The sequence below is a fragment of the Cornus florida genome, unplaced genomic scaffold (assembly GCF_030987335.1).
Source record: "Cornus florida cultivar Cherokee Brave unplaced genomic scaffold, ASM3098733v1 CherokeeBrave_3.0.0_Hap2_Chr08, whole genome shotgun sequence".
NCBI classification, from domain to species: Eukaryota; Viridiplantae; Streptophyta; class Magnoliopsida; order Cornales; family Cornaceae; genus Cornus; species Cornus florida.
The window spans coordinates 45,816,242-45,887,944 of NW_026775578.1; the positions used below are offsets into that span (position 1 = coordinate 45,816,242).

At 36.6% G+C, this 71,703-nt stretch overlaps 6 protein-coding genes and 1 long non-coding RNA gene across 11 annotated transcripts in view; 4 read left to right on the plus strand and 3 right to left on the minus strand.

Annotated features, from left to right (window-relative positions):
* LOC132271566 (rab GTPase-activating protein 22-like) overlaps positions 1-6,329 on the plus strand; it is a 7,924-nt gene extending 1,595 nt beyond the window's left edge. Inside the window, exons 2-5 of the mRNA XM_059772994.1 lie at positions 334-469; positions 619-668; positions 4,005-4,058; positions 4,352-6,329. Of these exons, the coding sequence (XP_059628977.1) occupies positions 334-469; positions 619-668; positions 4,005-4,058; positions 4,352-5,618 (1,507 nt within the window). The 3' untranslated portion in view covers positions 5,619-6,329. The remainder of the gene's footprint in view (positions 1-333; positions 470-618; positions 669-4,004; positions 4,059-4,351) is intronic.
* Positions 6,330-19,489: 13,160 nt separating this feature from the next.
* On the minus strand, positions 19,490-21,076 carry LOC132270168 (uncharacterized). Its single transcript, XM_059771368.1, has 4 exons — positions 20,945-21,076; positions 20,597-20,674; positions 19,912-20,199; positions 19,490-19,846 (listed from the first exon to the last, which is right to left on the minus strand). The coding sequence occupies exons 1-4, from the start codon at positions 21,074-21,076 to the stop codon at positions 19,490-19,492; spliced, it is 855 nt and encodes a 284-aa protein (XP_059627351.1).
* Positions 21,077-23,203: 2,127 nt separating this feature from the next.
* On the plus strand, positions 23,204-24,326 carry LOC132271569 (protein S40-7-like). The gene has a single exon (XM_059773001.1). It carries the CDS (start codon positions 23,219-23,221, stop codon positions 24,107-24,109), a length of 891 nt encoding a protein of 296 aa, XP_059628984.1. The 5' UTR covers positions 23,204-23,218; the 3' UTR covers positions 24,110-24,326.
* A 2,167-nt stretch (positions 24,327-26,493) lies between these two features.
* On the minus strand, positions 26,494-31,025 carry LOC132271567 (metal-nicotianamine transporter YSL3-like). 5 transcript variants are annotated; one of them, XM_059772998.1, is made up of 9 exons: positions 30,731-31,025; positions 30,458-30,575; positions 29,413-29,784; positions 29,159-29,331; positions 28,795-28,892; positions 28,561-28,695; positions 28,282-28,471; positions 28,041-28,152; positions 26,494-27,708 (listed from the first exon to the last, which is right to left on the minus strand). In XM_059772998.1, the coding sequence occupies exons 3-9, from the start codon at positions 29,768-29,770 to the stop codon at positions 26,777-26,779; spliced, it is 1,998 nt and encodes a 665-aa protein (XP_059628981.1). In that variant the 5' UTR covers positions 29,771-29,784; positions 30,458-30,575; positions 30,731-31,025; the 3' UTR covers positions 26,494-26,776. The 5 variants fall into 5 exon arrangements, with proteins under 5 accessions (XP_059628981.1, XP_059628979.1, XP_059628978.1 ...); XM_059772996.1 differs by having other exon boundaries at positions 30,348-30,575; positions 30,731-31,024; XM_059772995.1 differs by lacking the exon at positions 30,458-30,575.
* A 24,547-nt stretch (positions 31,026-55,572) lies between these two features.
* Positions 55,573-61,612, plus strand: LOC132271570 (uncharacterized). The gene is made up of 5 exons (XM_059773002.1): positions 55,573-55,942; positions 58,154-58,454; positions 60,316-60,474; positions 60,696-60,991; positions 61,159-61,612. Exons 1-5 carry the CDS (start codon positions 55,745-55,747, stop codon positions 61,360-61,362), a joined length of 1,158 nt encoding a protein of 385 aa, XP_059628985.1. The 5' UTR covers positions 55,573-55,744; the 3' UTR covers positions 61,363-61,612.
* A 385-nt stretch (positions 61,613-61,997) lies between these two features.
* On the minus strand, positions 61,998-64,596 carry LOC132271571 (rhodanese-like domain-containing protein 14, chloroplastic). Its single transcript, XM_059773003.1, has 6 exons — positions 64,212-64,596; positions 64,002-64,048; positions 63,132-63,224; positions 62,616-62,754; positions 62,401-62,503; positions 61,998-62,282 (listed from the first exon to the last, which is right to left on the minus strand). Exons 1-6 carry the CDS (start codon positions 64,435-64,437, stop codon positions 62,165-62,167), a joined length of 726 nt encoding a protein of 241 aa, XP_059628986.1. The 5' UTR covers positions 64,438-64,596; the 3' UTR covers positions 61,998-62,164.
* A 4,163-nt stretch (positions 64,597-68,759) lies between these two features.
* Positions 68,760-71,623, plus strand: LOC132271572 (uncharacterized). Its single transcript, XR_009469739.1, has 4 exons — positions 68,760-68,887; positions 69,207-69,289; positions 69,407-69,464; positions 70,810-71,623. It is a non-coding gene; the product is annotated as an uncharacterized LOC132271572 (long non-coding RNA).
* Positions 71,624-71,703: the final 80 nt, after the last annotated feature.

Here is a 71,703-nt window from a genome sequence, read left to right on the forward strand (position 1 = left end):
TGCTGGAGTAACTCTGATACTCTCCACACTAGTATTTCAATTGGGGAAATGGGTTCCAGCAGGATAGTTTGCAGCTATTCTTATTTATTTGCATCCTCACAGAATGAAGTTGATTAAAACAAATAGATTTCATTAGTCATGCAAGTGTGAGCAATATGTGTTGTTGGACCATTTCTTTTAGAGTTGGAAACAAACTGACAAAGTTGTTCATCTTATTTGTTCCATAACTAATTGAACATTTCACTCTAGGGGTCATCTCAAATCTGCATGGTATTATTTCAGCATTGTCTTCTTAATTGTAATGATAATTAATTGTGTGTCATTTCATTGTAGGGGTAACCTCAAATCACCATGGTCTCGTAGGAAAAGAAAAAATGTTCTTTCACCTCAACAGTGGAGAAGTTTGTTTACATCAGATGGAAAGCTCCGCGATGGCGGATCCAAATTTTTGAAAAAAGTTCGCAGTGGAGTGAGTTACATTTCATGCAGTTCATATGCTACCCCACCTTGAAATCCTAAAGCTGCATTTTAGATATTTCCATGTTTACTTTTCTATGCTTATACTTGACAGAATTATTGGATTGTTTAATTCCTGAATTACTGTTGTTATTGTTGTAGGGTGTTGATCCAAGTAGCAGGGCGGAGGTTTGGCCATTCCTCCTTGGAGTGTAAGCATGTTCACCTTTCATATCTTTGATTACATCTTGTATCTCTGAGATTTACCTTGTAATTTGAATTTCAAGATTTGCAACTTCTTATTTAAATTAGGGTGGTCATCTTTGAGAGAGCTAGGAAGAATTTTCTCCCCCAGTCATGATACTTGCACTCAACCATGAATTTGTTTTCAATTGCCACAGTTTTACGTCCTGCTTGTTGCAAGGGATTCGATATATATTCATGTACTAGCATCTCATATGAAAATGGCGATTATATTAGTTTTTTCAGTCTTCAGGGTCACCTTTATTTACTTACATGATGGAGGTGTATTAGTAACCAGCACACACACACACACATATATATATATATGCCATTAGCAATTTCACATGGGCCTCATTTGTGGTGGTGCTGCTGTTTTTATTTTTATTTATTTATTTATTTTTTGGTTAAATACTTTTTGAAATGAAGATATGTTATGGGGCATAATTTTTAATGGAAATTTTAGAATTTCTATTTATTATTATATTGTTTTGTTGCAGCCATGAAAATTTCCAGAAATGAACAAATTGTACTGTGTGTTTGGAAATGAATCCAATTGGCAAAACTATTGACACTTTTTAGCACTGCACTTCCAAGTTATTGTCGTATGACTCTTATACTTGTATAAATTGCTAAGCACACAAAGTTGTTTGCATGGATAAATGTATTTTATTCTGAATAAACTTGAAGTAGAACTTACATGATTAGACAAAATATTGCTGGTAGATAAAATTTTGCACAATATGGTCAGAAAGGGTTAAACCATGCAGAAATTAAACTCAAGTCTGTTCGAATAAGGACTTGTAGGAATAACCGTAATCTTTAAATGCCAATTGAGTTACTTGGACTTGCATGTTAATTTAATAAATTATATGCTATCTCTCTCTTTCATAGATATGTGCACACAAAATTCATTCCCTTTAACTTGAATTTCAGAAAATAAAAAATAATAGAAGGCATCATAACTCCTTTAATTTGTCTGTTAACGACATAACCAATTTCTCATGATCCCCCCGAAAAAACAGGAAAATAAAAATCACGTATCCTCTGTTGTTTTATCCTCTCTGGATAGGAACATCGTGGGGAGCATGCAGGGATTGTGTTATTTACAATATTCTTCTTTGGGGGTAATGCACATGAACCTATGTCCCAACCAGGACTTGTCCTGCACCTTCTGCTTTTGGAAATTGCCCCTATATCTTTTTCTTTCAGGTAATTTACACAAATCTCCCCTATGGTTTGCCATAATTACACAGACCTCCCCTGTGATTTGAGAATTTACTCAAACCTCCCCTAACAATGAAACTGTCCTACGCGGACCTCCCTTATGTGTGACGGACCGTTAAATACACCAACAGACCTGGCTAATTTACTGAAATGCCCTTAATTTTTATGGTAAATGGCTGAAGTACCCTATATATATATATATATATATAGAGAGAGAGAGAGAGAGAGAGAGAGAGAGAGAGAGAGGCGATCTGAGAGTTCTTCTTCAGCTGGGATCTCGATCCGCCACCGCACTCGCAACTGTGCTTCTGCTATTGTCACATAATGCAAACAATTCATCTAGCCCAAATTGAACTGCCGCTGGGCCAATAGGATAAGGGGCAAAGCCTAACACGACTGTTTAAGGTTAAGATCAGTTCAGAACTGTAGCTTAAAGCAAAAAGAAAATCAGTTGTATTTGGTGGTCTGTAGAGAGCATCCATGAGAGAGAGAGAGAGAGAGAGGAGAAGTATCATGGTGGATTGTTGTGTGTATATAGTAGTATAGAGAGAGAGGGGTAGAGAGAGGAAGGAGGAGGGCGGCGAGCAGAGTGTTCGGCTGCCATAGTGACTAATCCGGCGATGAACAGATACATCGGTGATGGCAATAGAGCAGGCGAATTGGTAGGAGGCAGAGAGGAGAGAGAAACAATATATGGTATCTGTCTCTCTTTTTTTATGTCTTTTTTATTTTTCATATAACCAGAATGAGCCATTGTTACGTGTCAGATTTTGATGACACAAACTCCCCAACTCCGGCGGCAACAAGAAATTGAAACCCAAAAAGAACAGCAGAGGAAACTATAAAGTTACACCATCAAAATAGGTTTAATGTCCGAATCCAACACCAGTTCCCTCAAATCCACAATTGGCTTCAATTCACTCCACCCAAATTGTAATAGTCTCAACTATGTGACGGTCGTCTCGTTCACCAAATCAGGAAGTAAACAACACAAAATAGAGAGAGAGAATTTCAAATCTATTACTAATTTACCAGTGTTTACTTTCAGATATCAAGCACTAATGTACTAGTGCTTACTTTCAAATATCAAGCACTAATGTACTAGTGCTTACTTTCAAATATCAAGCACATAACAAATGTAACTAGAAACACCAGACTACCAAATCCAATTGATGTATATGATACTGGAACAAAAAACAAATCTGAAAATAGACTATTCAGATTGATGCACCAAGAGAGAGAGAGAGTGCAGTGAAGGAAATAAAATTTTAACCGAAGAGAGAGAAAGTGGTCTCATAGGGTATTATAGGTATTTAACTTAAATAAGTGGATGACATCAGCAGAAATCGTCGTTGACTGAGGTTGACCGTAACGGAAGGGAGGTCCGTGTAGGATAGTTTCATTTTTAGGGGAGGTCCGTGGAAATTCCCAAACCAGAGGGGAGGTTCCTGTAATTATGGCAAACCATAGGGGAGGTCCATGTAAATTACCCTTTTCTTTCTTTTTGGGTGAAACGTACAGAAAACTCTCACAGTTGTTGTGTTTATTCAACTGAATGTAGCAACAGCACTTCCAATCAATTTTGTCATTTGATATGTCTTCCTATTTTAGAGATGAAACTATTTTTAGGAAAGTAAATAGTTTTATTACTTCTTTGACATAAGCCGCCACACTGTTGTCATTGCTCTTATGAGCTTGTCTGCAAATGATTTACTTCTATGACATTAGCCTTCACACTGTTGTCATTGCTATTATGAGTTTGTCTGCAAATGGTTTTTATTTTCAGAGGATGAAATTATGCAATGGATAGTTGAAGCTTACATTAACCTTTTATACACCTCTCCAGACCCAATTTTTTACTCTCTCTCTCTCTCTATATATATATGTCCTGTGTGTGTGTGATAAGTTGGTGCGTAGAAATAAATAAAAAGTGATTGTTCACTTTCCTTTCCTAGTTTGAGTTTGCTTGTGGGGTTTGATATGCTGTGACACTGCATTGTATATTTGTGTTGCCTCTCTATAAAATTAGGCGGGTGTGCTAAAACTCATCTGTGACTGAGTTGCCCATTTTTACTCAACAGCTATGACTTGAACAGTTCCAAAGAAGAAAGAGATATTTTGAGAATTCAAAAGAGGTAAGCTTGCAAAATTGATCTCGAATTATCTGATTCCGTTTCTCAACTCTACTCTCTCTCTCTCTCTCTCTCTCTCTCTCTCTCTCTAATTTATATATATATATATATATATGTATATGTATGTATGTATGTATGTATATGTATGTATGTATGTATGTATGTATATGTATGTATGTATGTATGTAATATTTTTACAATGGATTATTGATTTTCAGTTGCACTCACTCTGTAACCCATTAATTTTAACCATTATGTTTCTGTGCTTTGTTTTCTTGTTCAATCTATTGATGCAGAAAGGAATATGAGAAACTCAGGAGACAGTGCCAGCGACTTCTGAAAAACAAAGATAAGAGCTTTAAGTTAAAGGAAACTGGTGGAACCTTCAGGAATGGGGACAGTGGAATTCTTGGTCAGGGCATGGATACTCCTGAATCTTTAGATGTGGTTAGCGCCAGGGAATCCCTTTCTGGTGATGAAAGTAGCCCATATGTTGAGTACACAGATCATCTCGACAGCTCATTATCAGAAGAAGATGCTGGATCAAGACGAATCACTGATACAAATACCTCTGCTCTTGACACTGAGTCATCAGACACAGACTCATCTGAAGATCCCGAAGTGTCTCCTTTTCCCTCCGCTGAAAACAGGGAGGAAAATGATCCCGACGTGCCTACCAAGGAGGATTTTTCTCCCTCCCGGATAGAAGTTCAGTCAAAACCCTGTAATACTGAAGATTTTGCCACATGGCAGCGGATCATCCGTCTTGACGCAGTTCGTGCCAATGGAGAATGGATAGCATACTCCCCAAATCAGGCTGCAGTATCAGATATGAGGGCACGCCATACTGCTGAGGCTGTTGGGTTAAAGGATTATAATCACCTGGAACCCTGCAGGATCTTTCATGCTGCTCGACTAGTTGCCATTCTTGAAGCCTATGCCCTTTACGACCCCGAAATTGGTTACTGCCAGGGTATGAGTGATTTATTGTCTCCAATAATTACTGTGATAACGGAGGACGATGAGGCTTTCTGGTGTTTTGTTGCTTTTATGAGGAAGGGTCGACATAATTTCAGGCTGGACGAGGTAGGAATCAGGAGGCAACTGAATATTGTTTCTAAAATTATCAAATGCAAGGATTCTCATCTTTATAGACACTTAGAGAAGCTCCAGGCAGAGGATTGCTTTTTTGTTTACAGGATGGTTGTGGTACTCTTCAGAAGGGAATTAACTTTTGAGCAGACAATTTGCCTCTGGGAGGTAATGTGGGCAGATCAGGCAGCAATTAGAGCTGGGATCGGAAAGTCTGCATGGAGCAGGATAAGGCAGCGAGCCCCGCCAACAGATGATCTTCTACTTTATGCTGTTGCAGCTTCAGTATTGCAAAGGAGGAAAAAAATCATTGAAAAATATAGTAGCATGGATGAGATACTAAGAGAGTGCAACAGCATGGCTGGACATATTGATGTGTGGAAGCTTCTAGATGATGCACATGACTTGGTGGTGACCCTCCATGACAAGATTAAGGCACCCACTTCTGTTGGCTGCCACTGGAATATATAGTCACTGATTTATGCTCTCCGAATTTTTTTTTATTTTTTTCCCAGATTATTTATTAGGGGGGGCACGGCCTTTGAAGTCTCTTTATGCGTTGCTTGAAATGAGCATTACGCGAGCTATTCCAGGTATTGTTGATGCTGTATTTAGCTGCTTCTCACTTTCATGTCTTGATTGAGTGGCATTCTCAATGTCAAAAGATGAATTGGTTAGAATCACCTGTACTGTGTTGGACGTCCTTTTTCCTATACAAGATATGATTTCCTTGAACGCGCTGTCATGATGAGTGAGGAAGATCTTCTTTCCTGCTGAAGGTGTGTACCATGCTGGATCAAAAAGGTATAGAGTTTGGTGATAGATTCTGCGATTTACTTTTGTCGCTCTTCTTTCTGGATGTCTAAAAAAATAGAAATATTCATACTTGATCCGGGAAGAAATTAGCACAAGCAAAAGAACATATGTCTGTCGGGTTTTAGCAGGTATTCTTATGGTGCCTCTACTCCATGTTGAAAGGTTTATCTATGCTCTCTCTTAAATGTTCAAGGACCTCCAAGTTGGGAGTGAAATCCTTTTGTTGTTGTAGTAAGTTACAGATTAAAACTTCTTGGAATTTTCAGAATAATCTGTGTAAAGCTAAAGCACCCATTATGCCTTTATGCAGCAATATGTTACATTTAATATACATTCAATATACAATGTCAATTTGAGCCTCTTCTATATATGTAGTGTAAACTATAATTTATTCGTGCAAACTATTCATCACAAATAAATATGAATTTCAAATTTTAGAACTTCATTATTTTCACATGCCTATAATGTATAAATAAATATACTTAGATATAAATTAATACTTTGATCTGTGATTGTAAATATCATAGAGATCAAGTTCAAGAGATTCTTTTTATGGAACGAACAACGTGATAAATTGCAATAGTCAAAGCGTGGAAACCGATTTCTCTCTCTTGGCCTTTTGCACACATAAACATTATACATGTTTTCATTAGCGTACCATAATTGATGGGAGATATGCACTTTATATTAAAGGCAAGAGAGGACCAGTTTTTCTTTTAGTAACCTTAATTCCACTTTCTATCAAAGTTTCACTTTCCATCAAAGTAAGAAATAAATAGGAAAATACTTCTCCAATAATTAATTACTATAAAGGTAATTTATAAGTTGACCAAATAATATAATATTAATCTACTTATTTACTTAACCACTAATTAATCAAATATATCACATGTCCAAAACATGTGGGCCACACAATTAATAAATAATTTTACATTCTCCCACTTGGCTCATATGATAACTTCTGTAGTGGTTTAGTAAAATAGTCATTAGTGTGCACCATAAATTAGATTGAGTCCTTAAGTTGGTTATCATAAATACCATGGTAAATAAATTACCAATGCGAGTCATGGCGGTTATATATCACTAAATGATACAATCCCTTCCATGTACCACAACACTAGTAACCTATTCAACATAGTCTATAAATGAGAAGTATCTAATAATGATCTAATAATAATGTCTTTTCCAAGACCATTCCTATTACCATTTATTAAAACAATACGTACACACAGGGGTGCACAAAAGAACCAGAACCGTGGAACCGGAACCGTTTTTTCCGGTTCTCACGGTTCCAGTTCCGATCCCAAATTTAGGAACCGTGAGCATACGGTTCCGGTTCCGGTTCCGATTCCAGCCCGTGGGAACCGGAACCATATATATATATATATATATATATATATATATATATATGATAAATACTAAAGTAAATTCAGTGACTAAACTCAGTCACTCATAGACCAATCAGAGTCTCAGCCACGTGGTCACTCATACAGCCACAAAAAAAAAGAAGTAAAAAACTCATCTAAAGACTAATTTACCTAAAGTCCCATCTCATCTGTTGCCCAAATATAGACTCTAGAGGGGGGGTGAATAGAGTCTAAGCAAACTAAGGTCAAATTTGGGTTTTAATTAATCAACTAAAACAAAGCTAAACTTCCTTGATAAATATTGAAGAAAATAATCTGAATTTTGAACTTCAAAGGATAATATTTATCAAACAAAATATATAACAATAAATGTAAGAGATAGAGATAAAGATTGCAAACATATACTCAGTGATTTTATCGAGGTTCGGAAACTCCTACTCCTCGGCTCAAGACCCCTCTTGAGACTTCCCAATTCACTATGACTTCTCCTTATGGGTAGAGAGCAAACATTTTACAAAAAGCTCTTCCTTGCTTCTAAGTGCTAAGAGAAACATCTTCTCTTAGTCTTTCTTGGGCCACACCAGCTCTTACAATATTTGAACAAGATTGATGAAGTACAAAGTGATCTCTCTTAGATCTAAAGTACAAGATTCAGCTCACTCTAGAGTATGTATGAATAAATTGAAGCTCAATACTCTTTTGATGATGACAAGTGTGTATATAATGATGAAAGGCTTTTTGATTGCAAGAAGATCTTTCTCAATAAATGCAACAACCTTTTATGAAGGCTACCAGTCATTATATAGACTTTCAGAACTATCTAATATGAATTCTAGCTGTTGGACACACACTTCGAGGAATAATGGCTGTTTGAAATTTGAATTTTCGCAGGTTTGGTCGTCCGAAATAAACTCTCTTGAGGTTCGGTCGACCGATTTGGTTCGAGGTTGATTACTAGCTATGTTTCGGTAGACCGATGAAAACTTCCATCTGTTTCGGTTGACCGAAACTCCTTCCTCAAAAGCTCTAAAACCTTCTGTGAAAATCAGCTCTGTTGACTCATTTACTTCTTTAGTTTCGGTCGTCTGAAACTCAAGTGTGTATTTTAAGTTTGCTAGGTTCAGTAGACCGAACTAGATTGCCCTTGAGTTTCGGTAGACCGATATTTCTTAGAAATTTTGATCCAGCCTCTTAGATAGAATCGGTCGACCGGTTTAAGGTATCCTTCCATTTCAGTCGACCGAAATGGAACATATAACTTAGGAACATATTTTGATGAGTTGAGTTTGGTCCAATGATCCTCACTTTGATGAATGATTTTCTATGCATGATTTTGAGAGATTGAGCTTCAAGATGTTCATATATACTTTAACAAGGTTTCCTAAAGAGCTCACCATCCTAACTAACCCCATTTTGATGAGATGTTGAAGACTTGTCTTTGACTTTTGATTCCTTAGTCCTTTTCTCATGCCTTGGTGTTGCTTCTTCAGTTTTACTTTTCTATTGTAGTGTCTTGACTTGATGAAAACTTTGATCTGTAATTTCACTCAAGTAAACATTAGTGTACATAGAATATCATTAATGAATTATGATCATCAAAAGCCTTAGATTCAAGGTCAACAATCTCCCCCTTTTTTATGATGACAATTCATTGATGTGTTCGTCAAATAAGAATAAGAATATGGGAATTTTTTCCCTTATCAATGTGCATAATTTTGAAAGCAAGATTATACATATAAAAGATTTACAAAACTCCCCATTTCCTTGTGCATTCATTTAAACATTATTAGCAATACATATGAAATCACATATAAGAGAATCAAGAACATGCAATTCATAGATACCAAAAACATGTATTTTCATTTGATTTAGGAATTCAGAGTACAGTCAAGTCAAAGATCACATTTACTTGATTTCAGTACAGTTAATGATCACCTCTACATCATTATCCTATTCTCAGCATTTCAACTACATTTTTAATCACAACAGCCTATATTAACATCATTATCCCCCTTTGTCATGCATCAAAAAAGAAGGGGAGGGGTGTGAGAGCATCAGAAATGAGGAAGTCCCGTGACTCGAAGGTCTGCAAGGTCGCGTTTCACAAAATCGACTTCATTAGCAACTTCTTCAAGGCATTCACGCATCTCAAGAATGTGTTCCCTGTTTTCTTTGCCAAGAGCAATGTGCTCCTTAAAAAGAGCAATGTTTTCTAAGAGCAGCGCATGAAGGGATTGCTCTTCTGGGGGAGGGACAGCAGTGGCTTCTTGTTGCTCTTCAGCTTCCTTTTTTTCCTCTTCTTCTTCAACCTCAACTTCCTCTTCTCTATCTCCATCACCACCCTCTTCAACATCTCTTACTTGTTGCTCATCCATGACCATATTTTGGCCTTCATTTTGAGGAACTCCAAACTTAGGATCATACCAAATGTTGGCTTCGGATTTTTTTAGACCCATCAAGTCTCTGTCAAATCTGTAGAGATTTGTAAGTTCCTTTTTGTCCTCTCCTTCTATTCACACCTTATAGGCTCTGAAGATGAGGGTAAGAGGCATGGCATAGAAGAGGTGTGTTTTCTCCTTTTTAATGCAATCTTGCATATGGTGAAAAATGATGAAGGAGAGATCAAACTGTTTTCCGTTTTGGACACGCCATATGAGAAAGGCTTCCATATACGACACATCCGAACGTCCACCGGATTTTGGAAGAATGGTATGGATGATAACATGATAGATAAGACGGGCTTGGACGGTTAACTGACTTGCAAAAATCTTGTCAGTGTTTTCAGTAGGGAATTGACTCATTTGTTGGACTGCTTGGAGAGGATCAAACCCTTCTCCATGATACCAATTATAAGATGTAAAGTAGGTGATATCACCGTGAAGAAGTTTGAGAATGCGTCACAAACTGGACACGGTAAAGTGAATGTGAGAGCCTACCACAAAGGAATCGTAAGCGTTGTTCCCTAGTTCTTTCTCGAGATGGGTGTAAAATAGTCTAACAAGTTTGGGATAGAAAGAGACTTTGAGCGATACAAAATCACCTAAGCCTATAGCATCAAATAGTGAAAAGGTATGTTGAATCAATTCATCATTTTCATGATCATCGAAAAATTTTCCTTTTTCAACTACCTTATGAAGGAATCTTGTTTCATAGACTTCCTTGAACTCAGGTTCACGGAAGAGACGCATATTGGGAGCGGGATAGGGATCCGATTGCTCAAGGTTTGGGGGGTTAGACCCTCTGGCATCTAAGTCATGGGAAATCTTGGAGCATTTTTCTAGTTGCCTATCAGTTCTAGAAGGATTCTTTCGGGAAGCCATAAGTTCGTTTTTGAGATTAGAGATTTGGTGAGATAAATGGTAAGATGATAATGAGTGCAACAAATCTAACTTAGAATGATGCAACAAAGATTAAAGAACTCAAAAGAAACTGATGTCAAAAAGATTGACTTGAGGAAGAAGATGCAAGACTTACCTTGAATACGAGGAGGAGAGGAGTGAGAGGGAGGAGTGATACCAGGGTTCGCAATCGCCTTTAGAGAGAGATACGGAGATAGAGAGAGATAAGTACTTTATGAGATGAGAAGGTTCGCGGGTCATTTAAATCTAATTTTAACCCTGTTCGTATCTGGGCCGCCAAAGAATTGGTCGACCGAATGTCTACATCGATCGACCGAAATGGCTTTTTTTGAAGAGAAAATGATTTCCTTATTTCGGTCGCCCGAAATAGATAAGGCTTCAGTTTCGGTCTGCCAAAATTTAAATCGGTCGACCAAAACATAGTTTCGGTCTGCCGAACTGGGAATAGAACCACATCTTTTATATTTCTTGAGGGATACATTAGTGATCATAAATCTCTTTCTATAGCCATTTCGATTTCTCGTCGAAGTGTGGAAAACCTATCTTCTTGAAGTGGCTTCGTGAGAATGTCAGCCAATTGATTCTTGGTGTTGATGAACATTAATTCAATATTACCTTTAGATACATGATCCCTTAAGAAATGATATTGAATCTCTATATGCTTTGTTTTAGAATGCTGAATGGGATTCTTTGATATGTAAATAGCACTGGTATTATCACATCTGATAGGGATTTTGTTGAAGAACAACCCAAAGTCTTTAAGCTATTGTTTGATATATAGGATTTATGCACAGCAGCTACCAGCAGCAACATATTCAGCTTCAACGGTGAATAATGCAACTGAATTTTGTTTCTTGCATGACCAAGATACAATGGACTGTCCTATAAGGTGACAAGCACCGCTTGTACTTTTTCGAATCATTCTTTATGTTTCATATAATCTTTCTAAAAGTATTCAATACATAAATGACACTTTTTCATTATTACATTCCTTTCTTTTAATAGATTGACCTAAATCTTTTAATTTTAGGTATTGCTCACTTAATGCCTTTTCAGGCTTATTCTCAAATTTATTTCTAACTTCTTGAGTCATCAGATGAACATAATGATTACCTTACTACTTAAGCCTTATCTCCTCCTCAATTAACATAATGGTCAATTCTTTCACTTTCCACTTGTCTTAATAGTGTTAATTCGAAATGACACATACTGAGTAGACAAAAAATTAAGAATAAATTGAACGAGAAAATTTATATATTTATCTACAATACAAAAACATTCTTATAATCAAATATTCCTTAGCACTATCACTATGGGAAATAATTATTCGCATAATCATAAAGCTTAATATGTTCGATCTCTCCCAAACTTTATGGAGAATATTTTCTTCTCCACTGTTTTCATTAGTAAAAACAACAGGTTTCTCAATTTAAAATGTTAAATCAAGATTTAGCACACCTAAATTTTGAACTTAACTTACTCATTTCATTATGAGAAGTTAATCATATTGAGAATCAGAACAGATATAGCATGCAAATTGTGATGACCCTATGGACGGGTGTGCCATGGGCGGGTGCGAGAGACACTGTCGGGCTACCACACTGGCGAGCTGCGGGTGCACAGTCCCACATCACCTGGGTAGAGGAAAGGTGAAGTGCTTATATGTAAGTGTGTCATCTCCAATTGGTATGAGGCCTTTTGGGGTAAAGCCCAAGAGCAAAACCGTGCTGGCTTAGGCCCAAAGCGGACAATATCATACCATGTGGTGGAGTGGGTCGTTACAAATGGTATCAGAGCCTGACCTAGCCGGAAGTGTGCCGACGGGGACGTCAGGCCTCCAAGGGGGGTGGATTGTGATGACCCTATGGGCGGGTGTACCGTGGGTAGGTGCGAAAGACACTGTCGGGCTACCACACTGGCGAGCTACGGGTGCACAGTCCCACATCGCCTGGGTAGAGTGCTTATATGTAAGTGTGTCATCTCCAATTGGTATGAGGTCTTTTGGGGTAAAGCCCAAGAGCAAAACCGTGCGGGCTCAGGCCCAAAGCGAACAATATCATGCCATGTGGTGAAGTAGGTCGTTACACTAATTAAGAGATGTAATGAAAGAAACATAATAAGATGAAATGCTCATAACAATAATGCTTTGAGTTAACAACACATATATATAACTTAAAAATATAAATACGATGTAGAACTATAGTACCCCTTTGGGTGGCAACTATAAAATATTAATAATGATGCTTATATGTATTTATATGTATACCTTTATTGGTGATGCATTATTTAATTAAACAGATAAGTTCCTTTGGATATCAGATATCTACCTAATTAAAAAATATATGCAATCCTTTAATTTTAATTTAATAACTTGAAAATCATTTCCCTTTGGGGAATTATTTCTCATAATTAAATAAACTCAATATTCATGAATATCACAAAAAATCAAAAGTATGATAATTTATTAAATATTGCAATTATGTTTACCACTAAAATTAATATTCATCAACCATTATGGTTGGGCCACTTTGGTAGCTACCAATCTTTACATAATATGAATATTAAACTAGCTAGTAACTAATTCATCATTAGTTATGTTTACTACTAAAATTAATATTTATCAATCATTATGGTTAAGCCACTTTGGTAGCTACTAACCCTCACATAATATGAATATTAAATTAGATAGTGATTGATTCATCATTAATTTACCCATTTAACATTATACGCACATACTCATATTGATCGATTCAAATTTAGGTAGGTTCGATCTCAGAAACTTAATAGTCCAAAAATTCAATAAAATATCATTTTATTTATATACATAATAAAACATATTATTTTTATTTTCGGACTTGAAGATCATAATTAAATCAATTTAAAATTGATTCTCAAATATGTACGTATGTATGGGTACAAAACAATAATTGTTTGCATGTCTAATAACATTAAATTAAATTTTTAGATTCACATATTATTCTAAAAATACAAATTTTTAATAAAATAAATAAATACACATACTTTATGTATTTCATAATTTATTTTTAATTTTCAAAAAATTAAAAAATACGAATCTTTGCAATCATTTGACAAGTTATATACCAATACGTTTTCTTCAAAAAAAATAAATAAATAAATAATAACAAACATGACTTACAACTTTCCAATTTCATGTATCATTCAAATTATGCACAAAAATTGAGAATCTAAAGCACATATGTTGTTTGTCTTACTCACATTATGCATCTGTTTTACATATATGGAAACTATCATGTAAACTATATATCATTATTCAACTTTCAGTAATTCATTTAAGTTCGGAAATCAAGGCACACAATTTTGATTAATTATTTGATGCCAACAAATTGATCAAAACATATCACGCACAAATAGTTTCATGAGAACGCTACAATATATGTATATATAGACACCGAATCTAATAAATTAAATTATTTAATTTTAATTTAAACTTATGCAACATTAATTAAAAATAATGAGTTAATAAACCGTAAACTCTAATACCACATATAAACTATAATTTATTCGTGCAATCTGTTCATCACAAATAAACATAAATCCCAAATCTTAGAACTTCATTATTCTCACATACTTATAATGCATAAATAAATATAGTTAGATGTTGATGATGGATTCTGCGCAACCTGGATCTGATTTGACTTCCTGAATAAAGAGAAGAAAAAGTGATCCTACGAACACCGGTGTGTTACCGGTGGAGTAGGTTCTGACGAACAAGTCAGTGTGAATGATAATCTCTTTGGAGAAATCGAGAAATTGAGTTAGGGTTTATTGCGTACCTCAAAACGTTGATTCTCCCGCCTTTTTTATAGGGCTTAGGTTAAGATGTCACGTAGAATTACCTTATTGTAATCTGTAGATTTAATCCTCATCGTAATCTTTAATCCTTATCACAATCTTTAATCATTATCGTAATCTGTAAAGCCTATCTCAATCTGTAATCCTTATCGTAATCTGCAGAGCCTATCTCAATAGTGCGTTAATTTAGCAATCTTCCCTTAATTATAGATATTTAAATTATACATCCATCAGTTGCCCCCCGTTTCGGAGGATTGCTTGTCAAACCACCGGAACGTTAATTCCAAAATATCACACAATAATATATAGTTAGAATTGCAGAGCCTTGTCCAATAGCCTGACTTATATTGTCATTTCGCGAATACAGTCGGGGGTCATAGTATCACATTGGCAGCTCGTATATGTGGCAAGCTCGTATATTTGTCGTATATTGGCAAGCTTGTATATTTGTCGTAGTGCCACATTGGCAGCTCGTATATGTGGCAAGCTGCCATACTGGTAGTCTACCGTTATGTGGCAAGCTGCCATGCCATGCTGCCGTGGCAAGCTGTCCTGCTGGCATGCTGCCGTTATTTGGCAGGTTGCCCTGCTGGCATGCTGCCTTTATTTGGCAAGCTGTTATGCTAGCATGCTGCCGTTATTTGGCAAGCTGCCCTGCCAGCATGCTGCCGTTATTTGGCAAGCTGCCCTGCTGACATGCTGCCTTTATTTGGCAAGCTGTCATGCTGGCATGCTGTCGTTATTTGGCAAGCTGCCCTGCTGGCATGCTGCCTTTATTTGGCAGGCATGCTGCTTTTATTTGACAAGCTGCCCTGCTGGCATGCTGCCTTTATTTGGCAAGCTGTTATGCTGGCATGCTGCCGTTATTTGGCAAGCTGCCCTGCTGACATGCTGCCTTTATTTGGTAAGTTGCCTTGCTGGATACTGCCTTTATTTGGCAAGCTGCCCTACTGGCATGCTGCCTTTATTTGGCAAGCTGTTATGCTAGCATGCTGCCGTTATTTGGCAAGCTGCCCTGCCAACATGCTGCCGTTATTTGGCAAGCTGCCCTGCTGACATGCTGTCTTTATTTGGCAAGCTGGCATGCTGCCTTTATTTGGTAAGCTGCCTTGCTGGCATACTGCCTTTATTTGGCAAGCTGCCTTGCTGGCATGCTGCCTTTATTTGGCAAGCTGCCCTGCTGGCATGCTCCCATTATTTGGTAAGCTGCCCTGTTGGCATGCTGCCTTTATTTGGCAAGCTGCCCTGCTGGCATGCTCCCATTATTTAGCAAGCTGCCCTGCTGGCATGCTACCGTTATTTTATACTTGATTTTATTGACATCTTTAGTCGGTTCGTCCCTTTAATAAGGAAAGTAGATTAAGACGAGTTTCACGTAGCTCGTAATAAGGTAAGTAGATGAATACGAGTTTCACTCAGCTCACCCTTTAACAGGGGAAATAGATTATTATGAGCTTCACCCAGCTCACCTTTTAACAAGGGAAGTAGATTAATATGAGCTTCACTCATCGGGGAAGTAGATTACTATGAGTTTCACCCAGCTCACCTTTTAACGAGGGAAGTAGATTACTATGAGCTTCACTCATCTCACCCTTTAACAAGGGAAGTAGATTAATACGAGCTTCACCCAGGTCACCCTTTAACAGGGGAAGTAGATTAATACGAGCTTCACCCAGCTCACCCTTTAACAGGGGAAGTAGATTACTATGAGCTTCACTCAGCTCACCCTTTAACAAGGGAAGTAGTTAACCCCTCATCTTTTTACGAGGGAAGTAGATTACTACGAGCTTCACTCATCTCACCATTTAACAAGGGAAGTAGATTAATACGAGTTTCACCCAGGTTACCCTTTAACAAGGGAAGTAGATTAATATGAGCTTCACTCAGCTCACCCTTTAACAAGGGAAGTAGTTAACCCCTCATCTTTTTACGAGGGAAGAAGATGAAGCTGACCCTTCATTCTTTTAAGGGGGAAAGAGGTGTGGTCTTGACATAGGAGTCATCTCCTCTGATGGTTGTCTCGGGATGTTGGCAAATCGTTGACACTTGTCGCACTTTTTAACGAAGTCAAGTGTATCTTTCTGCATGGTGGGCCAATAGTATCCTAGTCGGATGGCCTTATTAGCAAGTGACCTACCCCCAGCATGGTTTCCACAAACTCCTAGGTGGATCTCCCTTAAAATATAGTCAGCTTCCTCGCTAGAAACGTATCGTAAATACGGCATGGAGAAGCTTCTCTTGTAGAGCACCCCTTTGATAAGCATATACCTAGCTGCCCGCATCTTGACCTTTCGAGCTTCTACTCGGTCTGTTGGTAGCACCCCATCCTTGATATATCTGATGATAGGATCTGCCCATTCCACACTCAATATCGCTTGTTGCACTTCAATTTATCTCTCCTGAGATATAGATGGTTCTTCTAAATATTCCAGTGGTATATTCTTATTGATCTCAGGTTTAATGCAGTAACTAGCCGGGCTAAAGCGTCTGCTTTCCCATTCTCTTCTCGTGGTATTTGATGAATTGAGAATCTTTGGAAGTGATTCTTTAATTCCTTTACCTTTTGTAGATAACTCTTCATCTTCTCGTCTCGTGCCTCATATTCCGCTTGAACTTGTCCAGCGACCAGCTGGGAGTCGGTGTACACCTTTAATTGCTCAACCCCTAGGGCATTTGCCACTTTTAATCCTGCTATCAAGGCTTCGTACTCTGCTTCGTTGTTGGTTGCTTTGAAACCAAACCGAAGTGCGTACTGTATATTTTCTTCCTCTGGGGAGACAAGAACAAGCCCAGCTCCGCTAGCCTGAGCAGTAGATGACCCATCCACGAACAAGTCCCAGACTACTTCTGGGCCCATCTGCTCACTTAAACTTGGTTTTGTCAAAAATTGGGGTTGTTTCTCCTCTTCTGGAGGGGTAAACTCAGCTAAGAAATCAGCCAACACCTGAGCCTTTACTGCTGTTCTTGGCTTATACTGAATGTCGAACTCCCCTAACTCTACTGACCACTTCATCAGTCGACCAGAGCTTTCTGGCTTATGTAGGATCTGTCGAAGGGGTTGATCTGTTAGGACCACTATCGTATGCGCTTGAAAGTATGGTCTCAGTTTCCTGGCGGACACAATTAAAGCAAAGGCCAACTGTTCCATCCTTGGATATCTTTCCTCCGCACCTCTAAGTGCTTTGCTCACGAAGTATACTGGCCTTTGGACCCCTTCTTCTTCTCGTATCAGAGCTGAACTGACAGCTGTCGTGGAGACTGCAAGGTATATGTATAGTTCCTCTCCCGGTATGGTTCGAGACAGTAGTGGGGGAGAACTAAGGTATTACTTTAGTTCTTTGAATGCCTGCTCACATTCTGGGGTCCATTCAAAAGCCTTCATTAGCACACGAAAGAAAGGTAGACACCTATCAGTTGACCGAGAGATTAGCCTACTCAAGGCAGCAATCTTCCCTGTTAGTCGTTGTAGATCCTTGGTTGATCTTGGCGATCTCATGTCAATGACTGCTCGGATCTTCTCTGGATTGGCCTCAATTCCTCTTCTGCTTATCATATATCCCAAGAACTTTCCTGAGGAAACCCCAAAGGCACACTTGCTGGGGTTGAGTTTCATCTTATGACTCCTAAGTACCTCGAAGGTCTCCTGCAGGTCAGTCAAATGGTCTTTAGCTTTTAAGCTTTTCACCAACATGTCATCAACATATACCTCCATGTTTCTACCAATTTGATACTTAAACATTGCATTCACTAGCCTTTGGTATGTTGCACCAGCGTTCTTGAGTCCAAACGGCATTACTTTGTAACAGTACAAACCTCTATCAGTGATGAAGGCCGTTTTTTCTCTATCTGAGGTGTAAATAGATATCTGGTTGTATCCAGAATATGCATCCATGAAACTTAATAGTTCGTGTCCAGTCGTTCCCTCAATGAGCATATCGATTCTTGGGAGAGGAAAGCTGTCCTTCGGGCAAGCTTTGTTAAGGTCGGTGAAATCCACACATAGCCTCCATTTTCCATTTGCCTTCTTCACTAGGACCACATTTTCCAGCCAGTCGGGGTAGTACACCTCTTGAATAAAGTCGGCTTTTAAGAGCTTTTCCACCTCTTCTGATATAGCCTGATTCCTTTCTGGAGCAAAAGTCCTCTTCTTTTGTCTGACAGGTTTGAAGTCAGGATTTACATTTAGGCGGTGCTCCATGATAGTGGGGTCTATACCCGGCATGTCTTTATGTACCCATGCAAATACGTCTTGATTCTTCCTAAGGAATTGAGTAAGTTCATCTTTGATACCTGGGGGGAGTAAAGACCCTATACTCACTTTTTTCTTGGGCTCACCAAGGATGACCTCTTCTAGCTCCTCTGTAGGTTCCGCTCTATGAAAGTCTGGTCTATCTTTCCCTTCCAGACCTTCAATCGTAAATGCCTCTTGTGATTTTATTTTTTTGAGAAAGGCGACATAACATTCGCGAGCCATTGTTTGGTCCCCTCTTATCTCTCCCATACCATATTCAGTTGGGAAACGCATCAGGAGATGGTAAGTGGACGTGATTGCTTTCATAGCATTCAATGTCGTTCTCCCCAAGATAATATTATATGATGATGGGCAGTCCACCACTACAAAGTCCACCATTACAGTGACCTGTTTTGGATTGGCTCCTGCAGTAACTGGAAGGGTAACTGCCCCTAGTGGATATACTTTGTCGCCTGAAAATCCCACCAGTGGTGACTTCATGGGTCGGAGCTTCTCTCGGCCAATTTTTAATTTCTCATACGCCCTAAGAAATAATACGTCAGCCGAGCTACCATTGTCTATTAGTATTCGTCGAACAGTGAAATTAGCAACGACCATGGAAACTACCAGAGGGTCATCATGGGGTTGGTGAATTCCCTTGTCATCTTCTTCAGAAAAGGTTATGACTGGCTCCTCAACTCGAGGTAATTTGGTTGGAGGACTTGTCATTCCAACTTAATTCACCTCTGAAAAACTCCGAATTCTCCTAGCATGAGCCTTCCGAGCCGAACTTGTCTCACCACCACCAGCGAAGCCACCCGATATAACTTTGATCTCACCCATTGGTTGGTGTTGAGGAGGGCGATCATCTCGGCCCTCCCGGGCTGGGTTGGAGCCTCCTTTTCCATTTCTAGTTGTGAATTTGCGTAAATGACCTTTACGAACAATGTTCTCGATCTGGTTTTTGAGGTTGAAACAATCTTCTGTGTTATGTCCACGGTCACGGTGAAACCTACAGTATTTACCTAGAGACCTCTTTGTTGGATCAGCTTTTAGCTTTGGCGGCCATTTCAATGATGCGTCATCTTGAATCTGCAGAAAGACTGGCTCTACAGATGTATTTAGGGGGTATAGTTATTATACCTGCCTGGGCTTACTGGGCGGCGAGACGATCTGTCAGCCTGGTTGTTTGAGAATTTCTTGTACTTCGATTCCTTTTCCTCCCTAGTGTTAGGTGCTGGCCTCTTCTTCTCCGACCTCTTATCTTCACCATCTTTGTTTTTTCGTGCATTCATAGCATCCTCAGCGTTCATGTGCTTCCACGCTCTAACCATCAACTCTGTTATGTTTGTAGGGGCTTCTTTTGATAAGGAAAATAGGAACTTAGAAGTCTGTAGTCCTCCCCTAAAGGCTGTGAGGGCAACCTTGTCGTCCACCTCTTCTACCTGCAGCATATCAGCGTTAAAACGACTTATGTAACCACGGAGAGGCTTTCCCTTCTGCTGTTTCACATTCAATAAGTGTGTTGCTGTCTCCTATGCCTCTGCCCAGCGATGAAGTGTCCAATGAATTGTTTGCTCAACTCATTAAAGATTTCAATGGAGCCTGGCTTTAATTTATTGAACCAAAGACGAGCCCAACCCTTTAGTGTGGTAGGGAAAGCCCTGCACATAATCTCATCCGGTACGACTTGCAAATACATAAGAGCTTTGTAGGTCTCTAAATGATCGAGAGGGTCCCGCGTCCCATCGAAGCTCTCAAGAGTTGGCATCTTAAATTTTCTAGGTAGAGGACAACTCATAACATAACAGCGAGGCTAAATACTAGTTTGGTCTTCTGTACCAGATCGTTCACTGTGGCCTGGCCCTTCCCTTTCATTGCTTGCATGACGTCTTTGACCCTAGTTCTCAGATCTTGCATCTACAGATTGAAATAAGTGACGTCTTCAGTCTTGTCACCAACACAACCAGAGGTACCTGTACGGAGCCTGGTATTATTCCGTTCAAGAGACCGATGGTGATGGCTTCTCTGTTGACCCCCTATTTGACTAAGCTCAGTGTCGTTGTCAATCCTACGGGAGTCATTATTGGGTACTTCATTATTCTCCACCTCATTAAGGTCGGCTAAGCGTTGTAGAATCATTGAATTTTTCTGGACTAATTGGTTCATTCCCTTATTTAAGGTTTAAACATATTGTTCCAACGTTGTGACGCGTTCCTGATCGTTTGGGACGGCGGGGGGTTGCCTCGTCGAGTCCCTTTGATCAGAAGTTTGCAACGCTTCGTATTCGCCAGCAACCAGACCAGATCGCAATCGAACCATACTTTATTTAGAGAACTGAAATCGTTCCCGCAGACGGCGCCAACTGTTGATGATGGATTCTGCGCAACCTGGATCTGATCTGACTTCCTGAATAAAGAGAAGAAAAAGTGATCCTACGAACACCGGTGTGTTACCGGTGGAGTAGGCTCCGACGAACAAGTCAGTGTGAATGATAATCTCCCTGGAGAAATCGAGAAATTGAGTTAGGGTTTATTGCGTACCTCAAAACGTTGATTCCCTCGCTTTTTTTATAGGACTTAGGTTAAGATGTCACATAGAATTACCTTATTGTAATCTGTAGACTTAATCATCATCGTAATCTTTAATCCTTATCACAATCTTTAATCCTTATCGTAATCTGTAAAGCCTATCTCAATCTGTAATCCTTATCGTAATCTGCAGAGCCTATCTCAATAGTGCGTTAATTTAGCAATCTTCCCTTAATTATGGATATTTAAATTATACATCCATCATTAGATATAAATCAATACCTCAATCTGTGACTGCAAATATCGTAGAAATCAAGTCTAACATCGAGATTCTTTCTGTGGAACGAACAACGTGATAAACTGTAACAGCCAAAGCGTGGAAACCAATTTCTCTCTTTTTACTTTTTGCACGCATAAACATTATACGTATTGTTTTCATTTACGTACATAATTGATGGGAGATGTGCACTTTATATTAAAGACAGAGAGAGGACCAGTTTTCCTTTTAGTAACCTAAATTTCACTTTTCATCAGAATAAGGAATAAATAAAAAAATAATTCTTTAATAATTAATTATTATAAAATTGATCAAATAATATAATATTAATTTGATATATATTTAGTTAACCAATTAATAAAATATATCACATGTTTAAAATATGTAAATCACATGGTGCCCGAGTTATTTTGTAACAGTGTTCGTTGTGTTAAAATCTAAAGCACTCAATGCTAGTATGACACATGAAGAAGTGACAAGCGAAGAAATGAGACAAGGTTTGGTTCTTATCTTTGAAAAGTGTGTATATCTCATTATAGTCATTTGGATAAGAATCAAACCCTTATCTTTCTGTCCTAAAATGTTAATGAGATATGGGTTTGGTTCTTATCCTAAAATGCTAGAATATGAAAACTTTACCTACCACTGTTCTTTAGTTCCAGTGGCATGTGTACAAAAATGGAGTACAAATTGAATAACTCTTTTTTTTTTTTTTGAATTGAATAACTCATTACACCTCATTTCTGGCCGACCTTGACGTCTTGTGATATGTGTCGGTTGCCAAGGTGAGGGTAGATTAAATAAACCTTATCTCCTCTAACAACTTGCAACTTTTTAGAACCGATCGTTTTGACCCGTTAACAATCGGTCCCTATTTCCATAACTAAAAGCCAGGAGGTGATAGTCTTGACCGGTCAACAATCGATTCCTATCTCCATAACTAAAATTTTGGAGTGATCAAATTTATTGTAAATGCCAGAACGGCCTTCCACTTGTCCGATCCACTAAGATTCAACCTTTTATCTCCAATTCTTCTCTCTCCCCGGCTCCCACGTGGGTTAGCTCTTAGCATTGGCGTACAACATAAAAGTGTGTTATGTCTGCACTTAGTTCCAAGTCAAGTGTGAGAAACACTTATTCTATCTAATTATTTTTTTAAATAGTTTTCATGAATAAAACAAAGTGAAAAACACAAGTTCCAAGTGGTTGCAAATTTGTCGGTTGCCAAACATTCCACACTTCGAGTGATATCTCAGTTAATGCAATAAAAAATAAAAATAAAAATAAAAAATTTGAAAATTTTGAAAATTCTCATCAATGATGGTGGTGTTGGCTTCTTTGGACACTGAAAAAAATTGTCTAAACCGACTTTAAAAAGATTTAAACTCCCTATCTTCACGACCTGAGGCAAGAGTCCTTTCCCTAGAGAAATACCATACATCACAAACAAAAAAACAGCAACTTTCAAAACTTAAACCATTTGACCACTTGAATAGAATATTTGAGTTTAATAACAAATTTTGTGATAAAACCCGAAAAATATGCTATTTATAATCTTTATGACTTATCATCAACTTATGGACCCCTGGGGTCCATGAGATACTCACATATCTCTGAATCAGCAAAGCACCAATTTGGTGGTCGGTCAGTAGGTAAATGGAAAATGTGTGGCATATAATAAGTGGAATCTTCAGGTTGCAAACAAGCCACCTTAATGTGTCGGTCCTCATTTTTCTCAACAACCAAACAATGCCATCCCCTCTCTCCCATTCTCCAGTAAATCATTTTCCTTCTCTTTCCCTCGAGAAAATAGAAAAGAAAATGAGACAGAAGATTCAAACCAACCCCAACGCTAATAATCTCATCACCATGGAACGAGATTCACAGTCAACCATTTCCTCTCTCCACAACAACACCTCCTCTTCTTCAACCATCCGATTCCTCGGCCTTCTCAAACAACCGGATTCCGATCCCGACCCGTTCGAGCTCGACGAGAGCGACGTCATTTGGTCCTCCTCCGATCTCTCGGATTCCGGCAGCGTACACACGCATTCTCCGCCGACTGTGTCCAATTCTCCGACGAACCTCCGCCGCCTCTACAACCACAACAGCAACCACCACCACCAATTCCATCCGCAGAAGTCCGGCCTCTCCGCAGCGTTATCCGACGACCAGCACCCTCTGGTCCGTCGCAAGCCGACTCTGGACCCGTTCCTGTCGGCCGCCGCAAAGGCGATTCCGCCGGTGCCACGGTCGGAGGTTTTCGCCGGACACCACCACTACAACCACCACCAATCGGCTCCGGTGAACGTGCCGATTTGGCCGAAGAAGATCGGGAATTTCGGAGGAGGTGAATTGAGGCATGTGGATGAAGTGGACGACGACGACGTGAAGGAGGAGGAGGAGATGGTTCCGCCGCACGTGATCGTGGCGAGGTCGCACGTGATGACGTTCTCGGTGTTGGAAGGCGTCGGCCGGACGCTGAAAGGGAGGGACTTGCGTCGTGTTCGAAATGCGGTGTTTCGGCAGACAGGTTTTATTGATTAAAATTAAAACCTAATTTGATTTTGTAATCCGTCTAATTCTCTGACATTAATTATTATTATATTTCGATATGAAATTATGAATATTTTAGCTACTGTCATTGGGTATAATTATGTTAAAATGACAGTAGTGCTATTTTGATCGAAAATTTATACGGTATTAAGATTTTGACATAGTTCCGTTAGAATATTAAATTTGAGAATTATTGTTCTTATATTAATTACTCTGCCTAATGATATGTATTATACAAATTAAGATCAGCCAATGAGGATGAAGATTATCCCATGTGATTCATGTGCACTGAATCGTCCTTTGGACCAATGTAATAATAAGATGACATCACACACACACTCCCACAACAATATACCTAGTAGTCACTTTCTTGTCACGTTGTTTAATGAGCTTGTTCTTTCGACTTCAGTAGGATTTTCTTGTGTTAATTATTATTGCTTAATGATATGTGTTATATTAATTTTCGTCATTCATTCTGAGAGATAAAAGAAATAGAAATATCACTAGGCCTTTATTATATATTATACTGTTTTTTTTTTTTTTGCAAGTTATATTGTATTAATTGCTCTAATTTTTGTTAACATTGCGTTTCAGATTTGTATTATACCTCAAAATGGCTTGGATTTGTGTCTATCCATGCATACTATCTCAATTGTTCCGAGCCGTCGAGCCATTACTGTTTTACGATGGGATAATTACACTTAGTTCTTCCGTAAATTATCTAAATAAGAGAGAACTCTCTTCTAATTTTAAATATAATATTGACCTCCCTTTGGTTAGGTATAGATGAGGCAGACCTCCTTTGTCATAAAATCACTTTTGTCATGTTCAAAATTTACTTAAAACTCGTGTGAATGTCCTTAAAAGTTTGAAAATAAAAACATTCAGAGTCAGACGGAAAGGATGTAAAGGGACCTAATATAAGTATCCAGAGTGCTGGAAGAAGGTGTTTATTCTAACAGAATGTAACACACACAGATGATGGGTTCATGAGTTGATAATGAACATTTGGTAGAAAGTTAGACTGGGATTAAGTCAAGAATGGGTTTTGTGATTAGGAAATAGTTTTATTCATCCAATTAAAACCTCGATCAAAAAATTTAATTCCTCTTTAGCAAGAGCTTGTAGTTTTCTTTTAAATGTTGTCATAGCTTTTAATTAGGAAACATATCAATCCAACAATGTTTTGCCTGACCCTCTTAACCTCTAACTTAAATTATAGGATAAAGTACAGTCATTTTTACAGGGGCATTACTCAGTGGCTATTTGGTGGTTTAATTGGTAGAGCACCCAACTCCTTCAAGGGGTGTGCCTTGTTCGAATCCATATATATATATATATATATATGTATGTATGTATGTATGTATGTATGAGGTATGGAAAAAATTACACGGGCCTTCCCTCTTTAAATATTTCCTTTGATGGCTTTAAAAGGAAGTGTGAATTTTTTTTTTTTTTTTTTTTTTTTTTTTTTTTGTGCTCATATTTTATTTTCGCTGAAAATTGAGATAAAATGAAGAGACAAAGACAAATATAGTTTTCTGCAATATAATCTTTTTTATTTAAGCATTATTTGTCCGGGAGAGGTCTGTATAATTGAACCATGTTTCAACGGAGATGAATGTATATTCTTATTATTAAATGATGTGAATGTGAATTATATGTAAAATTACCTTAGGGGAATAAGAATTTGGTTACTATTCATCGGGTTCGCTTCAGAACAATTTTGTTTGAGTTTGGTACTAAATTCTAATTTTCCCATAAGAATAAATTGAGAAGTGTTGTATGGTATCTCCAACATCTGATTTTACATTAGATTGAATTTTTTATTTAAAAATAATAAAATGTGAATTACTTTTGCCGGATGATCCCTTTAGAATATAATTTCCTTTTAGATGTGATACTTAAATATAACATACATCGTTATATATACTTTCCTCTTTTTTGTTCCAAATAATTTTGTTAGTGGAATGTAGAATTGTGATATTTGCTGCTTAAAGTATTACTACTATTAAGTAACAATGAGAACTTTATAATTGAGTCAACCACTAGTAAGGGGTGTTGTGGCAAATTCCTATCAACAAATGTTGTGAAAAGAATATATTTTCTATATTTTTTTTTTTGCGAGAGAAGAGATTTCAACACGGACACATAGTTCGGAGGGATGGATACTCTATCAACTAGGGTACTAGATTATAATTTATTTGAAAGAAATGGAGCTGAGTGGTTCATTAAGATCACTTCTTGTAGATTCCATTCAGTGCCAATTCCACTACATCCATAGTTTCTTTTTTCATTCAAATTTTGAAAGATATCTGCTAAATATTTAAAAAATAAAAACAAAATCAATTTCAATAAAATCATCTGGACACAAGTTTAATAAGAAGACTTTCAATTATATAAACTATCCAAAGTTTTCTCACATGTTTTATACACATTTTTTGTGGAACATTTCCTAACTCCTACCAATAAATCTCATATAAATCAACCCTACATTAGTTTCAGTACATTTTTTCAATAGAGCTGCATTATTATCTTTTATGTGAAATCAGGCACCTCTCTGTCAACCATTCTCATACTTTGATAAAGCATGTAAATTTAGTTATTCTTGCACCTGAATACAATTCTTCGGTTTTGTTCTTCGAACCCTCCTTCCTCTTAGTTCTTACTAGGCAAAAAGCCCATGCAGATCGGAGGATTGATCTTGGCCAAAGCAAGGATCGACGACAGAAGAATCCATAACCCATCTCCGCAAATCAAACCTGATGCAACTGCAGGAACCATCAAACTCGCCTTCCCGCTGTCAAGCTTGTGCCACACAAATACAACCAAACTCCCCACACACATATCAATTGCGAAGTAAGCCCCAACCAGGAAAGGCACAGCCATAGCCATTGGAAGAGGAATCCATTTTCCAACGCTTTCCGGGGAAAGGTCCCTCACCAAGTTGGCTGCTATGGCAAAAACGAAAAACCCATAGCAAAGCTGCAAGCAATGCTGGGGCAGGGCCGAGAAGCCTTGGACACCTAGAATTGCCATGTTCCGGTATATGAGGGCATAAGGTGCTTTGTATTCCCCATTCGGGTTCCCAACATCGAATGCCTTGTAAAAGAGAGAGAATGTGAGAGGGGATACCACACAGCCTATGGCTATCCCAATGGCCTGACTCAGAAGCATTGATCGAGGGGAAGTGAGGGTGAGATGGCCAGTCTTGAAATCATGCATCAAGTCGGAGGATATGGAAACAATAGATTTGATCAAGCCACATCCTACAAGTCCCGCAACTACACCAGAATCTTTCCCAACCAATGCAGCAAGCATAAAGAGGGCCACTTTTCCATAATTATAAGCCATATTCATGTCAGTTAAACCAGCACCATATGCATTGCAGAAGCTAAGTAAGGGTGCGAAAATGTAGGCGACAACAACATAATACCACTTCACCTCGGGAAACATGAGCGGGATCACAGTGACAGAGATGATGGAAAAAAGCGTATACCCTGCACATGCTACCCATAAGGGAACGCTCTCTCTAATGAACACTTCATTTTGTTGAAGATCATCAAGGGGCTGATTCTTGTCATCTGAAACTGCTTAATACAGAGAGAAGTGTGTTAGTAGAGGTTTACATATTGTGGTACAAAAAAGCAAGAATTGCTCCTCTCTAGTTTAGCGCCTCACTAGTTCACTACACACCATTAGCAGATTAGCAGCATACAAAATTATGACGAGGCAGGCCCAAAAATTCATCTAAAACTGAATAAGAAATGTTAAAGTGTGCCTCTTATTTCGATCTTCTGGTGATCTGATAGCTACTGTAGATCGGCAGTAGGAATCTATGAATGGTGAGTTGAGAACTCGCGATGCGCTTACTGGAGAGGAGGCACACCAAGAAGACATAGTTCAAAGTTGCCAAATTTACGTGTTTTAGGGCTTTTTTTCGTCTTGATATACATGCTTCTACCGGTGAAATAAAGTATCTTCAGAAAATTGTAGAGCCCATCTCCTAGGAGGAGAGCAATAGCTATAAAAACCTGCAACATTCACAAGCAAATGATAAGAGTGTATTCTCTCAGCTTCACAATCCAAATGGCAACAAATGCTAAAGCATTAACATGACACTTCGTTTCAAGGAAATAAAAATCGGATCTCTTTTCAAGGACCTTGTAACCATTTAGACTCTTCATGCTGCTTTCTGGTAAAGTTTTAGGGAACCAATCTCCTTTCTGCTCGCTTATCAGCGGCCAAATTATTCCCCAAGAGAGCACAGCCCCAAAAAGCAAAGACAAGTTCACAAGATGAGAACAGATCATTCCTGCTCCAATATAAGTCGCACTGAAATCAAAGTAAAATCTGCAAAAGTTGTACTAATATCAATGATTTTTGAAGGTTCAATCACGAGCAAAGCAGAATCGAACAAAGAACAGATATCAAGTACCTACGTTTGTGTCCAAGCTTTCAACCCAAATGTAGGAAATTGAGAGAATCCACATTGCTCTCCGCCAGAAAAGAACCACTGAAAGAGACCCCACAGGAAACTAATTGAGAAGAATTTCAGGAACCCGTCAACCTGCTTCCTGCAAAATATGACCATTACTTGTTTGAGTTCTTTCTCACTCAGATTCTATCTGGATTTAAACATGATGACACAAGGATTCATTAAATTAGAAGCGTACTTGGCCATCTCATCTCCTTTAGGAGTATGGATACCGTTAATGAGAACAGCGGTAGCAGTTCCAGTGGGAAATGTTAATTTATAGTCTATTATCAAAAGCTGCACAAAAATAAAACAAAACATGAACAAATAAAGCATTACAAGTTTTATTATTCCGGTAAAGAATACAAAATTACTGTGATAACACATAATTTGCCCAATGACCAACTATAGAACAATGAATATGCGGAACATCAATCCTATGAATAAACTGCCTCCAAATTGGTGTAACATCACTAAGAATATATATATATATATATATATATATATATATATATAGAGAGAGAGAGAGAGAGAGAGAGAGAGAGAGAAGGAAATGGACATACCTTTCTGAGGGGCACTAAAGCCAACAACCCAACAAAGCAAACTACAAATAAGAAGCCAGTCATCCAACCGATCCCTGGTTCCTTGTAGCTCCCTGGTGGATTGCCCTCTGTATCAACCCCTGCCAGCTCATATGTCTTCTTGTTCAATCCCAATAAACAAGATCCAAAACCACCTACAATACCATAATGAACAGATTGAATTGAACCAATGAAGGTTAGTTTACTGCATATTTAACGAGATAAATGTCTCCAACCTGCAACAGCAATGCTATAACACGCAACTGCACAAGTCTGAATTAGTGTATTCTCCTGTTGTGTGAATGGAGTTGAGCCAAGGCCTGCCTTCTGAAGCAGCTTTGACCATGTCTGGATGAAAATAAAGGCAAGGAGAGCAGCCGAGACATTGAGGTTAGGGACGAGGCCAGTGGTGAGAATGAGCTTCATCACTATCACAGTATAAATGACTCCAATTACTAAGCTGGCGATAATTCCTCGAACAGTGATCTGTCTTGTCCATGGAATAATTCTTTTTACTTCCTCCACCTCATGATCAACTTCTTCCAAGTCCTCTCTCTTAATCTCATTTGATTCTTCCATGTCCGTGTTACCCATTTGAATTATGTACACTGACAGAACCAGAAAATGATTTGAGGAGGAGCGGCCTTGAACAATAATAAAATGAAAAAAAATTCAAGCTACTTTCATAAACAAAAGAACTTTAACTTAATAGATATTTTCATTTACAATTGCTCATACTTGTATTTAAATTATTTGTTTCGGTAAACACTCTAGCAAGAATCATCTACATTCACAACATTTCTAATTTAGAAAGAAAAGTAGATATTGGTAAGTAACAAATTTAATACGACTAAACCTTGAAAGAGCTTACACAGTTACACTACCACAAATTGATTATTTATTGTATTCTTCAATATATTCACAAGTTAACACATTAAAAGCAATTCAAATTAAAGAAATCCTAGAAAGAATCATCTTTACTTATAACATTTCTAATTTAGAAAAAAAGTAAAAATTGGGTTCAATGCCATAAATTGATCTTTGTATTCTTCAATATATTCACAAGCTAACACGTTAAAAGCAATTCAAATAATAGAAATTCTAGCCAGAATCGTCTATACTCATATAACATTTCTAATTTAGAAAGAAAAAGTAAAAATTGGGAACTCACAAATTTAATATGATTGAACCTTGGAAGAGCTAACAATGCCACAAATTGATTAATCTTTGTATTCTTCAATATATGTTAAACCCCCAAAAGTGCGCCAAGATGATAATCACCTTTTTAATTCATCCATGAAAACCTCAAATCACCTCCAAATTGCCAAATGGGTCTTTGACTCTGTCTGTATTCACTTGCAAAAAACCTCCATAACAACTCAAGAAAGCCCATAAAACCCTAAAATTGGAAACCTAAATTCAATCACCAAAAGGGTACAAGAAAACCCACAAACCAAGATGAAAATAAACCCATAAATGACCACGCAAAGCGTGATTAATTTCCCTGTAAGTTAACCCAAATTTACAAGTACATAGTGGATTAAGAAATCTAACCAATCGGTACGGAATTTGAAGGGAAGACTGTTCCTTCCTTGTGTGGTATACAGTATACACTAACCATGTCTCATCGACTCTCTCTGTATCTGTATGGATAGATACAGATGGGGTTTTGTATGTGCAAACAGGGTGCATCAAATAGAGAGAAAACAGGGACCCTTCTTTTTTTGACGGAGGCACTACAGTCCACGGATGGATGAGTGATGAGAGAATTATTGCGTTGAAACAAAGCTCAAAAGTTGATTAATGGTGAATGGCATCTTCAATCCAGCATGCACTTGTACGTCTTCCATTCAAAAGAATAATGTAAAAAGTCCAACATACCGTACTAATAAGTAGTTATGCTTCGTAGATTGATAATTATAAGGATTTTTAAATATAAATGGAGTTAGGGAGCCATATTTATTCGTGGATGAAGTCAAAGTCTTATATTTTCACAAAAATGAGTTTGACCTCAATGATGACATGGCACATGAAGTTTTACTGTTTAAAATTTTTGTTGCCTAAAATGTCCTTCTCCCTATTCCAATGCATTTACCTTATTACCCTTGTTTAGAAAACATGATATCTGGAGGCCAAAAAGTGGTACCTTCAATTCAAAAACGTTGTACCTTTAGAACAAAAGTGGTACCTTCGTAAAAGGGACTTATTTTTGCAATTGAAAATGGCATTAAACCCCACACCGCTAATTAAGTTGCACATTACATTCATAAACAGCTCCATTAGCACCATGAATAATACAAAATATTCTCTAAACTAGCTAAGCGAGTATTTAGAAAACATGGTATCTGGAGGCCAAAAAGTGATACCTTCAATTCAAAAACGTGGTACCTTTAGAATAAAAGTGATACCTTCGTAAAAAGAACTTATTTTTGCAATTGAAAATGGTATTAAACCCTACAATGCTAATTAAGTTGCACATTAGATCCATAAACAGCTCAATTAGCGCCATAAATAACACAAATATTTCTTAATTATCATATACTACATCTAAATAGTTGGTATGGCCGGTAGATTTTTTTTTCCGCACCATTTTTAATCGGCAAAGCTGTTTGGGACTTTTGAATAACTATTTCAATAATGCAATTGTTAAAAAAAATATGGTATCCAAAGATCATGTTTGATATGGATCTGTGTCATAATTAAATCTTTAGAATTTCTTAATGATAATAGGGAAACAATTTGGTATCTAGACCTCTTATACATGAATACCATTTAGAATTTTGATATAGATCTGGGTCCTAATTAATTGTAGGATGCTACTTATATATATATATATATATATATATATATATATATATTAATTGTATGATGAGAATAGAATGATTATCATGAATTCAAACATACATCTTATACATTATAACTTAAAGAGATTAATGTGTTATTGAGATTCTGGAATGCCCTAGTCTAGAATTATATTTTTCTTTACATAAAATTATAATTATACTGATGTGTTATTAAAATTTTGGAATGCCCCAGTTTAGAAATTCTGGAATGCCTCATCTTATGCATTTAATTATATTTTTTCATTTTGTTTAAGAGTTTGAAAATTTGTCCACGTTTTCAGTTCCTCTCCTTCACCTTTTCCGTTTCGCCTACTTCTTTAAGGTTGGTTAATTTTTTCGTTAATGTGATACAATTAAATGTAGTGACCTTTTTTTTTTTTTTTTTTACAGCGTGATTGGAGGATCGATTCTTGCCATTAAGACTTTGTATGGATGAGTGAGGGCTAATATTGCAATCAAGACTTTGTATGGACGAGTGGGGGTTAATAAATGTTCAAACTTAATAATTGTATTCTTATTTTGCAAAAGATGATTGCTTCCTTTAAATTTAGTGATTTAGTTTTTTATTTCTTGTTGACTTTATTAGATTAGATAGATGATAACTTTTTTGACATTCGTGGTGACTCAAATTATTTTGTAGACATGGTACTTCACTTGATGATTTTGATTTAATGAAAAGTAATGGATTTTGGTTGTTCTATTTAATAAATACATATTAGGCTCTTTTATTTAATAAGAATGTTTATAAATTTTTCAACAGCAATGTTAGGAAATTGATGATTTTCTTGACAAATGGATATAGTTCCTATTTTGGAACATTGATAAATGGTCAATTGGAGTAGAAAATTGATAAATGGTGAATTTTTTAATTGTAGAATGAAATTTTTGTTGTAGTGATAGGCATTGATTAACATTGATGAATTTTTTAATTGATGAACGGATTTAGTTCCGGGAGAAAAACTTTGAAGAACTGAGGGCACTTATCAGGTAAAGAGAACTTTTTGCGAGGTTTCACCATTTGATCTTACTCCTTACAAGCTTAAAGCCCTAACCCTAATTTCGACAGCTCTTACATTAATTTGTGGAGGTAAGTTCCTATTTTGTAAGAACCAAGCGCACCTCCTGAAGGATAATTTGGGTTGTAAGTACTATTCCATTATGGAATTGGCTTAAAAGCAGCTTCTTTACCTATTAAGCAGAGAATAATTGTGTTTACGATATATTGTAGAATAAAAAAAAATAAAAAAATTAACAGATAAACAATGTTCTAAGTGATCTTGGAGTATATTTTGTACTATTCATTCCCTCAAGTCAACTAGATTGGAATATAGTTTGTACTCTTTATGGCACTAATGGATTTATTTGTGGATGTAATGTGCAACCTAATTAGCGGTGTGGGGTTTAATACCATTTTCAGTTGCAAAAATAAGTCCATTTTGCAAAGGTACCACTTTTTTCCCATAGGTACCACGTTTTTGAACTGAAGGTACCACTTGTTGGCCTCCAGGTACCATGTTTCGTAAATACTCGCTTAGCTAGCTTGGAGAATATTGTGTTATTTATAGCGCTAATGGAACTGTTTATGGATCCAATGTACAACTTAATTAACGGTGTGGGGTTTAATACCATTTTCAATTGCAAAAATAAGTTCATTTTACGAAGGTACCACTTTTGTTCTAAAGGTACCACGTTTTTTAACTAAATGTACCATTTTTTGGCCTTCAGGTACCATGTTTTCTAAACACTTGCTTAGCTAGTTTGGAGAATATTTTGTGTTATTCATAGCGCTAACGGAGCTGTTTATGGATGTAATGTGCAACTTAATTAGCGGTGTAGGGTTTAATGTCATTTTCAATTGCAAAAATAAGTCCATTTTACGAAGGTACCACTTTTGTTTTAAAGGTACCACATTTTTGAACTGAAGGTACCACTTTTTGGTCTCCAGGTACCATATTTTCTAAACAATGGTAATAAGGTAAATGCATTGGAATAGGGAGAAGGGCATTTTAGGTAACAAAAATTTTAAACAGTAAAACTTCATGTGCCATGTCATCATTTAGGTCAAACTCATTTTTGTGAAAATATAAGACTTTGACTCCATCCATAAGTAAATATGGCTTCCTAACTCCATTTATATGTAAAAATCCCGTAATTATACCCTTTCCATCCATTGCTATTATTTGTATGAGTTTAGGCAAAAATGTAAAAAACCCCCTAAACTATTACGAATCCGCATTTTACCCCCTTGAACTACAAAAATGAACAAATTAGTACCACAACTATCACAAATCGTGCAAATTAACCCCTGAAACTCAATTCCGGCCACTTTCTGTCCCACAAGGTCAGCACGTGACTATTTTTTTCTTTTAATTCCAAAATTACCCTCGAATACTAATGAATATTATTATTTATTTATTCATTTTAACTTTTCTACCATGTAATGAGGTAAACATGGAGAAACTCACAGCCGAGTTCTCCTTCCCGCCGGTGCTGCGAGCCTTCACGACCCCGTTCTGTAACTTCCCTTCGTCTGTCCACGAGGCTTCTCTGATTAGTCAATTCCTCCTTCCTTTCCCCTCAATTTTGTGATCTATTAACAGAAAATAGAAGAAGAAAGAAAGCACAAAAACACCAAACATACCAGCAAAATTCGATGACTCTAGAGTCGGTGGAGCATTTAGATCGATAGGTGGTTGACCACCAGTTTTGCAATCACACACACATATATATATATTTACATATATTTATATTGATGAAAAAAAGCAACAGTAGCCACACACACACACACACACACACACACACACACACATATATATATATATATATATATATATTTACATATATTTATATTGATGAAAAAAACTACCGGTTTTGATCCAATCATATCAGAGGTGGCTGGTGCAACGATAGTGATGGCGGCATAGGCGGCGATGGGCTGTGGAGAGGACTTGTTCGGCCTGTTGGTGCAGCGATGGCAATGGTGGCATGGGCCGGCGATGGGCTGTAGAGAGGTCGGAATATATGTCAATATGTGTGTGTGTGTGTGTGTGTGTGTGTGTGTGGCTACTGTTGCTGCTCAGGCAACCTCGCTGCTTCAGCGCCGCCATTAAAGCATGGATGGGGGTTCCACGGCGGAGGTGGTGGTTTAGGCGAAGAATTGGGATGGGATCGAATACAAGCTTGTCGGAGGATCACACATTCTATAAATAAATCAATGTTTTGTTCCACGGCGGAGGACTAACCGGGCAATCAGTGTTTTCTTCATCCCCACCCGCCGCTTTTCCGATTGCACCACCCAATCTTTTCCGGTGGCTTTCCAGGAACCGGCTTTGGTTGCCCGGTTAGTCCTTGACCCGTTTGAGTATTTCCTATCCGTTGGGCTGTAGAAGTACTATTCCATATCTTTGCCAGGTAAATATGACTTGTCTATACATGTACATCATCAAATCAAATATATATATATATCAGATTTCAACTCAATTTAATTTAGAGTCAATCAAATTAATGATATTTCTATATATATATATATATATATTCAAGTAAATTTGTAGGTACGTAGCTGGTAAATCCCAAGGCTCACATTTGTAGAGATCAACCTCTGGGATGATTTCAAGCTCGATCACACGGCCTGTTATTTTCCTATTTAGATAGTAATCAACAAGTTCCTCGTTAGTTGGGTGGAACTCGAATCCTTGGGGAAGGCTCATTTGTGCCATTTATCTAGCACTGATGTATATGCAAGCGTGTGTATGTGTGTGTGTGAGAGAGAGAGAGAGAGATTTAAATGAGAGAGAGAATAACAGAAGATAATGGAGATGTACTTGAGAGCAGAGCGGCATTGAGGGTATTTTTTTTAATTACAATGGGTAGTTTTGTAAATTTACAATGAGGTCGGCCGGAAAGTGGCCAGAATTGCGTTTCAGGGGTTTATTTACACGATTTTGATAGTTGTGGTACTGACTTATTCGTTTTGTAGTTCAAGGGGGCAAAATGCGGATTCGTGATAGTTCATGGGGGTTTTTTGCATTTTTGCCATGAGTTTATGCATAACATTTCTTTCTTTTCGGAAATTATTACACAAACACGTAAACAAAAAATTGAATAAAATTAATATATCTATTTATATGCCGAGTTGTAATTAGCCTGAACTAATGTAAAAAATTCGCATTTCCTTTTCTATTTTTCTCTATACATACAAACATATATATATATATATATATATATATATATATATATATATATATAAATATATCCATGTTCTGTATAAATTTCAATCAAAGCTATAGATTAAGGTACCTTCCAAGCTAGAACAATGACACAAACATGGTGGAAAATAAATAAATAAATTTGCCCAGAAATTGATTAAAAGCTGGAAATTTAGAGAGAAGAAAGTTGTCTAGAGAGGGAGAAATTTTTCAATAGCATTCTTATTTTTTATAACCATTTTTCGTGAATAATAATTATGAACCTTACCTAGACCTTATCACTCTATAAGTGGGGTTTTACTTACATTATTATTTGTTATATACATATTTAGTGATAATTAATTACATATTTACTTTATATGAATCATCTTCACGAAATTTTAAAAACACGGGTAGATTTGTTATAAAGGGTTATATCGTGATGATATATATATATATATATATATATATATATATATATATATATATATATATTAGTCTTTCAATAATTAAAAATTGTTTTTCAATTGTCTTATATAAATCATACATTTACATTTTTTTTTTCTGATTTTTCTAAGTTTTCCTCTTTTCTTAGTAGGGTTATGCTTTTTGGACAAGACTAAAGCTTTTGAAATTCAATTAGGCTAGAATATGTGTAACAACTGTGATTTTTTTTTTTAACACTATATTATATATATATGTGTGTGTGTATATATATATATATATATATGTTGGGAAACGTGCAAGTTTTAAAAACTTTTCGAGGGATTTTGATTCATAAATCTTGATTCATCACATAGAGACAAGTTTTATACAAAAATAAAAATATGATGTATCATTCAATTAATGGATTGAATACTGTGGAGGGAAAAAAAACTCCCTCCAATAAAAAGTGCACACGTCATCACTACACATATCTACATTCCAAGGACATATAAGGCCCATCATGCTCAAGCCCAAATTGAGGATATTTATAGCCCAAGACCGTTGTTATTTGTCCTCCAACCTCTATCAAGGCCGAATCAAGATGTCATCAGCCCAACTTGTTAATATTTAACATCCGGTCCGTTACCCAAGCCCAGCCGGATCAAAATATGTTCAGCCCAGTTATTCAAGAATGCACAAGTCCTACCAGTTGAATGATTTACCGTAGAAGGAAAATTCTGAGATAGGAAGTTCTGTACAAGGTAAGTTCTATGTATGGAAAATTAGACAATGGAAAGAACTCTATTAGTAAATAATGTTTATATAGAAAGAATTGGAGGGCAAACAACGCGAGTCCTACCATAATTTTACAATCTTTTGTATATAAATAGAGGCTAAGACCTCCAATAAAGTAATCAAGCAATTCTACGCTTCGAGATATATTGTTCTTGTTTATTTTACTATTAATTGAGTGAGTTGTTTTATTTTTCTTAATCATTATTGGTTGAGCGAAATTTTGCACCTACACTTTGGCGCCGTCTGTGGGAATCGTACAAAAATATACTCCCACTTGTTCTTCAAATCAAATCCTTAATCGTATCTGGAATGTCAAACGGAGAGTCAGCAATGAATCAACAGATAGAATTGATGCAAAAGATGCGAGAAGAGTTTTTGCACCAATTTGAGACACTCCGGTAAGCAAACGATACGAGTGTCGCCCAGATAACTGCGCTTCAGCAGCAGACTCATACGCTGCACACGGCAATGGCCAGGCTAACGCCACAACCACCACCAGGCGATGCTACAGTACCACCCCCCACCCAGAATTTACCTCCAGTTCACGAGCCTCCGGCCAACGGGACACCACCCAATGGGGCTCGACCTAATGAGGTTCTGCAAAAGCAAGGGACGAGGTCCGAGGCGGTTGCTTCGGATAATCTCCCGTGCCGCACACAGGACGAACAGGCCGAGTCCAGCCATAGGCTTACGGTATGGTCCAATGGCGTTCCAGATGGCGCACGCGTACAAGATGCCTTCGACGAAAAGAAGCTATTAAGAGTTCAGACACCAGCCGAGATGGCTAGAGAGTATAAGAACTCCTTGGTCAAGACCCCCTTTATTGACGATGTGTACCTTGTGGAGAGACCAAAGAAGTTCACTATGCCATCTTTCACCCAGTTCGATGGGGCAGGAGACCCCTCTCGGCATCTCGATCATTATGCGCAAAAGATGGCACTGGACGATCATAACGATCCGTGGATGTGTAAGGTTTTTCTTACCAGTTTAACCGGAGCAGCGTTAGAATGGTTCAGGAATAGGCCACACAAGTCTATCCCTGATTATGAGACCTTATACACTATGTTCTTAGCCCAGTATTGCGGAAATAAGAAACAGAAGAAAAGTATCGCCAGCCTTTTCACCATAAGGCAAAGGAAGGGAGAAACTCTGTAAGATTTCTTATCCAGATTTAACATGGAAGCCTCGGAGATAGCAGATTGCCACCCTGCCACGACAATCGAAACATTTAAGTTGGTAATGATCCAGGGAACCAAGTTTCACACATCCTTGATCAAATATTCTCCCCCGGATATGCAGACTTTGAACGCTAGGGCACAAATCTACATTCGGTTAGAGGAAAACGTAGCCCACCGTGCACAGCACGCTACCCTCGTCACAGTGGAAAACAAGTCTCGAGAGAAAACTGCAAGCACAAGGATGCAGAAGGTTCCTCATACCGCCACACAAGTCACCCAAGCGCCTGAGAAGAGGCGAAGGACAGAGGATAGGCTTACCCCTCTCCGTACTACCTTAGCGCGCCTATTCCAAGAGAATAAGACGAGGTTCTTAACTCCTCAGCCCATGAAACAACCCTTGGAGCAGAGGGACAAAAGCAAACATTGTGCTTACCATAGAGACTATGGGCATACCACCAATGACTGCAGGTCCCTTCAGTGACAGGTAGAAAGCATGATAGCGAGAGGAGAGTTGGTGGAGTATCTCGCCACGAAGGAGTGCGTAAAACCTCAGGAGGTTAAGCCTCGACGGATGGAGAGCGGTCAGGTAAAGGTTATCCATGCTATACACGGAAGGTCAGAGGACGATGAAGAGTCTGAAGAACTGTACAGATCCAGGCTGAGAGAGGCTCATAAGTTATGAAGATTGTCTTCGGTAAACACGGTTGCACCAGGCAGCATCAACATTGGGTTCGGTCACGATGATCTGTCTAGAGTCCAGCGCCCGCATGAGGACCCCTTGGTCATCAGCCTCCTGGTAGCAAATTATATGATCAGGAGGGTGCTGATAGATCCGGGAAGTAGCGCCAACATCATTACAAAAGCAGCCTTCGATCAGCTGGGGGTCTCACCATCGTCCATCAGGCTAACTTCTAGCCCCCTAATGGGGTTTGATGGTACTAAGGTGAATCCGCTTGGGGTGATCGATCTATCCGTTACTGCAGCAAAGAGGACTCTAAAGGAGAACTTTGTAGTGACGGAAATTCATCCATTTTATAACCTCATTATGGGGAGAGGTTGGATCCATCGTATGAACGGAGTCCCTTCTACCCTTCATCAAGTAATGAGGTGTTTATCCCCAGATGGCAGGGAGGTCATCGACCTCTGGGGAGACCAGGTTGCTGCAAAAGAATGTTACATGCTAACGCTGCATGAAGCAAAGAAGGCGTCGAAATCACCTCCGTTAGAGGCGAATCCCGAAGACGCAATCAAATAGCAGTAACAGTATCCTCTGCCCAAGTATCTCAAGGCAGAGGAAGAAGCCGAGGCTGAAGCACCTATCGAGGAATCCCTCGAAGCTATATAGTTAATCCTCGGAGACCCTCAGAAAGTCACCTACATTGGCTCATCTTGCATAGCCGAAGAGAAGGAAGCATTGATCAGGGTCATTCGGTGCAATTCGGATATCTTTGCCTGGGATCACTCGGACATGGTAGGGATCGATCCTACGGTCTCGTGCCATAGTTTGAGGGTTAATCCAGAATTCAGGCCAGTCAAGCAAAGGCACCGACGGTTTGCACCTGAACGGAATCGCATAATAGCCGAGGAAGTAAATAAACTATTACAAGCAGGATTCATTCGAGAGGTGTAATACCCACAATGGCTCTCAAATGTAGTAGTCGTTCAAAATAAGAATGGGAAATGGAGGGTATGTGTAGATTATACCAACCTTAACAAAGCTTGCCCAAAAGATAGCTTCCCTCTGCCCAAGATTAATCAAATGTTGGATGCTACGACAGGTTATGAGAGGCTCACATTCCTCGATGCATACTCCGGCTATAATCAGATTCCCATGAATCTTGAAGATGAGGAGAAAACCGCTTTCATCACAGAGACGGGCACTTACTGCTATAGAGTGATGCCCTTCGGTCTAAAGAATGCCGGAGCCACCTACCAGCGACTTGTCAATAAAATCTTCAATAATCTACTGGGGAATACAGTTGAAGCCTATATCGATGACATGGTGGTCAAAAGTATACGGAAAGAGGACCACCCGAAGCACCTCCAGGAGGTCTTTCATACTCTCAAGAGGTACAATATGAAGCTGAACCCCACCAAGTGCTCCTTCGCCGTCTCGCCAGGACAGTTCCTCAGACACATTGTAAATAAAAGAGGAATAGAAGTAAGCCCAGCTCAGGCAAAGGCACTCATACAGAACCAAGAGCCAAAAACCCGCAGGGAAATGCAGGTTCTAACCGGCCGATTTGCGGCTCTCAGCCGGTTCATATCCCGATTATCTGATAAGTAAAAACCTTTCTTTGATGCTATTCGATCCAAAAATAAAGATATGTGGGGACCTCAGCAGTAGGAAGCTCTCAATCAATTGAAAAGCTACATGACAAAACCCCCAATCCTTTCTGCTCCAACGCCCGGAGACACTCTCATCCTGTACTTGGCAGTATCAGCTGTAGCAACAAGCGCAGTGTTGATTAAAGAAGGAGGTAAGGTTCAGCACCAAATCTTTTACACATGCAAAATGATGACGGATGCCGAGACACGGTACAGTAAGACGGAAAAGGTAATCCTGGCGTTAATTTATGCCAAGAGGAAACTTTGACATTACTTCGAATCTCACAGCATAGTGGCACTTACAAATCACCCTATACGGGTTATCCTAGCTAAACCAGACTTGTCTGGTCGAATTACAAAATGGGCTATTGAACTTAGCTCTTTTGATATCACCTATGCACCGAAGGTATCTCACAAGGGGCAGTCAGTAGCGGATTTCCTACTAGAGTATGAAGATCAACCTGAGGAACCGACACTTCAAGAGCCGTACTGGGAGTTACGGGTTGATGGCTCTTCCAACCAGAAAAGGGAAAAGGGCAGGGGCCGGGATTGACATCACAACACCCGAGGGTACCAAGCTGCAGCAGTCAATTTTGCTAGATTTCCCAGCTACTAATAACGAGGCCGAGTACGAGGCGTTGCTCGCCGGACTTCGGCTAGCTAAACAGCTACAGGTACGGTGTTTAAAAGTTTTTAGTGACTCACAGCTTGTGATCAATCAAGTGACAGGGCACTATTTTCCCAAGGAGGAACGTATGAAGTCATATAAAGATGCTGTAGAGAGTGCTATCCGGGAGTTCGATCAAATCGAATTCCATCAGGTACCACGAGATGAAAATGCCGAAGCAAATCGATTGGCCGCAGCCGCATCATCTTCAGACGAAGAGTTGATTTGGCTTGTTCCAATCGATGTTCTCGAAGAACCCAGCATTAATCCCCGGCAAGAGGTGATGGTGATCCCGGAAGTTCCACGCGAGCCCTGCTGGATTGATCCAATCGAGGCCTACCTCAAGGAAGGAGTTCTCCCAAATCAAAAAGCTGAGGCAAGGAAGCTTAGGCTTACCGCGGCTAAGTACTCAATCATTAATAACCAGTTGTACCGAAGGTCATTCTCCGGTCCTTATCTCAAGTGTTTAACCCCTACTGAGGCTCTCACAATCCTAAAACAAATTCATGAAGGAGATTGTGGAAACCACTCGGGAGGAAGATCCCTTGCACACAAAATTCTAACCCAAGGTTATTTTTGGCCATACCTGGCTCGGAATGCCGAGGAATACTCAAGAAGATGTGACAAGTGTCAGCGCCATGGTCCAATAAAGCATCAACCTGCCGAAGGTTTGCACGCCATGGCTAATCCATGGCCGTTCGCCCAATGGGGGATTGATATAGTAGGATCGTTACCCAAAACCATGGAAAAAAAGGAGCATGTGCTTCTGGCTACGGATTACTTCACCAAGTGGGTGGAAGCTGAAGCCTTCTCTAGCGTCACCTACGAAGAAGTGAAGCATTTCATTTGGAGCAACATTATTTGCCGGTTTGGGGTACCAAAAGTCATCGTAATGGACAATGGTAAGAACCTCGATAACAGAAGTACAAGAAAGTTCTTTAGCGAACATGGAATCCTGCAAAAATTGGCTGCAGTTAGTCATCCACAAGGCAATGGGCAAGCTGAAATAACTAATCGCACGATATTCGGGTGCTTAAAGAAAAAATTGGAGAAATTGAAGACAAAGTGGTACGAGAATCTCCCTCAAATGCTCTGGGCCTATCGAACCACTCCAAAACGACCCACGGGAGAAAGCCCATTTGCTATGGCATATGGATCCGAAGCTGTCATTCCTACCGAGTCCATAATCCCAACCCTTCGGACATCCTTGGTACTGGAAGGGAACAATGAGCAACAACTCGAACATAGCCTTGATCTTGTGGACGAAAGGAGGGATGCAGCAGCAATTCGGCTCGCGGCATAACAACAGCAGGTGTGTAACAGTTATAACAAACGCGTTAGATTCAGGAGCTTTGTGGTAAGCGATTGGGTTTTGAAGCAGGAGACAGCTCATGTAAAGAAACTAGAACCTAATTGGACCGGACCCTACAGGGTTACCGAAGTAGTGGGGAAAGGAGTATATCGTTTGGCCGAAACTGGCGGACGTCCCATTGCGCGTCCTTGGAACGCAATACACCTGAAAAGGTATTTCCATTAGTTAAGTTTGTCAATTTTGCTACCAATTCTTCACAAATAAGGCTGAGTATGTCCACAGTCAGCCAAACTTTTCTTTATTTTGCTTCTATTCAGTACAACTCTCCTCTATTTTTGTTTCTTTTTATAAAAATGGGGGGCCATACTACTCTATGATTATGCAACTTTTATGCATGCATCGCATTAGGCAATTTTTATGCATGCCAAGTCGCACTATGCAATTTTTATGCAATTAGAAGCAAGCTGCTAAAAAGCATTCGTCACAATGATTTTTTTTTAAAAAAAAAAAAAAAAAAACACAAAAAACATGAGTTATGGCCTGTGCTTAAAACTTTCTATCCCACATCGACAAAAAAGTATGTGCTACATTCTGTTATATATGGAAATATTCAAATAGTTAATTACGGTGTAAGGAGGGCCCACTGGTATTTAAGGCTGTCAAGCTCGATACCAGAGGCATTCCTTACACCGACCTTTTTGACAAAATTTAGTCTATATCCCACATCGGATAGAAATAGAAAAGAAATACGGTTCATATATGCGTGGTACCAGGTGTAACAGATAGGAGTAGGCCGAGTACCAGGTGTGCCAGACAGGAGTAGCGCCCCTGCATTTGCTTCCCCGCCTTGAAGCAAGTAGTAAGAGCCTCAATCAGGCGTTGAACTTCGACCTGAAAAGAATCCACCTTAGCCTCAGAGGCTGCCAACTGCCTCTTATACGCATCCTTCATAAGCTATCTTCAGATTGGTAGAGGCAGTGGTGGCTCTCTTCTCTGCATTGTCAAGATCCGTTTCCAGCTTCTTGATGGAGAGGGATTGGGCTTTAGCAGTGGCGCAGAGGGCCATGGTGTGGTATAGACTCTGTATAACAGAGGAACAAATATAAACATAAATGGAAACATAAGCAAGCAAGAGTAACATAATTCTGAAGGAGCAATGCGAACCTCTATGGCCCGGACCGAGGCAGAGGGGAGTAGTTGTTCCAACCCCATTTGGTTGATGGCTTCCTTGTCCTTTGGGAGCCACATCCCTCGAGCCACCGCCAGTGCAGCTGAAGGGTCTGTAATCACAGAATCCCCTGAGTGCAGGACTGACTTATCAGCCCTGGAGAAGGAAGGAGTCCAAGGAGCCCCAGTCTCAGCCAGAACAAAGGCCCTGACTTCATCTTCAGGTTCGGCCTCCCAGCCTTTTTCCCTCTGCCTTTAGAAGGGACCTTGCCCTTGCCAGAGGATGGTGGGTTAAGGCGAGATTTCTTCATTGGTGGTTCCTCAGCCTCCACCTCATCCTCAGTAGATCTAATTGTTGGGAAACGTGCAAGTTTTTAAAAACTTTTCGAGGGATTTTGATTCATAGATCTTGATTCATCACATAGAGACAAGTTTTATGCAAAAATAAAAATATGATGTATCATTCAATTAATGGATTGAATACTTACATCAAAGGTCTGAGTAAACCTTTAAAACTTTCCTCTAAAGTGAATGTTCTCACTTATTGTAGATCCCTTAGCAAGATGCCTTCTCCTTGGATCTCCATCTTCTTGGTAATTATTTTGCCTTTAGGAATCACTCATATGCCCCCATGAATGACCTTGGAAAACTAGGCTTGTGGGAGCCTCCATTAGATGAGAACATAAACCCTAATTTTCTAGAGAGAGAAAATTTATTCCTTTTTCCTTCTCATAAAAATCACACCCTAAAATATACATAGACCATGTATATTTATAGGCAACATAAAAATAAAGAAAAGGAAACAACAAATCCTTCTCCATCTCTAATTCATATGTCTCAAATCTAATATGATTCCAATATCAAGTTGGGCTATGAGTGAGAATCCATTGGGCCTATTATTTTATTGGCTACAATGAATTAATAATTGGCCCGGTCCATGGACCCAATTCAATTAATTCATAAATTAATTTCTACTCCACTAAAAGAAATTAATTGAACTCCAATTAAATAATAAATAACCTCTAAGTCAATATTGCACTTTGACCCCTCTATGCATAATTAGTTATCGGATAAATATAGCCATCAATCCGACTACTTAATTAATATATTTATTTTGGTACCTTTGATTATTTCTGGTTCGATCACAATAAAACATTTGTTTGACAAAAATAATAATTTAAATAAATAAATATATAATAAATCATTTTGTCTAAAAACACACGAAGGCCTTCGAATTTACTTTGTGATCAACCATAATCAATACAAAATAAATACAAGTAGCAATGATGCAAATATTGAAAATATAACCCTCTAACTATTAATTACATAACTACCCAAAGTGTCGGTCTAAGGATCCCGAAGAATCCGCCGAACAAATCAAAGTAATTATTAATTAATAAAAGAGTCTATACTTTTCTCATGCTTAAGAGTCACATGCCATGACAGTGATAGGGAGTAATTGCATACGACGGCTCTCGCAATATATCTCAACCTAACGCGGATCCAGTTCAAGTCTTAATTAATTATGAGTCCATCCATAATTACCGACTATGAACAATTTATAATTACTATTTATATATCATGCATTGATTGTCATCACATACATATATATAAATATTTCTTGTAATTAACTGGACACTATCAATTTCATAGTGAATTGAAACATAATACATTGAATTCACCAATTATATAAATCATAAATATTTTAGATATGTCAGGAACATATGTCAATACAATCCAGATAGGAATTTGCTATGCCAGGGCATATAAATCCCAACACTAATAACGACCAAGGGTTGGGCATCTTCGGCTTTCTTTTTTAAAGCCTCAGCCCTCCGTATCTCCTCCTCAGTCATGGGGAAACTGTCAAAGGATGGTAGAGACAGATCCATGAGGTCTGCAGCAACAGCACTGGAGGCAATATCCTTGAGGTTTGAAGAAGTTAGCAGGTCCTCGATAGGCGAGGGGTCACTCCAGACTCGTTCCTCAAGAAAAGAAAGTCTGTTCCTTGCTGCGGAGGATGGGAATGTAGCTGAAAAAACACCAAGAAACTCATAAGTACGGCGAAACATTAAGACTTGGCAAGGAAAACAGCCAGAACACTTTGTATGAAGGGAGGTTAAGTATTCTATACCTAATTTCCCGAACTTGCGCGGGATGGGGAGCGTAATTGATTGGGTTACGAACCATTTTCCTTTAACTATAACCATCATTTCTTTCCACTTCTTTTCGGATGAAGGAAGGTTCGTGCATATCCTCTGATGAAGGGGAGAGGTAAAAAAGAAGCGACCAGGCTCGGTTCCATGCTTAGATATATTGTAAGTAAGCAGAAGGTCGGTAAGGGTCAAATCCAAAGCCTCTAATTTCCGGTGCACCAACAATGCCGAAAGGATGCGAAAGAAATTAGGATTTACCTGAAGGGGGGCAAGACCTAACTTGTTGAAAACTAAATGATAGAAGGGATGAAGAAGGAATCGGAGGGCGTTAAGATGCCCTACTGAAAGAAGCAATTCACTCTCTTCAATTCCCTCGCCGGAGGTAAAATCGGCACCCTCGGGATATTCTGCAATTTCTACTCCCTCAGGAATATCAAATTCTTCCATTACCGAAGCAATAGAGAACTTGATACGGCGAATAGAGATAATTGCTTTCCTCTCTTCATGAGTAAGAACATAATCAGAGCCTGAGGTGGATGTCTCGGCTGGAAGGGGGGAAGTACCTAATGGATTCGACGAAACACGATCTGTAGAAACCCTAGGAGGGGGAGCCCTAATGCGAACGGGGGAAGATGAAAGTGTGGATTCAGAATCTCCAATGTCTATACGTTCGGGAGTAGATGAAGTACTCATAATGAAAGATTGAAGAGAAAGATGCGAAAAAAAAACTAACCTGACAAAGCGATGGAATGAAGAGTGCAGAAGTGCAGCAAGGGCGAATGTAAGTCTTGCAAAATCTTGTATGACGGAGTAATAAAGAAAGACCTCGAACCGTTTCTGAAGCAAAGTTAAAAACCGGTTTCAATTCCCTCTTTCATAGGAGCCGTCACTCAATTAAAAATGAAATTTGGGGCAAAGTATGGAGGGAAAAAAAACTCCCTCCAATAAAAAGCGCACACGTCATCACTACACATATCTACATTCCAAGGACATATAAGGCCCATCATGCTCAAGCCCAAATTGAGGGTATTTATAGCCCAAGACCGTTGTTATTTGTCTTCCAACCTCCATCAAGGCCGAATCAAGAAGTCATCAGCCCAACTTGTTAATATTTAACATCCGGTCCGTTACCCAAGCCCAGCCGGATCAAAATATGTTCAGCCCAATTATTCAAGAATGCACAAGTCCTACCAGTTGAAGGATTTACCGTAGAAGGAAAATTCTGAGATAGGAAGTTCTGTACAAGGCAGGTTCTATGTATGGAAAATTAGACAATGGAAAGAACTCTATTAGTAAAGAATGTTTATATAGAAAGAATTGGAGGGCAAGCAACGCGAGTCCTACCATAATTTTACAATCTTTTGTATATAAATAGAGGCTAAGACCTCCAATAAAGTAATCAAGCAATTCTACGCTTCGAGATATATTGTTCTTGTTTATTTTACTATTGATTGAGTGAGTTGTTTTATTTTTCTTAATCATTATTAGTTGAGCGAAATTTTGCACCTACAAATACTTACATCAAAGATTTGAGTAAACCTTTTAATCTTTCCTCTAAAGTGAATGTTCTCACTTATTGTAGATCTCTTAGCAAGATGCCTTCTCCTTGGATCTCCATCTTCTTGATAATTGTTTTGTCTTTAGGAATCACTCATAAACATCCATGAATGATCTTGGAAAACTAGGCTTGTGGAGGCCTCTATTATATGAGAATATAAACCCTAATTTTCTAAAGAGAGAAAATATATTCCTTTTTCCTTCTACTAAAAAACACCTCCAAAATATACATAGACCATGTATATTTATAGGCAACATAAAGGTAAAGAAAATGAAACAACTAATCTTTCTCAATCTCTAATTCATATGTCTCAAATCTAATATGATTCCAATATCAAGTTGGGCTAGGAGTGAGAATCCTTTGGGCTTATTATTTTATTGGCTACAATGAATTAATAATTGGCCCGGTCAATGAACCCAATTCAATCAATTCATAAATTAATTTCTACTCCACTAAAAGAAATTAATTGAATTCCAATTAAATAATAAATAACTTCTAAGTCAATATTGCACTTTGACCCTTCTATGCATAATTAGTTATCGGATAAATAAAGCCATCAATCCGACTACTTAATTAATATATTTATTTTGGTACCATTGATTATTTCTGGCTCGATCACAATAAAACATTTGTTTGACAAAAATAATAATTTAAATAAATATATATATATTAAATCATTTTGTCTAAAAACATACGAAGGCCTTCGAATTTACTTTGTGATCAACCATAATCAATACAAAATAAATACAAGTAGCAATAATGCAAATATTGAAAATATAACCCTCTAACTATTAATTATATAACTACCCAAAGTGTCGGTCTAAAGATCCTAAAGAATCCGCCGAACAAATCAAAATAATTATTAATTAATAAAAGAGTCTATAATTTTCTCATGCTTAAGAGTCAAATGCCATGACGGTGATAGGGAGCAATTGCATACGACGGCTCTTGCAATATATCTCAACCTAACGCGGATCCAGTTCAAGTCTTAATTAATTATAAGTCCATCCATAATTACCGACTATGAACCATTTATGATTACTATTTATATTCATGTATTGATCGCCATCACATACATATATAAATATCTCTTGTAATCAAGTGGACACTATCAATTCTATAATGAATCGAAACATAATACATTGAATTTACCAATTGTATAAAACATAAATATTTCAGAAACATCAGGAACTTATGTCACTTTAATCCAAATAGAAATTTGCTATGCCAGGGCATATAAATCCCAACAATATATATATAGGAGATAAAGCTACGATAAGAAATGCTTAGGTTATTTGACTAGTTTATTTGGCGTAGGTTATTTGACTAGTTTATCTCGCGTAGGTTATTTCACGGAGATAACGCTATCATTTAGTTTAGTTTGGGTTTTAAAGAGTTTTTATTGAACTCAACCACTGGATATATATCTTATAAAGCAAAGAAAACTCAGGCAAGTTAATTCTTGCTTTTAATCTCTTATATGTAATGTAATCTAATTTGCTACTATTAGCGATTAATTAAAGATAGATCTCTCATGTTATGAATAACAAGTGAATATTGATAGTTTAGTAGGTAGCCCAAATATCTTGAAATTGTTCAAAGGATTGATTCCTGATTACATGGATATGTTATTACATACATATACGTACATGAGATCTAGGTAATGTTGCACAATAGTCCCTCATGATCGTGGGTATGCTTATTTTGTGATTTTAATCTTTAAGTACAGAAAGTGAATGAACAATAATGGGTTGATCCATGAAAGTAGTATGTATTGATTAAATTATATATTGTTGTTTAGAGTTTTTAGTACTGATTGATATATACATGGATACACTAGTACTGAATGTTAGATTATTTATTGGGAGATAATTATTTAATAATCTGGTGGAAGAATTTATTTGGGAGAATTATGAACTCTTGATGTTGTGTATGTGTTGTACATAAATATTAGAAAATTTTAGAGATATATCTAATAGATGGTATTTTATTGCACACATATATGTGGATTAGTTATTCAATTAGTTCAACTTGGTTACTTTTAGTTTTGCGTCTATGGTATTACTATTTTATATATGAGTTACATATACGTTATGTATCAATGGCAAGTTTAGAGGATGATACAGCGATGCTCTTGAGGATGTAATTGGGTGGTGATTTTCAGGATTAGTTTGTTAGGGCCATGACTAAGGTTTGGCTAAAACTTAATTTACTATATGTGGTGATTACATTTCTAATTGCAGCCTAACAAATTAGCCTATTCTGACTAGTGCAAGGCAAGGGTTCACCGTTCACCATGATAAAAAAGAGAGAATTGTCCACTACAGAATGACATGTAACTGGGTATTCATGAGAGACATTGATTTAGAATTATTAATTCTTAATTTTGTTATTACTAGTGACCACAAGAATTATAGTGATTGCCAATAAGAGAGAGATTATGGGTAATGGTTTTGGGTATTTTAAGCCATAATTTTAAGCATAAAAGCATCATATAAGAATTAGAGAGTACGTAGAGTATGGGTCAATCGGAGTGCGCGTTGGGTCGGGTTTGATCTTTTAAGTTCACTTTTCAAGTGTGACACTTTGGGGTTACCATTAGGCCACCTTAGTATTAAAGGATTATTTAGGTTAAATATACCTGAACATTTGGTTATGGTTTATTTTATTAAATGTTTAATTCATTTAATAAACAGTTTTGATTGATAGTTATAGATATTATTGATATAGTCCGAGCGGTAGTCTAGGACTTACCCAATGGTGAATTTGTTGAGTGCAGTCAGGGACTGTTGTGATACCCCTCGGATCCGAGACACGGGTTGATCAGGCCTAGGCCCAAACCCGAGGGAATATCAAACAATTAAAGTATTTTAAAGCGAACACAGATGCCAAAATGGAACAAAAGTGATGGAATAAAATTGAAAGTAACATTAATTATAAAATCCTCCATGTATAACTGAAAATTGAAAATCCAATCCTCCAAAACTTCAAGGTTATAACTTGGGAATCCACTGATGGACCCCTAACCAAAAGTTCAACTGAAACTGAAAACTGAAAATAGATAATGCTAGAAATATCGAGAGAAGTCCTACGTAATTAGATGAAGGTGAGACTGTCCTCGACAAGCACGATCAAGCTCTAAGGCTGGAACCGTCCTGTACCTGAAAAGAATAATAAAGGAGTGGGTCAGACCCACGAGCAAGTTCTAATCTAACTGCAATCCATACAATGACCCGATACGCAGATACACCGTAGACACCTCACAATATCTATCTAGTCCATACGTATAAATATATCCACACTAAGGGACATTCACCAGTCTATAATAGGGGTCTCAACCTAAATAGAAGGCAACATGCGAATACGCACCCAAAGGTGGGCATGAGTACCTAGACCTAACAGGATACACCTCAACCTATTATAACCAGCTACGCATCCACTGCATATACGCACCCTAACCAACGAGTCTGAGACTCAAGCTCAACTCGTGGTACCATAACTATATATATAAAGTCCGTCCAAATCCAGGGTATGCAGTTCAACTATTTATTAAACTGTCATACAATAAACCAACTAGTTAGTCATTCAACTTATTCAGTTGATATGACTTAACTACCATCCGTTAATCCAGGAAGTCATCCAACTTGTTTACAGCTGATCTGACTTAGTCACAATTAGGATTCGATATCTTTTAATCCATTTCATTAATCCATTAGGTTAGGTTTATGCGTTTTGAGCTAAACCGTCCCTAGTATGTCACCGTCCCATACCGGTACATACCATCCTCCATATCCATGTAAATTACAACATATATAACAGTTCAATAATTTACAGACCAAAAACTACCATCCAAACAATTGCAGAAAAATATTTAAAGCTTCAGCAATTTAAATCCAAGCATTTAACCATATAGTTGCAGGAGACGATTTAACAAATCAATAACTAACATCCAGAGCATGCATAGACCAAATATAATATGTCAGGGACTCCATCATGCATGTGAATAGGTTAAAAAAATCCTATTATTAACCAATAAGTTGCTAAAACAATTCAGAAGATTGTTTAAATATTTCAGCAGTTTAAATCCAAGCATTAACCATATAGTTGCAATAAACAATTTAATAATTCAGCAACTAGCCTCCTAAGCATGCATAGATCAAAATTAATAATTAAATGACCTTATCATGCACTTAAATGCATTCTAAAACAAGTTTTATAAACACATTATGTTCCATCAAATTGTTGAATTTTAATTCAACAATTAATTCAACTTCCATTTGTTAAGTGCCTTAATTTTTACACTGTTTGTCCCGACAACTTAGAATTAAACTTTACTCAATTTAGGATCTTAATAACACTCAAAATTCATTCCTTAATCCCTCTGTAAAGTTCCAAATTCATTCAAACAGTCTCCATGCTCCAACAGTGAACATAGTATGTAGAAAATTAAAAAAAAATCGTAAAATAAATCAAAAATACCAAGGGAGCCTACTCCAGAATTTGGAGCAGGCTCTTTTCCAGCCTAGAGCCGGCTCTAGGACTCCCTAGAGCCGGCTCCACTTTGTTGTGGGAGCCGGCTCCCACTTCCATGGAGCCGGCTCTCACCTCCTTTGAAAGCCTTCGTCCCCGGTGCATGTTTCAGCTCTTGTGCTCCTTCTTCGGCTTATTCCTAACCCTCTGTTAGTTTTTAAAACCAAACTTAGGTGTCATATTAATACCCAGTAGCATCCCAATGGCTTGATAACAACAATTAAAACAATTACAGAGACTAAATTTGCTACCGAACTAACCTGCGTTAGGAACCAAACTGAAATTATAATTCTATTCCAACCTCTCTATTTCTCTTCACAAACTGATCTTAGGAGTCTTATAACATCCCATTAACATCCTTAGGGTTTGTTTACAGAAGATAGAGGCAAGAATCATAACCAAAACTCAACAGATTTTTAATATGCTTTAATGAACAGAACAGGAAACAACAATACACGAACTATAAACAAATTTGGATTCAATGCAAACAAATCATCAACAAGCATACATTGAACACATAAGTTTCATTTACTAATTAGTTAATCCCTAGAGACTATCTAGGTGCACAGAACACGAGCCAAAGGGAAGGAGAAAGAGAAAAACTTGCATGTACAGTTTTATAAACAGAACCTTGTCGCCGTTGTTCTAAGCTTTCCGGCAACCACTGACTACCTTCTAGCCTCCTCTGGTTCTGATCTAATCCACCAAACACCTCCCTTGGTCCTCTCTGTTATTCTCCTTGACAGACTGTTACGATGCTCTGTTCTCTCAACTTCTCTCTTTACTGTATACGGGAATATGGTGAATAGGGTTTTAGAAACCCTCGGCAGACGTATACCCATATATTTATAGAGTTATACCAAAACCCTAAACTAATTAGAGCCCTAACTAAATCCTAACCGGCCCATAGAACTTAATTAAATCCTGTGCCGGCTAAAGAAACTAAACCCTCAATTATGAAAAAAAGATAGTTAATTAAAATACTTCCTAAATTAAAACCTTTAATAACCAATTAAATAAAATAAAATGCAAAACCTTTAATAACCAATTAAATAAAATAAAATGCAATTTAAACAAATAAACATATACCAATTAAATACACGTCACACAGGTAAACAATTAAATAGAATAATGAAACCAAATAATCATGCAAAAATACAACAAAAATAATAAATAAATGCCGAGACTATCCTTTTAAAATTAGGGGTATTACAACTGTCTACGGGAGTGAATTACTCTTTTGTTATGGCCATTGGGCTAAAGGTGCCCTTAATATGTGAACGTGGTCAGGGGCCATCTGAGTGAGTAGACGTATAACCTAGCCACATGTGTGTATTTGGTAGTCAGGGACTATGCAATTCACACCGTTTATTCGGAGTGGAGCCAGGGGCTCATGTGAGGTATTGGCATTAGAACGCCAACTGGTTGAGGGGAGTCAGGGGCTCATGTGAGGTAAGTGGAATTTTAGTAATTTAAATTCTAGATGGGTTATAGGTTCACAGTTTGAGTTAAAGTTATAGAATGACAATGATTAGTAAATATTTTCGTGGTCACTTTTATATATATACGGATTTTAAGTAATGATTGACTTGCTGAACGATGATAGTGTTTAGCAATTTCTTGCTGAGCTTGGGAGCTCACCCCTTTATCACATTTTAGGTACATGTTGAGTAGGAACGTGATGAGATCACATGATGACGATGGATTTTAGCTAACTTTTCGTATTCTTTGGTTTAGTTCAATTTTTTTTTTCATTGTTGGGATCATTGTAATAAGAATGACGATATTTTTTTTGGAGATTTAGTTTAGTTTGTCCAGTTATCATGGATTATTTTTGACAAGGTCGATTATTGTTATGGATGTACCGATTTAATCAATTAGATGGAGATTTACATCTACTTCTTTATTTAATTATTATTATTTATTTAAAGTTGTGGTTATGTAAAGAAGTCATGCCAATTTTTAATACGAGATAAGAGTTCATGTATTTAAGATTTTGTGACGTGACAATATGTGTATGTACATGTACGGTTGAAAAATGAACCGAGTTAAATGAGTTTCAATCTATTTGAGTTTGTCTCATTCGTTTGAGTTCAACTCAAATTCGTCTTGAAATCGTAATGAGCTCGGGCTCGACTCAGTTTACATCATTTAATAAAAATTTAAAAATAAAAAACCAACCTTGATATCATATTCCTATCCATACTCAGTTTGATCTCGTGTTTAGAGTTGATTTGGTTAGGTTACAACTTTATATGAGCTCATAAAAGTTTATGCCCATGAGCCTTCTTTCATGAACCATTAAAACCCTACACAAGCCTACATTTGTGAACCAATCACTGGCGGATTGGCTTGCCCACCCAAAAAAAAAATAAAAAATTATACTTAATTTTAGCTCAGCCCAAAAAAAAAAAATTATTATTACTACAGTCCACCCTATTGACAATTGATTCGTCTTTGAAGCCAATGTGTTCACGAGTTTATGAACTCTACACAAACCTCAATTCGTGAATCCATATGTTTATGAGGTTATATTCGTAAACATATACAAACAAAGCTTACACGCGTCAACATGTGCTTATCTATTAAACAAATTCACAAATCAAGTTCAAACTCAATTTATTTTCTTAATAAACAAGTTTAATAAATAAATAAATAAAAAGTTTGAAAAAGTTTATTATTATTATTATTATTATTTATAACACTGAATTCCCTAACCTCTCTTGTCTGCTTATGTCATAATTAATATATACTATTAAAACTGGAGAATAACTTTAGAAAGCTTAAAAAAAACTATTTTATTCTAAAAGAAACATATATTTTACATAAAAAAATAATTCCTCTATCCCAAAATTCTTGGAGTGTTTTTGGGGAATCCAATTTTTTTTTATGACAGTAAGTTTTCCAGAATTTTGGAAGGAATGAATAATTAAAGTATAATGAATATAATCGTCATTGAATACATTTTATATTTGAACCATTAGAAAGGTCCATGTTATTTAGCGAATTTGTAAGGGAGGTGAGTATAATTATAAATAATAATAATAATAATAATAATAATAATAATAGAGTGGCAAAAATGCCATCACTTCAGGGTCGAGAGGAGATCAGTGTCATCATGGGTCGGTGTTATGTTTTGGGCCTGAAGTCTGAACTTGTAACCGCCAAACCTCGTTGTAATAAAACCGATGTCGTTTGATGTTGTAAACTGAACCGATGCTCATTAAATCCATCGTCCATTCGATTACCAAAAAAGTGAAACCTTGACCCCCTTCAATCTCTCACCTTACTTTTCGCTGGTTACCCACACAGTAAAAGTAAGCTTATAGCAGAAGCAATACTCTCCCTCTATATATACACACGCATATATCTTATATAAGATCATACTTACAAGAAGAATCAGTGTATATCTAGGGTTTTGGCAATGAGAGGTTCGTCAGATACAAATGTCTTACAAGAACTGGTGTTGTACGCCGCCACCGCCGCTATCGGCTACTTGATGCTGTTATCGGGGGTTCGACATCTCGACCCAAACCGCGACGCCTCCAAGAAAGCCCTACAACGGAAGAAAGAAATCGCCAAGCGTTTGGGTAGACCACTCATCGAAACCAATTCCTACGAGGTATCTATCCATTTGTGTTTTTACAATCTAATCTTTTTCAGTTCTTAAACCCTAACTCTGTGTTTGGTTCCTTGGAATCCGCGGGAATTCAATTGGTTTGTTTAATTATTCTTAGCTGCTAATTTTATTGTCTTCAAAGAAACGAACAGCAATCTGGAATGGAAAAGTTCACAAATTTGTATGCATATATGCAGTGATACTTAATTATGGTGATATAAAATCAGTCAATTTTATTAGACTTGAAATATTGGCTGAATATTGAAATTATACTAAAAGCTCCCTGAAATTCACGGAGGACTCTGGAAGACTGAAACTTTGTTAAAAAATAAAATAAAAAAATTTTAAAAAAAAAGGAAGAAGAAGAAGATGGCTTAAGAACTTCTTATTTTGGTAGCATTAAGAAAAAGTGGCGCCAAACATAAGTAGGCTTTAATTTAAAGCGCCTGATTGAAATGTAAAGGACTGCTACCTTGATAATGTATCTATAGAATTCTTGAACTATGTTACAGTTTGATGCACCAATTTTACTTTTTTAGGCTCAACTTTAGGTACTTATGCATAGAAGTCTCATTGAATGCGTCTTGATGGTTGGATTGGTAGTCTTAACTATCTTTGAATTTAAATGGAATTAACAGAAATTTAAATTCAAATTATGACGAAGATAAAATTCACTCAATCCTTTCATTTTAATCCTCCAATAAATAATACACAGTGATTTTTTACGTGGAAAACCCAATTGGAAAAACTGAGGGACCTAGTTCAGGCAAACCGAATTCCTGATGAGAAAGAAGTATTACAACCTAGGTTAATAGTTTTCCGAAATATTAGAAAATCCATAGTTACCTCTTAACACATGTCAATTCATCAAACTCTCCTTGAGTCTCCAGGTATAGGGTCTGCTCATGAACAAACTTTGCACTCAACACGAATCTGCTTCTGGCACTAGTTGGCTGAATCAATCTCTATTCAATGGAGAAAAAAAAAAAAAAAAGTTGCAGTGATGATGTCAACACTCTAAGAACACACTCACCAATTTTAATACAAGAATGATGAATGTAAAGAAAATTAGATGCACTCTAGAACTCACGAACTCTTTATATGCTCTAGCTAAGTATTCTAGTGTGTGTAATCTGCCTTTGTATTGTGGTGTGTATATAGGTAAAGTATAGGTTTATAGAGAGTAGGATTTTCAGTGTTTCAATTTGGAAAGGAAACTAAATTTCCAAACAGCTGGATTGATCGAGCAACACATTGATTGATTGATGGGACTCCAGTGGCCATTGACTGATACCTTGATCAATCTACTGCAATTTTATAGTTAAAAATTTTCAAAAAAGAAGTTTTTAAAAGCACTTATATGCATACCAAAAGGGATTTTGATCATCAAATCATATCAAATTCATCAAATCATATCAAATTCATCAAATCTTGGAAAACCCAAGCATGTATGCATGAACTCTAATATGGCAAGTGTAACCGAGTGTCAAATTATTTTTTTACCCTTGGTGTAGAATGTTGCATATTTACCCATGTCCATCTTCAAGAATGAACAATGGGTGACAAGTGACAACTAACACTTACTTTTGAAATTTCTAATTAACAAAAATTCAAGAAAACAAAATTAACAGGCTATAGTTTTGGTCTACAAAATTTGTCAACATAAGTCCTATTGACCTAACAAGTAGAATGGAAAAATATGATTCATGTATCTGACATCAAGTAGTTGAGGAAAGGCTTTGTTTGTTTGTTCTTCTTGTTATCAGAATGCGAAAAGGGGGGAAAAAAAAGAAGTATAAGTGATGTAAAGATTTTCAGGAAAAGGATATGATCTTGAAACACTTTTACCCTCTTTTATTTGAGAACAAAATTTTCTTGTAATGGTTTCAAACTTAAGATTTGCTTCTTTAGTGGTTTGACGTGAAATATGCTTTTATTAGGACTTCAGGAAATGAAGGGTAATTCCCTCCTTGCCCATATGCCTGTTAAGTCCTGGGAAATCCCATGGGGACTAACCGAAAAGGCAGGGAGCAGAATGATGGACATCCGCTCCATGAGGCGCGGTGCCTACTGCCTTAGCTATTCTATCCCCTTAATGTGATAAAAAAAAATTACTTGTTAAAAAATAAAATTTTGGAATATTATTTACTAAGGCTTTTAAAAGATAATTGTTGTCTGTTATGTTTGAATCGTATCTTTTAAATTGATTGACAGGATGTTATAGCTTGCGATGTTATAAATCCTGATCACATTGATGTGGAATTTGACTCTATTGGGGGTTTGGAAACCATTAAGCAAGCATTACATGAATTGGTGATTCTCCCACTACGTAGGCCCGAGCTATTTTCGCATGGGAAGCTTCTCAGTCCCCAAAAGGGGGTCTTGTTATATGGACCACCTGGTACTGGAAAGACGATGCTTGCCAAAGCCATCGCCAAAGAGTCTGGAGCTGTTTTCATTAATGTAAGGATATCAAACCTAATGAGCAAATGGTTTGGTGATGCACAAAAACTTGGTGAGTATAAACCATATTCACATTTTTCTTTAATTTGAGATTTGAGGTTTTATTTTTTATTACTTTTTCTGTTTAGATTATGCGATTTAACTATTATCGACTTTAAAAATTGAATTTTGTTCTTCTTTTATATTTGTGATTCTTACCATCATTTGTCATCAATCAACATATATATATTATATATTAAAACACTAAAAGCTGGCGCAAGTTATATGATAAATATTGCATGCACCTACTAATTTTGAGTATGCTTCACAATCATTGTTTATTATGGGACTGACACATTTGGACTTTGCAAAGGCTTCATCATGCATAATGTTCTGAGAGAGACGCGCGACTCTGGAGCTTGAGCTGAATGCACATCTCAATTTTGTTCTTTTATATTTGTGATTCTTGCTGTAATTTTTGTCATCAACCAACATATATGTTATATATTAAAACCCTAAAAGCTGGTGCAAGTTATATGATAAATATTGCATGCACCTACTAATTTTGAGTATGCGTCACAATAATTGTTTATTATGGGACTGACACAGTTGGACTTTGCAAAGGCTTCATCATGCGTAATGTTCTGAGAGAGATGCGTGACTCTGGAGCTGGAGCTGAATGCACATCTCAATTTTATTCTTCTTTTATATTTGTGATTCTTGCCGTAATTTTTGTCCTCAACCAACATATATGTTATATATTAAAACCCTAAAAGCTGGTGCAAGTTATATGATACATATTGTATGCACCTACTACTTTTGAGTATGCGACACAATTATTGTTTTTTATGGGACTGACGCATTTTGACTTTGCAAAGGCTTCATCATGCGTTATGTGTTGGGCTGCATAAATGCAGTTAGTTAAAGCTGAATGTAAGTTGCCACCTAGGTTATATGTAAACTAGTGGCGCTGGATACCTAACCTACTACTAAAGTCCTCATCAAATACATGCACTCACATAATCTACCCCTTTTAGTTTATAAATTTACACCTTTTCAGGTTAAATCATCTGCAAGGAACTGCCAACGTGTGGGGGTGGGATTGGGCCCAAACTTTTAAGGGTTCCTTTCAGAAAGAATGTCAACCATTCTATGCTTTGCACCTATGATCTATTTCTTTTCGTGTCTTCTCTAATTTATTGTTGCCCTGGTGCCAACAATTTATGCACTAAATCAATTTATCTAATCATGTGGAAATTAAAATGGAGCAATATTATCTGGAACTTACTTTGACTTCAATTGTGTATGGTTGAAAGTGTCAATATATGATTTATGCTGACAGGTATTACTCAAAGTACACTGAATTGTCGTGCTAAATGCTCCCTGCATGCATAGGATCAGATTATTTTAAAGCCTCAGCTTGTAAATTTATGAAATAAAATTGATGGCTTCTTTGAAGATCCACTCATCTGAGGTTGAGAATACTGATACTTGTGACTTTACAAGTTACAAATGCTGTGGGATTGGTTTTATTGTACTGCCATATGTCCCTAACACTAACAAAAAAATGAATTTTTATATTGCAATATTATCTCATAAAATGGTAAAGAATTATTTTTGATACATAAATAAGTATTCTGTAATAGCATATGTGGTATTATAATCTTGAAGGTATACAATTCCAAGTGAACAATAATTGAACGATCTGCAAGAATTAAAAAATATACAAATAGTTAGCAATTTCCCTAATTCTGTGAAATTGAACTTGATGAAGAAAAACTGTCTATCTGACAATGGATCATATAACTGTCCTCTTACCTTACAAATTGCTGCTTGTGCATCAGATGTGGATCCTAAAGTATTTGTTCTCGGTAATCCTTTTTATTCTGTTTCTTTTCATACTTGGTTGTTAATATCATACCAAACTTTTGCAGTGTCTGCTGTCTTTAGCTTGGCCCATAAACTCCAGCCTGCCATTATATTCATTGATGAGGTTGATAGTTTTTTGGGTCAGCGCAGCACGACTGACAATGAAGCATTAACAAACATGAAGACTGAGTTCATGGCTTTGTGGGATGGTTTCACCACGGACAGTAAGTGTCTCTGTCTCTCTCTCTCTCTGAAGTGCATTGATATTGTTCTGCATTTCTTTTTCTTCTGTTATGTTATTTTTTAAAAAAGTGGCTGTGGTACTGTGTAATGTGTATACTGGAGAGTGGTTTTTGATTTCTGTCAAATATTTTACTTGTGTTCTGTTGTTTACCTAGTTGGGCCAAGGCTTTTGGTTATGATAATATTATATATTTATATACAGAGGATGCTCGGGTGATGGTTCTTGCTGCAACCAACCGTCCATCAGAACTTGATGAAGCAATACTTAGACGTCTTCCACAAGCTTTTGAGATTGGGATACCTAACCACAGGGAGAGAGTGCAGATACTGAAGAAGATTTTGAAGGGTGAGAGGGTAGAAGATGGCTTTGACCATGACCGCATAGCCAGTTTAGCCGATGGGTACACTGGTTCGGATCTTCTTGAACTATGCAAAAAAGCAGCCTATTTTCCCATCAGGGACCTACTTAATGATGAGAAGAGTGGGAAACCATCTAATGTCAGTATTTCATCTTTTTATGTTCCACCATTTAGTTTTCGTGTATTTTTTATCTTACCGTTGGTCTCTACTAGTATTTGTTATGCTTTTAATTGGAATACTTTTAGGAGTATATTTTTTATCTTACCATAGGTCTTACTGAATTTCTTGATCATTTTTTTCCCCAGGAACCAAGGGCATTGTCACAGTTGGATCTGGAGAATGTTCTTGCCACATCAAGAAAGACGATGGTTGCTGCCAGTGAATACACACCAAGATTGTCGACGCAAAGGGAGCCAGATGATTATCAGGTCCAAGCTGTAATAGGTGAGATTGCTAAGCTTGCGGTTTCCCAATTTATAAACCTTCAACCAAGTGCCCAAGATCCCTAAAGTTAGAATCTCCTCTCCCCACACCTAGCAGTAATATGATTCTCTGTGCAACTCCATCCAAGTAAATTTTATTTTAAATTTTTGAGCCCAGTGCCTCTGAATGTTCTGGCAGATTTTGTGATCTTTTGAGGCAGTTGACTGCTTCATTGTCAACCCAACAAGGCAGTTTAGATAATATAGGTTGTGTGAAAAGAATTATACTTTTGATATGTTATTTAAATTAATGCAAAAATGCTTACTTGTGCTTCCAGTGTCTCTGTGTATCTCCATCATAATGTTCTTCGATTCAAAGTGATGGAAGAATTGGAAATGGAAGCAACTTTGTTAAACTATAATATTCTATGCGTGTGTATTATATAACACGATAAGGTTTTGTGAATTGTTTTTTCGATGTCATGAACAATTCCACATGTGGATGTACAATTTGTGGAATTCAATTAAATTATGGACACAGCTTTTGCAACAGCCTTTGATCCATGGTCCAGCTGGGGTTTTAGATAGCTGGGAATAAGTAAGGTTTGTTGTCCCCCCCTCTCTCTCTTTCTCTCTCTCTCTCACACACACACACACACACAAGTAAAAAAGTACATCAGAAGCTTAAGAATACATTAGTACAGTTTAAGATCGAGGAGGAATGCATCAAACCACTCTATATTTGATCCAGGCAATTAAAGATAATACAAACTCATTTTTTATACAAAGATCTGTGTGATAGGGCACAGTTGAAGCGGGTAGTGACACAAATACCATACTAGGGTTAAAAATTGAAGTGACGAAGAAGCCTTGTTTCTGATTCGGAACTTCAGTCTTCTTCAGCAACTGCAGGCAAACCTTCTTTGAACCAGGTATATAGCCCTCCTTCTAAGTGGTAGACATTGGTGTAACCATTAAGAACTAGCAAGTATGCTGCAATCAGTGATCTGCAGAAAGTAGCATAAGTAATCCATGGTCAAATAGGCTTAAAATGTTTGGAGAATGATATGTAGTGAGAATTGTCCGACTGTCAGACTCTCTCATAGGTTTAGAGTATGGATTTACCTCGACTGTTGGCCTTCTGGAAGACTTTGTGATGGTTTCATTGTACCACCAGATGAGCAAGCAACAATTATCTTTGAACTTTTATCTATTTTTGATTCCACAACTGTTAGCATATGCAAAATTGAACCATGATCAGTTGATTAAAAAAGTCGAGTTGTTTGAAACCCTAGAATGCAAAAGAAGTAGAGTCAGATAAAAGTCTCAAAATCGCATACTCTGCATGAATTCTGGATTTTCTTCTGTTCCAGCAAAGATGCCAAAAAATGCAAAAGCAGCTCTCCTAGCAATGTCCCAAGCTGTCCACTCCTTTATAAGCCTATATATTTGCACATTAATAGCACCTGGTGGATGACCCTATACTCAAAAAAAACTACATTAGAAAATTTGTAGCAATTTATAGCAACACAAAGCTAAAATATGTTATGGGACTGAAGAATGCAATCTTATATTGATAGGAGTCAACAGTCAGATACATTCAATTAAATTTATATGAGTAAGAGATGATGTTATGATGACATCATTGTATTTAATGCCGTCATTATGATGTCATCCTCTATTCACGTAAATCAGTTATGATGACATCATTGTATTTAATGACGTCATTATGATGTCATCATCTACTCACATAAATCAGTCGGATACCTCCCGACTTTGGAGCTACTTATCATTATAATTCTTGAGATTTAAGTTGCAAATTTAAAAAAGAAAAAGAAAATTGAGAACAAACTGACCTCTTTGAATTCTGCTTCCGGCCGTACATCAAGAATCACAAAATTATTTTCTTTCTGAAGGCGCAGAGCTTCCTTTACATCCACACTCCTTACCTGCAAATAGTTACAATGTCATTCATTTTCAATTATGTTCTAGTATGCACAGCTTTTAGTTCTACTAAGAATAAATATATATATATATATATATATATATATAGATGAATAAAAAGAGGTGTGCCGCTTTCTATGTCCAAAAGAATGTTGAAATAGAAAGAGGTGTTCTTAGATTAGTTATCAATTACAAGCCCCTCAATGAAGTTCTTCAATGGATAAGGTATCCCCTGCCCAATAAAAGGACCTAATCCAACGTCTCATTCATGCAACCGTTTTTTCAAAGTTATTCACAAAAAAAAAAAAAAAGAAAGGTTTTTTTTTGATGATTTGACTATACTTTCTTCTTATTTGATGATCAATGAACTTCATTAGGTTTTTTTTTTTTATTTATTTTAAAAAAAGGTTTATTTGTTCTTCTGCCCTCTTTGCTTAGCAAGCAACATATACTTGTTTGATATTAGGATGGAAATAACCAAGAGAAATAAACTGATTATGATTTAGTCATTGCAGGGTCAATTTACTATTCCTTTAAATTGTTCGATGCAATATTGCATTTCTATTTAAATTAAACTTATTATCTCAAAGTTCAAACATCATGCCCTAATTGTATAATCTGTACTCCCAATAGAGCCCTCTCTCAAACTTCAGAATATGGTTATCCATACATATAAAATTCACTCTCCTTCACATATATATATTATGTGGGAATACTAAATTTAATATCTTCAAATATATATATATATATATATATAGAGAGAGAGAGAGAGAGAATTTTACCCTTTTCTCTAGCAGATACTCTCGCTTAGTCTTCCAGTCTTCTTCAGCTAGTCCCTCCAAATGGAAAGAAGAGAATCAGAACATGCCAATTACCAAAAAATTTTTTTTTTTTGTTTTTTGGGTGTTTAATCAAACATGTTGTCTTCTAACTATTATATAAAATTGTTATTCGATAGGGTTCAGAATTGAGAATAAAAATAGCAAAAATACCTGGTGATTTCGCGGGTTTGGTTGCGGCACACCGGATCCTAAGCCCTGTGGAGATGGAGCATGAAGACAATTGCCAAGAACCAATTGCTCTTACTTTAAAGTAATTATTAGAAGAAATAGTTTCATAACTAGATTTTGAATAGGAAATTGGAGGGGTAGAATGGAACTTTGTAGGTAAATAAGAGGAAGAAGATGAGTGTGGAGTGAGTGAAGTTATAGCAGCCATTCTTCAAAAATGTCAGACCAACTATTTCAGCCACAAAACTTTATTTCTACTTACGAAGAACTATATCATCAGTTACTCTAAAGATTCTCTCTCTCTATATGTGTGTGTGTGCGTATATATGTGTGTGTGTGTGCGTGTTTAGTGGTTGTTTGAAAATGAATCATTTGATGATGTATCGCTGCTTCTGGGGTCTGTTTCTGTTAAGATTTCTGGATGTTTCTGGAGTGAGTGGGCCATGGGCATTTGTGGATATTTTGGCTTCCTCACAATCTGAATTTGTGGTGGTGGTTTAAAGATCTGCTTCTGTTTGGATTTCTTTCATCTCATTGCTGCTAACTGATAACTTTCCAGTTTACACAATCATAAATACTTTTGATTGTATGATCACCTCTAGAGGGAAGGTTCAGTGTTGGTACAGACAGCATGGCGAAATCGAAAATTTATATTTCCTCTGATTTTTTAATAGTTTTTTTTTTTTTTGGTTCTCTCAAATACTTGTTCACTTGTTTAAATTTAAATAATATATTTCATATTTTTTTATAAAATACTCTTAAAATTTTAAAAAATTTCAAACTTGATTATATATATATACATTTAAACTTGAAATGATAACTTTGTAATTTTTAAAAGATTACATTTCTCTTTAAAAAGTTATACTCCCCGTAAAGAATTTGTATTATGGGACAAAGGGAGTAGTGAATTGTCTAACCAAGTTATTTTTGATTGGCTATTTATATAAAATATAAGTAATTGAAAGGGGCTATTCATTTATTTATGGAGTAGATGACCAATTAAAAATAGTAAGTGCAGCACTACAATAAGTCGGTGTAAAAATCATTGATTGATTGTTTGGGAAGGTTGAGAGTTTTAGCATGCGACTGAGTCAGAAATTTTAATATTGAAAAATAAAGAATAATAAAAGAAAAGAAAATGGGGTCAATTCAGTGTATGAAATTTCTCTCGTTGTGGAGTTGGGGCTGAACTAGTACTATATAATTAAAAAAATTGAAATCAATCGTAATGCAATTTCTTTATAATATTATTATTATTGGTATACATTGAAAAAAATACAATTTAAAAAATGAGAGAAATGAACCAAAATAAGTAGTAATGAAAATTAATATGAAAAAGAAAAGAAAAAAAACGTTGTTCAAGAATTATAAAATTATTCAACAATTGTTTCAATCTTTGAAAAACAAAATTTTGGTACTGTAATTCCACTTTGAGAAATATGTGTCTTTATTACCTTGATGAAAAATTAAGAGAAAAATACAACATTTGAACTAAAGGAAATTTAACAAAACACAATTAGTAAGAACAACATAGAGAATTGCTTTAAAAATTTATATAAATAGTAGTTATAGAGATTGTCATCTAGCATGTGACAACTAAAATTTAACTTATATGATAGTATTGTTGGCATTATTGTCTCTTTAGTATCACAATATTTTAGTTTTTACAACTTCTCACGAAACTAATTGATAAAGAAGGTTCATGTATTTTTATTAAATGTGCAAGAAGACAATAGTGTAATTTCTTCTTCTCTCTTAAATTCATATAATAGATATTAAGCTTGTGTATATGTAAATGTTCTAGTAAAACAATAATACATTGCAGTAAAATTCATCAACAACGAACTTACATTTTTTATTTTACAATATTTGAGCTTTCAAAAGTAGGCTTAAAAAGGTCTAAATTAAAATTTTATGTGTTTTGAGATAAGACAGTTATATTTATTTCTAAATTCATAATTATTGGGGGCAATAAACAAGTGTTTGGGAAAAAATTAGGTGGGGGATTTTAGAAGAATTTGCAAAAAATTTGGGGCCAATTAAAATTTTATATGAATTTTTGGGGTCATAAGTAGGGGTATTTATATAAAATAATAATTTTGTGGGGAATTTTAGAAGAATTTGAAAAAAAATTTGGGGAAACTCCGCCTTAGTTCTACTCCTGGTGGGAGTAAAAATATATAATGAATGTTCGTTTGTTTTAACTCCTGAGAAAGTGAAAAAAAAAAAAAAAAAAATTTAAAAAATGGTACATATTAATGTTTGAGTTTGTTGTCAAGTGAAAAAAATATATATTACATTTGCTTTGGTTGGACTACTTGTTCAAAGCAAACCTCATGTTTTAAGAAAACAATTTTTTCTACAAGATACTTGTTAAGTTTGGTTGGAAGGGAAGGATCGAGGAGGGATGGGTGGCCTTTTGTGTTTGGTTGGAGGGAAGAAAAGAGAGGGTGAAAAAAATTAACAACTACCTATAAATATACAATTTTCAAATTTAACCTTTTTAAAAAAATTTGAAATAGATATATCCTTCTTATAGTGAGAGTATATTGATAAAAATAATATAAAAATTCTCTTTCCCTTCCTTCCAATGAAATAAAAAATAATAAAAAAATAAAAAATTATCACCACATTCATTTTTTTTACTATTCATTCTGTTCAACTTAAACAAAAAATAGAAGTGACATCTTTCTTTTCCTGAGATATCTCTTCCATCACTTTCCCTTTTTTTCCCATCCCTCCAACCCTCCAACCAAACAAAACATAAGATTATAAAGAATATATATGAGTTATTTTGGTAAGATTAAGCCTATACAAGCCCAATGTAGATATGATCATCCAAACTTAAATCAATCGTTTCAAAAAAGTGAGAATCACATTCTAGCCCTAACTAGGAACAACTGTAAGATAAAAATTTTTGAACAAAACAAAGAACATATTTATAGTTGCAATAAAAATTTCAATATTTCATCTCTTGCACGCGTTGTGTGGCAACCTATAACCTATGCTATTTTTTTTTTTTACAAACAATCTATTGTTAACAAAATTTTGCTCATTTTTTATATCATTTATTTTAACAAATCTAAAAATATTAATTTGCATAAAGGACAAATTTGGCTAAAAAAAAAAAATTTGAAGCAACAGGTTTTCTTTCATAATTTAATTTTTTGACCGTAACATAAACCCCAACAAGAATTTTTATGAATTTGATGTACATAAATTTCCGAACCTAAAAATTCATTTCGAATAATTGAATCTTCTCGAACCGTTTCTTTTTAAGAACTAAAAAAATTTATGCCAAAATAACATATGCCAAGAAGAACAAAAGAGGTTCGACACATAATAAATCTTGAAGTACTATATATGCATCTCCCTGACCAAATCGCTCACATTTGAATGACTCATTATTGTAGTTTTTTATTTTAAAATTGTAAAGCAAGCGTGGTAAAGTTCGATTAATGACTAGTATGCTTCAAATAATCTAATTTTAACTTCATTTTACTTAAACAATTGTGTAACTTTACAAATATAAAAATCATAAAATTTTCATGTATTTCGAGTTGCTCGTGTTAGTAAAACATATATTTACCTAAATCACGTATCAAAATCAGGTTAGTAATCCCAATGGCAGGGTCTCAACTCTGAAAAAAAAAATCTTCTCCGATTACTCTTTCACTGGACAACATCCAGTGAGTATCTAACGGTGATAAATAACGTCACCTTTCCAACATAGCTTTGGCCCCTTTCCAACATAGCTTTGGCCCGTTGTGGTATTAGTGACTCATTTATTGTTCAACATCCATCTCCTTGATATATCTGGGTCTCCTCGTTTACTTCTCAACCACCCCTTTTCAGCCATGAACCCAAAACTGGAATCTGTAGAAAATGGATTTTCTCAACATGTATTTTTCCTTGTCAATTGTCTTTCTTTTCATCTATGTTTGAATTTTTTTTCCCTTCTTATATTGCATAAAGATCAAAATTGGCAAAAATAAAAATAAAAATAAAAATAAAAAATAAAATTGAACTAATACCTATTATACTACAAATAATTTAATTTTAACTTATTTATTTTACATAAACAATGTGTAAATTTATAAATATAAAGATCACAAAATTTTTATATATTTTGATTTGCTGGAATTAGTAAAATATTTGTTCAAATTCTGTTTCAAATAAATTGTATAATTCTTGGACAGGATTCGAGTTCCAAGTTGGACCCACCCAAGCTCTCACCTAATTAGGGTTGCAAATGAACAGAGCTGCCCGAGCTAAGATTTGAAGCTCGTTTAGTAAACGAGCCGATCTTGAGAAATACTGAATTCGGCTCTCGTGAACAAGCTCGTTAAGACATAGGCCCATTTGTATTTTCATTTTACATTTAAAAGGCTTAGCCCACATTACTACATGAGTATAAGCTTAGCCCAATTTAAATAATTTTATTAGCAGGCCCAAAAGCCCATAATTCAAATAAGTTCTCATCCTAGCCATTCATTTTTGACGCATCTTAATCGTTGGTTTGCTAAGGTTAAAGGATACAGAATGTAAACCCTAGAACTACAAGTCTTTTGCGGCTGTCCTCTACAGCTCCACTGGATGATCCCGTCAGCAGCCCCTCCGCGACACGACACGGCTCTCTCCCACACTCCCTCAAAACGGTTTGATTTATATCTTGAAATTTTCTTATGTATTGTGTATTGTGTCAATAAAACGTTGTAAGATTTGATCTTATTTTTAAATTTTCTTATTTTTCTGTTCTGTACTCTACCAGAAATATTATATTATATATATATATATATATATATATATAGAATTAGGGTTCTTGCACTATCGATAGCACTTAGAGATTCTTGCAATTGTTTGAACGATATAAGCAGAAAAAAAAAAAATTATTCGAAGCCCAATATTGTATACATTTGATACTTTGAAGGTTGAAGATAAATAAGTGGTTTTTATGTAAAACTCTAATCTTTGCAGCTGTTTCTGTGTTCCTGAATTTTTGGCTCTAAGATCAAAGGGTCATCAAGAAATATGCAAATATGCCTCTCCTCACTCCTTAGGTAGTTATATTTTTCAGTTATTCATGCTCTTTTTATTTCTTTAATTGGTAATTATAAAAGTACTTTCACTGCTAATGTCCATATTTCAAAATTATTAATTTTAATCTCAAATTCCAGGTTTACTTGTTTGGAAGAGAAACACTTAATGGGTTGAGTAGTTTCGGAAAAAAGATAGGTATGCTTTTGTGACTATTCTTTTCATAATTAAGGTTTGTTTTTCTAATGTATTTGAAAATATTTCTAACATCATTTGCATTAATAATCAAGCCTCTTTTTATTTATTTTTTTACTTTTATGGACAAAATAAACTATGATCTTTGCTTATTTTATTATTTTAAATATGTCTTTAAGTATCAAATGTGTTTGTTCTATAACATGACTGTTCAGCCGAAACTACAAACATTATAAGCAGGTAGTATTGTGGACAAACATAGTTATTGACCTCCTTGTAGGAGTAAAAGTGTAATGTCTGCCTTAAATTAAGCCCGCTATATTTAGCTTAATATTTACTGTTTTATTATTTTTTTTAGGGATTTTATATTTATAAAGTCTTGATTGGTTGTGTTTGGTTTTCTAATTGGATCGAAGTTGTGTACTTATTATGTGACAGTGCTAGATATTAAAATGAAATAATGCATTCCTTTCATGTTTGGTTCTTCATTATGTTAGAGTGCTACAAATTCAAACACTTTCCATGTCTCTCGGAGCTTTATGAAAGAAACATAAAGCCCGTCTCCCTTTACTGAAACCTCCTAAACTGGGGAAGTGGGATGGCCTCCCACTAGCTGGGTTGGACTGTTGGTAGGGCGTGAGAGCACGATGCAGTGACACAAGTCTTTCAAATGGAGTGCAAGAGATATGCCTTTGCAATAACAAAATAATATTCATTTTTTTTTTTTTTTTTTTTTTTGTCATCGTTGTCAATTTTTATTTGTTAGACAAGATGATCAATTGTTTATATTGTATTGAATTAAATGTACAATAATTCTTTATAGAGGATTTGGGTTAGGTAAGTGTAGCCCTGAATCCTAAATGGCTATGCAATGTAATTACAATATAATCTATTATGTACTGTTATGTGTTTCTTTTCCATTTGTTTCAATGGTTTTGGCAAGGGTTATTGCACTATGATGGGTAAGCCAACCATTGATTTGGTGATTTCAATATTATATATATATGTATATATATATTTCTGTTTAAATGTTAAAATTAAAATTGGGTTTGAATTATTCATTGCTTATATTGTGACAATTGATTGAATCTGATATGTGTGATTTTGTGGAAATGGTGTCTCCTAATGGATCTGCTCGCTATGTGTCGTTCGAAATGAACTTTTAGATTGCGTTATTTATTTATTTATTATTATCGTAATTTAGGGTTTTTTGGACTCTCTGGATGTGGTATGACTTTGGATCTGAATACCATTGATTCTTAATGCTCTTTGTGGTTACTGTGAAAATGTATAGGCAATTGTTGTGATTCAAATATATGTTTGCTGACACAATTTTCGATTTTTACAGGAATGCTCTAGAGCATTGCAAAGACTGTTGGCCGTATCAGGTGGTTTTTTTTTTTGGTTTTCATTTTGTTTCTAAAACCTAGTTCTTAGTATTATTTTTAGCAGTTTGGTAACCTCTCATACAAGAAGGTTTCAGAAGATTTGTTTAGTGCTTGCCCTGATTTTGGTGCTAACTTTTACTACATTGTGATCGTGGCTTGTTATTTTCAATATAGGATTGGATTGAAAAATAACCAGCCACGACCAGAGTGTAATAAAAGTTAGCTCCAAACCCAGGGAAGGCACTAAACATATCTTCCGAATATAATAAGAATTAGGTTTTAGAAACAAAATGAAAACCAAAAACAATCTGGTAGTTGATAGCTTCAATCTCGGGCGGTCGGGCCTGTGGCTCCCTTTGATGCTGCTTCGTTCTTTCTTGCAATTTGGATGGCCGTTATTTTATCATCAAGGTCTGAGAACTATGGAGACCCTTCAGAGAACAAGGATTTGTTTACACAGTTCAAGGGTGCTGCTAGCTGTGGCTATCGCTACATGTTGATCCCTACACTAGATTAATGATTGCTTAATATCATTGCATAAGACCACGAGTGATTCCAGTTTCACAATGCAGCAATCCTCCCAAGTGATCAACCATCGATCTTACATTTTATTTTTTCTTTCTTTAAACATGCTTTTGGATTGGCCATGTAGATGTGGCGTGGGTGTCTGACCCTGATTGTGATCATTTTGCAATTTTTGGTGCTGTACAGATGTCAAATCTCCAATACTTTTACTTAAATAAAATTTTAGTTTCCATGAGAGTAAAAAAGAAAGGAGAGACTGCTTCGTGTAGCTTATATCATTTATTGCCGGATGCATTGTTCTTTAAGAAATTTCTCAACTATCATTTTTA

What these genes read in the sequence shown, in the direction of transcription:
- LOC132270168 (XM_059771368.1), bottom strand. Translation starts at nt 21,076, where the DNA reads ATGGTTCGATTGCGATCTGGTCTGGTTGCTGGCGAATACGAAGCGTTG. An exon ending in TCACAACGTTGGAACAATAT is followed by an intron (nt 20,675 to 20,944) that starts GTTTAAACCTTA and finishes TTCAATCTGTAG; the next exon opens with ATGCAAGATCTGAGAACTAG. An exon ending in ACAGATCGTCTCGCCGCCCA is followed by an intron (nt 19,847 to 19,911) that starts GTAAGCCCAGGC and finishes GTCTTTCTGCAG; the next exon opens with ATTCAAGATGACGCATCATT.
- LOC132271569 (XM_059773001.1), top strand. Translation starts at nt 23,219, where the DNA reads ATGGAAAATGTGTGGCATATAATAAGTGGAATCTTCAGGTTGCAAACA.
- LOC132271567 (XM_059772995.1), bottom strand. Translation starts at nt 30,797, where the DNA reads ATGGTTAGTGTATACTGTATACCACACAAGGAAGGAACAGTCTTCCCT. An exon ending in TTATAGCATTGCTGTTGCAG is followed by an intron (nt 29,332 to 29,412) that starts GTTGGAGACATT and finishes ATGGTATTGTAG; the next exon opens with GTGGTTTTGGATCTTGTTTA. An exon ending in TTGAAAGCTTGGACACAAAC is followed by an intron (nt 28,472 to 28,560) that starts GTAGGTACTTGA and finishes CAACTTTTGCAG; the next exon opens with ATTTTACTTTGATTTCAGTG.
- LOC132271570 (XM_059773002.1), top strand. Translation starts at nt 55,745, where the DNA reads ATGAGAGGTTCGTCAGATACAAATGTCTTACAAGAACTGGTGTTGTAC. An exon ending in TCGAAACCAATTCCTACGAG is followed by an intron (nt 55,943 to 58,153) that starts GTATCTATCCAT and finishes ATTGATTGACAG; the next exon opens with GATGTTATAGCTTGCGATGT. An exon ending in TGGTGATGCACAAAAACTTG is followed by an intron (nt 58,455 to 60,315) that starts GTGAGTATAAAC and finishes AAACTTTTGCAG; the next exon opens with TGTCTGCTGTCTTTAGCTTG.
- LOC132271571 (XM_059773003.1), bottom strand. Translation starts at nt 64,437, where the DNA reads ATGGCTGCTATAACTTCACTCACTCCACACTCATCTTCTTCCTCTTAT. An exon ending in CAAACCCGCGAAATCACCAG is followed by an intron (nt 64,049 to 64,211) that starts GTATTTTTGCTA and finishes TGGAGGGACTAG; the next exon opens with CTGAAGAAGACTGGAAGACT. An exon ending in CGGAAGCAGAATTCAAAGAG is followed by an intron (nt 62,755 to 63,131) that starts GTCAGTTTGTTC and finishes TTTTGAGTATAG; the next exon opens with GGTCATCCACCAGGTGCTAT.